The 69,182-nt window shown below is 49.5% G+C and overlaps 6 protein-coding genes across 11 annotated transcripts; 3 read left to right on the top strand and 3 right to left on the bottom strand.

The window, feature by feature from the left end:
• Positions 1 to 7,662: 7,662 nt before the first annotated feature.
• On the top strand, positions 7,663 to 11,870 carry LOC103627873 (glycosyltransferase family protein 2). Its single transcript, XM_008648182.2, has 3 exons — positions 7,663 to 7,929; positions 8,713 to 10,504; positions 10,610 to 11,870. Exons 2-3 carry the CDS (start codon positions 8,725 to 8,727, stop codon positions 11,626 to 11,628), a joined length of 2,799 nt encoding a protein of 932 aa, XP_008646404.1. The 5' UTR covers positions 7,663 to 7,929; positions 8,713 to 8,724; the 3' UTR covers positions 11,629 to 11,870.
• A 2,326-nt stretch (positions 11,871 to 14,196) lies between these two features.
• Positions 14,197 to 21,297, bottom strand: LOC107228387 (GATA transcription factor 8). Of its 4 annotated transcripts, none has more exons than XM_020537560.3 (3): positions 19,362 to 21,297; positions 16,543 to 16,867; positions 14,197 to 15,881 (listed from the first exon to the last, which is right to left on the bottom strand). In XM_020537560.3, exons 2-3 carry the CDS (start codon positions 16,858 to 16,860, stop codon positions 14,931 to 14,933), a joined length of 1,269 nt encoding a protein of 422 aa, XP_020393149.1. In that variant the 5' UTR covers positions 16,861 to 16,867; positions 19,362 to 21,297; the 3' UTR covers positions 14,197 to 14,930. The 4 variants fall into 4 exon arrangements, with proteins under 4 accessions (XP_020393149.1, XP_020393148.1, XP_020393150.1 ...); XM_020537559.3 differs by having other exon boundaries at positions 14,223 to 15,881; positions 16,543 to 16,864; positions 17,076 to 20,306; XM_020537561.2 differs by lacking the exon at positions 19,362 to 21,297 and adding an exon at positions 17,076 to 18,959 and having other exon boundaries at positions 14,223 to 15,881.
• A 9,616-nt stretch (positions 21,298 to 30,913) lies between these two features.
• LOC100502250 (uncharacterized) lies at positions 30,914 to 38,609 on the top strand. Of its 2 annotated transcripts, NM_001363238.1 has the most exons (17): positions 31,058 to 31,537; positions 31,629 to 31,838; positions 31,933 to 32,099; positions 32,199 to 32,376; positions 32,459 to 32,511; positions 32,797 to 32,940; positions 33,087 to 33,191; positions 33,610 to 33,735; positions 33,830 to 34,027; positions 34,338 to 34,444; positions 34,646 to 34,808; positions 35,475 to 35,540; positions 35,691 to 35,784; positions 35,924 to 36,036; positions 36,221 to 36,291; positions 37,438 to 37,642; positions 37,753 to 38,609. In NM_001363238.1, exons 1-17 carry the CDS (start codon positions 31,141 to 31,143, stop codon positions 38,236 to 38,238), a joined length of 2,883 nt encoding a protein of 960 aa, NP_001350167.1. In that variant the 5' UTR covers positions 31,058 to 31,140; the 3' UTR covers positions 38,239 to 38,609. The 2 variants fall into 2 exon arrangements, with proteins under 2 accessions (XP_008644226.1, NP_001350167.1); XM_008646004.4 differs by lacking the exon at positions 35,475 to 35,540 and having other exon boundaries at positions 30,914 to 31,537.
• Positions 38,610 to 38,947: 338 nt separating this feature from the next.
• On the top strand, positions 38,948 to 40,766 carry LOC100277099 (uncharacterized). Its single transcript, NM_001150760.1, is given in 4 exon segments — positions 38,948 to 39,168; positions 39,888 to 39,999; positions 40,086 to 40,136; positions 40,313 to 40,766. Coding segments are annotated over 4 exon segments (369 nt in total). The 5' UTR covers positions 38,948 to 39,028; the 3' UTR covers positions 40,379 to 40,766.
• A 205-nt stretch (positions 40,767 to 40,971) lies between these two features.
• Positions 40,972 to 44,227, bottom strand: LOC100284272 (uncharacterized). Of its 2 annotated transcripts, none has more exons than NR_182047.1 (6): positions 43,857 to 44,227; positions 43,584 to 43,763; positions 42,267 to 42,348; positions 42,081 to 42,188; positions 41,749 to 42,006; positions 40,972 to 41,516 (listed from the first exon to the last, which is right to left on the bottom strand). NR_182047.1 is itself a non-coding variant. In NM_001157167.2 (6 exons), exons 1-6 carry the CDS (start codon positions 44,118 to 44,120, stop codon positions 41,320 to 41,322), a joined length of 990 nt encoding a protein of 329 aa, NP_001150639.1. In that variant the 5' UTR covers positions 44,121 to 44,227; the 3' UTR covers positions 40,972 to 41,319. The 2 variants fall into 2 exon arrangements, 1 of the variants encoding a protein (NP_001150639.1); NM_001157167.2 differs by having other exon boundaries at positions 41,749 to 41,907.
• A 1,963-nt stretch (positions 44,228 to 46,190) lies between these two features.
• LOC100280395 (uncharacterized) lies at positions 46,191 to 47,518 on the bottom strand. The gene has a single exon (NM_001153318.1). The coding sequence runs from the start codon at positions 46,996 to 46,998 to the stop codon at positions 46,366 to 46,368; it is 633 nt and encodes a 210-aa protein (NP_001146790.1). The 5' UTR covers positions 46,999 to 47,518; the 3' UTR covers positions 46,191 to 46,365.
• Between the last annotated feature and the right edge of the window lie 21,664 nt (positions 47,519 to 69,182).

Genomic DNA, 69,182 nt, shown 5'->3' with positions numbered 1-69,182 from the left:
AGCGTCGAGGCGTCAGACCCCTAGCTCGATGGTGATCCGCAACCCGTTGACCAGAGCCTCGTACTCAGCCACATTGTTGGACGCCGGGAAATGGAGGCGTAGCACGTAGCGTAGGTGCTTCTCGAGGGGCGAGATGAAGAGTAGGCCTGCGCCGGCTCCTGTCTTCATCAGCGACCCGTCGAAGAACATGGTCCAGAGCTCTGGTTGGATCGGAGCTGTTGGTAGCTGGGTGTCGACCCATTCAGCCACGAAGTCCGCCAAGACCTGGGACTTGATGGCCTTCTGAGGGGCGAACGAGATTGCTTCGCCCATGATTTCCACCGCCCACTTTGCGATTCTACCCGAGGCCTCTCGGCACTGGATGATCTCCCCTAGGGGGAAGGATGACACCACAGTTACCGGATGAGACTCGAAGTAGTGTCGCAACTTCCGCCGTGTCAGGATCACCGCGTACAGCAGCTTCTGAACTTGTGGGTAGCGGATCTTGGTTTCGGACAGTACCTCGCTGATGAAGTAGACTGGCCTCTGAACGGGCAATGCATGTCCCTCTTCTTGCCTCTCAACCACAATCGCGGCGCTAACCACCTGAGTGGTTGCGGCGACGTAGATCAAGAGGGCTTCTCCGGCAGCCGGGGGCACCAAGATAGGCACATTCGTGAGAAGCGCCTTCAGGTTCCCGAGGGCTTCCTCGGCCTCGGGGGTCCAAGTGAAACACTCGGCCTTCCTTAGGAGGCGGTACAGAGGCAGACCCCTTTCGCCGAGGCGTGAGATGAAGCGGCTCAGAGCCACAAGACATCCCATGACCCTCTGCACGCCTTTCAAGTTCTTGATGGGCCCCATGCTGACGATGGCTGCGATCTTCTCCGGGTTGGCTTCGATGCCCCGCTCGGAGACGATGAACCCTAAGAGCATGCCTCGGGGTACCCCGAAGACACACTTTTCGGGATTGAGCTTCACGCCTTTCGCCTTGAGACATCGGAATGTCACTTCAAGGTCGGAAAGGAGGTCGGAGGCTTTCCTCGTCTTGACTACGATGTCATCGACGTAGGCCTCGACCGTCCGGCCAATGTGTTCGCCGAACACATGGTTCATGCACCGCTGGTACGTCGCGCCCGCATTCCTCAAGCCGAACGGCATGGTGACGTAGCAGTACATGCCGAAGGGTGTGATGAAAGAAGTCGCGAGCTGGTCGGACTCTTTCATCCTGATTTGGTGATACCCTGAGTAGGCATCGAGGAAAGACAGGGTTTCGCACCCAGCAGTGGAATCCACAATTTGATCGATGCGAGGCAGAGGGTAGGGAACCTTCGGACATGCTTTGTTTAGACCAGTGTAGTCTACACACATCCGCCATTTCCCTCCTTTCTTTCTCACAAGCACAGGGTTGGTAAGCCATTCGGGATGGGATACCTCTTTGATGAACCCTGCCTCCATTAGCTTGTGGATCTCCTCGCCTATGACTCTGCGCTTTTCTTCGTCGAATCGGCACAGAGGCTGCTTGACGGGTCGGGCTCCAGCTCGAATGTCCAGCGAGTGCTCGACGACATCCCTCGGTATGCCGGGCATGTCCGAGGGACTCCACGCGAAGACGTCGGCGTTCGCGCGGAGAAAGTCGACGAGCACTGCTTCCTATTTGGGATCGAGCTCGGAGCCGATCCGGACTTGCTTGGAGGTGTCGCTGCTGGGTCGAGGGGGACGGACTTAACCGTCTCCGCTGGCTCGAAGTTGCCGGCATGACGCTTCACGTCTGGTACCTCCTTGGAGAGGCTCTCCAGGTCGGCGATGAGGGCCTCGGACTCGGCGAGGGCCTCGGCGTACTCCACGCACTCGACGTCGCATTCGAACGCGTGTCGGTACGTGGGGCCGACAGTGATGACCCCGTTGGGGCTCGGCATCTTGAGCTTGAGGTAGGTGTAGTTGGGGACGGCCATGAACTTCGCGTAGCATGGCCTTCCCAGTACTGCGTGGTAGGTTCCTCGGAACCCGACCACCTCGAACGTCAGGGTCTCCCTTCAGAAGTTGAAGGGTGTTCCGAAGCAGATGGGAAGGTCGAGTTGTCCGAGGGGCTGAACGCGCTTCCCGGGAATGATCCCATGGAAAGGCGCAGCGCCTGCCCGGACCGAGGACAGATCGACACGCAGGAGCCCGAGGGTCTCGGCGTAGATGATGTTGAGGCTACTGCCTCCATCCATGAGAACCTTGGTGAGCCTGACGTCGCCGACGACGAGGTCGACGACGAGCGGGTATTTCCCCGGGCTCGGCACGTGGTCGGGGTGGTCGGCTCGGTCGAAGGTGATGGGCTCGTCGGACCAGTCTAGGTAGACTGGCGCCGCCACCTTCACCGAACAGACCTCTCGACGCTCCTGCTTGCGGTGCCGAGCCGAGGCGTTCGCCGCTTGCCCACCGTAGATCATGAAGCAGTCGCGGACCTCGGGGAACTCTCCTGCCTGTTGATCTTCCTTCTTGTCGCTGTCGTGGGCCCTGCCACCCTCCGCGGGTGGCCCGGCCCTGTGGAAGTGGCGCCGAAGCATGACGCACTCCTCAAGGGTGTGCTTGACGGGCCCCTGGTGATAGGGGCACGGCTCCATGAGCATCTTGTCGAAGAGGTTGGCACCTCCGGGGGGTTTCCGAGGGTTCTTGTACTCGGCGGCGGCGACAAGGTCCGCGTCGGCGACGTCGCGTTTCGCTTGTGACTTCTTCTTGCCCTTCCTCTTGGCGCCGCGCTGAGTCGACGCCTCGGGGGCATCTTCCGGTGGGCGGCCCTGGGGCTGCTTGTCCTTCCGGAAGATGGCCTCGACCGCCTCCTGGCCAGAGGCGAACTTGGTGGCGATGTCCATCAGCTCGCTCGCCCTGGTGGGGGTCTTGAGACCCAGCTTGCTCACCAGGTCGCGGCAGGTGGTGCCGGCGAGGAACGCGCCGATGACATCCGAGTCGGTGATGTTGGGCAGCTCGGTGCGCTACTTCGAGAATCGCCGGATGTAGTCCCGGAGAGACTCTCCCGGCTGCTGCCGGCAGCTTTGGAGGTCCCAGGAGTTTCCAGGGCGTACGTACGTGCCCTGGAAATTGCCGGCGAAGGCCTGGACCAGGTCGTCCCAGTTGGATATCTGCCTCGGAGGCAGGTGCTCCAACCAGGCGCGAGCGGTGTCGAAGAGGAACAGGGGGAGGTTGCGGATGATGAGGTTGTCATCGTCCGTTCGACCGAGTTAGCAGGCCAGCCGGTAGTCCGCGAGCCACAGCTCTGGTCTCGTCTCCCCCGAGTACTTTGTGATAGTAGCCGGGGGTCGGAACCGGGTCAGGAACGGCGCCCGTCGTATGGCCCGGCTGAAGGCCTGCGGATCGGGCGGTTCGGGCGAGGGACTTCGATCCTCCCCACTGTCGTAGCGTCCTCCCCGCCTGGGGTGGTAGCCTCGGCGCACCCTCTCGTCGAGGTGGGCCCGACGATCGCGGTGATGGTGCTCGTTGCCGAGGCGACCCGGGGCCGCAGGCGCTGTGTTGCGCGTGCGCCCGGTGTGGACCGAGGCTTCCCGCACAAATCGAGAAGTCGTGGCACGATGTTCCGAGGGGTCCCTGCCTTCGGGAGGCGGAGCTCTCGGTCCGTCGGACCGCGGCGCCTTCCAGGAGATTCTTGAGCTCTCCCTGGATTCGCCGCCCCTCGGTGGTTGATGGCTCTGGCATCGCACGAAGAAGCATTGCTGCTGCAGCTAGGTTCTGGCCGACCCCACTGGATGTGGGTGGCGGCCTGACCCTAACATCATCGGCGATGCGGTGCTGGAAGCCCTGGGGTAGATGACGTATTTCTCCGGCCGGAGGCTGGCCTGCCCATTCCTGCCCGATGTCCCGGCGGATCGGCTCAAGTGCTCCTGCCCCCTCGTCGAACCTGGCCTGCACCCCGTGGATTTGCTCGAGCTGTGGGTCGTGACCCTCCGCTGGAACGGGGACCATAGCTAGCTCCCGTGGGATGTCGACGCGAGGCACCGGCCTAGGGAGATCACCGTCCTCCGGCATGCCGAGATGGTTGCCTTCGGAGGGACCCCCTAGATCGACGTGGAAACATTCGCGGCTTGGGCCACAGTCCTCGTCGCCGAGGCTGCGGCTACCGTCGGAACAGTCGGAAAGGCAGTAGTCGCATGTGGTCATAAAGTCCCGCATGGCACTGGGGTTGCCAAGTCCAGAGAAATCCGAGCAGAAGTCGGGCGCGTCGTCTTCCTCGGACCCAGAGGGCCCGTAGGTCGAGACGTCCGTCAGCCGGTCCTAGGGTGACCGCACATGATACCCCAGAGGATTTGGACTCGCCTCTACGAGAGGATCCGCCAAAGCGAGGTCGCTTGGCGGTTCGAGGCTGAATCTGAAAGGCGTGAGATGGGAATCAGTCGGTACCTCTTGGTCGACGGGCGGTGATGAAGTAACGTCGGGGACTGACCGCACCGTCGCCTCAGGTACGAGGGTGACGTCCAGCAAGCCTTTCGTGAGCGCGCTGGCCTCGTCCGTTTGCTCGGAATCGGCGTGTTGCGGGGAGACGGCGCTCGTCTTCGTCTCAAACGCGAGGTCGATGCCCGACGCGCCCCCCGTTGGGGCGCCGGCGCCGTCGACTCGCTCGACAGCCGACGAGGGGCTGCCTCCTGCTTGGCCTTGGTTGCCCCGCCTCCTCCTCCGTCGGCGGGGGAGAGGACGGGGTGAGCTCGAACGTTGTTCTTCCACCACGCGGGGAAGACGTCGTCGACTCCGCCGCCGGCGGGCGGGCTGTCAGCCGCCATTGTCGCTGTCACACGGCGGTGGAAGGAGCATCATGTCGTAGCTGCCGTCGAGGGACACGAACTCAAGACTCCCGAAACGGAGCACCGTCCCGGGTTGGAGAGGTTGCCGGAGACTGCCCATCTGGAGCTTGACGGGATGCTGTTCGTCAACACGCAGCAGGCCCCTACCTGGCGTGCCAACTGTTGGCGTTTCGAGACCGGGGGGTCCCTGGGCCAACGAGTGAAATGTCGCTGCGTGCCCCAGCCCAGATGGGTCGGCGCGAGGCCGAGCGCGAAGGGGGGAGAAAGGTGGCCGGAGACGGGCGTGAGAGAGGTGGAAATCCCGCGGCCTTCGTGTTCGTCTCGCGCCCAGGTCGGGTGCGCTTGCAGTAGGGGATTACAAGCGTCCGCGCGGCCAACCCCCTGTAAGAGGGCCCTGGTCCTTCCTTTTATAGGCGTAAGGAGAGGATCCAGGTGTACAATAGGGGGTGTAGCAGAGTGCTACGTGTCTAGCGGAGGAGAGCTAGCGCCCTAAGTACACGCCATCGTGGCGGCCGGAGAGGTCTTGGCACCCGATTCGTGTGGTGTCGTGGCCGTCGGAGGAGCGCTGGAGCCTGGCGGAAGGACAGCTGTCGGGGCTGTCGAGTCCTTGCTGACGTCCTCTTGCTTCCGTAAGGGGGCTGAGAGCCATTGTCGTCAGGGAGCGTGCGGGGCGCCATCATTGCCTATCTGGCGGAGCGAGCCAGATGGGACGCCGGTCTTGTTTCCCGTAGCCTGAGTCAGCTTGGGGTAGGGTAATGATGGCGCCTCCCGTCGAGGTGGCTGGTCCGCGCCCTAGGTTGGGCGATGTGGAGGCTCCTCCGAGGTCGAGGTCGAGTCTGTCTTCCGTGGCCGAGGTCGAGTCCGAGCCCCTGGGTCGGGCGAGGCGGAGACCGTCGGCTGAGGCCAGGGCTGAGTCCGAGCCCTGGGGTCGGGCGAAGCGGAGTTCGTCGTCTTCCGGGGCTTAGCCCGAGCCCGAGCCCTGGGTCGGGCGGAGCGGAGTTCGCCGTCTTCCGGGGCTTAGCTCGAGTCCGAGCCCTAGGTCGGGCGGAGCGGAGTTCGCCGTCTTCCGGGGCTTAGCCCAAGTCCGAGCCCTGGGTCGGGCGAAGCGGAGTTCGCCGTCTTCTGGGGCTTAGCCCGAGTTCGAGCCCTGGGTCGGGCGGAGCGGAGCTTCCTATGGTGCTTGAGGTCGGGCCTGACTGCCTGTCAGCATCACTCTGTCGAGCAGCGCAGCAGTCGGAGCGGCGCAGGCGGCGCTGTCTTTCTGTCAGGCCGGTCAGTGGAGCGGCGAAGTGACGGCGGTCACTTCGGCTCTGTCGACTGAAGGGCGCGCGTCAGGATAAAGGTGTCAGGCCACCTTTGCATTAAATGCTCCTGCGATTTGGTCGGTCGGTGCGGCGATTTGGTCAGGGTTGCTTCTTGGCGAAGACAGGGCCTCGGACGAGCCGGAAATATGTTCGTCGCTGGAGGGGGGCCTCGAGCGAGACGGAGATCCTCCGGGGTCGGCTGCCCTTGTCCGAGGCTAGGCTCGGGCGTGGCGCGATCGAGTCCCTCGAATGGACCGATCCCTGACTTAATCGCACCCATCAGACCTTTGCAGCTTTATGCTGATGGGGGTTACCAGCTGAGAATTAGGAGACTTGAGGGTACCCCTAATTATGGTCCCCGACAATACCCGAACCCCTTAACCCACAGACACCGGTAAAGCCGCGAGGGTCGGCTTTGATACCACTTGTAACACCATGTCCAATCTCTGGACCGGCGATACTTACTCCTAGCAACTCTTTAGGATCATATATCGTCCCCGCATACCAACACGGGTCTTTTGTGTGCACTTTGTCCTCACTCATGCGCACCCGAGAAAACTTTTTGGTCGGTCACCCATCCCAAATTGCTCCAAGTCAAGCACACTTAATTTGGAGGTTATTTTGAGATAGACTTACAAAAAAAGAAGATACATCTTATTAGTATGGATACACTATTAAGCCTTGAGGCAGAACATCACCATCACAGCGGCCAGGATATCACATGCTATGGTCACGCTGTTAGCCAAGCACGCTCATTTTAGTTCTTGTGCGCATGGACACCGGGAGAGAGCAGACATTTGAAACGAGTGTCGTTCGTCCAAGGGTTCATTTGCTTGGGTGAAGATCACCAATCATGTTTTTGGGAGTATTTACAAGCACCACAACTTCTTACTTTGTCAGCTTCTTCTCGTTAAATTGGAGGTGATCGGCACGACAACTTATCTGCACTGCGCCAAGCGGAAACGACAAATGAAGACACCATTTTGAATGCATTCGGCTCTATCCTTGGTTGCTCGCTGTCCAATAAATTTGTACATCAAATTCATGTTTGTTAGTGTTATCTACGTACTCATCACACTTAGATCTCATATATCCATCCACATGCCTAATATCACGTATATTTTGATTTTCTTGATGTCGATTAAATTACTACTGAAATTGCTTAAATATAATTGCTTTTGTTTTCACCGTGAGATAGAAGATAGTAGGGCTCTCGTGCATATATGGTCGGTCGTCGCCTAAGCAAGGTTAAACTGAATCACATGCTATGGCCGGTACGTAGCTAGCTAGTAGCCAACGACGACGGACCGGCCCGAACCCGAATAGAAAAGCACATCGCACGATGCGCCAGATGTATCGATCGCGATTGAGGTCCACGTACGCAAGGACTATTCATCGGTTCCGTTGGTGCAGCGCATGCGCATGCACGCAACCGTACGGTACCCTCGCGCTTTGCTCCGTCTCTAAGCTTCAGCCATGATGCATGCTTGAGGTGAGGTCGATCGACGACTCCAATGGCACGATGCTGCTAGTGCTCGTCGCCTTCTCGTTATAAATAAATGGCAAGCCTCCTGCTGTGCCTCACTGCGACCTGGGGTCCCTAGCCAGTAGCCAGCAGGCAGGCTCGTTTGTTCCTATCCTTCCTCTACTGCGTGCCTCTGAATTGGAACCCCTCTCCTTGCTGCAAAACGTTCTGTGTCGCCGGCTCGCCGCCGCCACCACCACCGCGCATTCGCTTTCATCTGCTAGCTCCTTGCGTGTAGCAGAGTACCCCCGGCTCTTTCTGAAAACAAGCACCGAAGGAACCACTACAACGTCTTTCTTGCTGGCTTTATTTCGTCTCTACAAAGGTAATAGCTTACTATTTCACTTTGGATCTTCTGTAGGAGTAGTAATACATGTTTTGGGGAGAGTGTTTACCTTGAACAAAACCATGCATGCACTCATGTTCACGTTGCTTGTTCTTGGCTGCTGGCTTTGCTGAATCCCTACTGCATGCATCACATGCCACAAGTCGTATAGCTTGCTTTTGTTCTTGGCTGTTGGCTTTCCTGAATCCCTACTGCATCACTTGGACACTCCCTCACTCAGGCCCCGTTTGACACGGCTAAAAAGAACTTTGGCTGGTGCTTCTCTTCGAAAACAGCTTCTCTATAAAAGCCAGCATTTTTAACAAATTATTTAGCAAAATGACTCCTCTTAACGTGAGAGATGAAGAGTGAGAGGAGCTGCTAGGAATCAATTTTTTTGGCTTGAGCTCCTCTCTGTAAAAATGACTCTAACTTATCGGTGCTCTTTATTGAGGCTCTTTTTTTAGACCGTTTGGCTGAGCTCCAAGAGCCCGGGAGCCTCTTTAGGGCTTGTTCGGTTCTACCCCAATCCATATGGATTGAGGGGGATTGAGGGGGTTTCAATCCCTAGTAAGTCAAAATTTCCTCCAATCCGTATCAATCCCCTCCAATCCATATGAATTGAAAATAACCGAACAAGCCCTTATGATTCCTCCCAAATATGCCCTCACTCGCTATTTGAGCAATCCCTTACCATTCATTCATAGCCTGCATCACATCACTTGGACACGTACGTACACATCCTCTGAAGCTCTCTAGTATTATTTTTCTTTCAAAAACCAGGGCGTTCCCGCCATGGGCGTCACCCGCGCGCATATCGTCAGGGGTGACTCCCTGGAGGGCATGCTTGGCGAGTACGGCGGCGGCAAGGGCGGTGGTGGCAAGCCCGCGCGCGGAGGCGGCACGGTCAGGAACACGTCCCGCCTCGTGGCGGCGCTGACGTGCCTCCAGTTCGCCTTCGCCATCTACGCCACCTTCCTCCTCTACTACATGAGCCCCGCCGTGGACCTCCGCGTGAACGTGAAGCCAGACCTGGCCTGGGCCACCCGCATCGCGCAGCACTGGAAGCAGCTCATCGCCGCGCAGCCCGGCGCCGGCGCGCTGTCCCCCGAGGAGGCGTGCGAGCACGAGAGCATCGACTTCGAGCAGAAGAAGTCCACGGACGAGGTCATGATCCGCCTCAAGCGCGAGCTCTACGACGACGTGCTCGCGTTCCAGCGCCGGAGCCTCGGCGCCGAGACGCTGCCTGAGCTGCTCCGGATGCGGTCCCGCTGGGCCGCGCCGGGGTCGGGACCCAACGCCGACGCCGACGCCAACGTGCCGCGCGTCACCGTCATCCTCAACCATTTCAAGCGCCGCACGCTGTGCGCGCAGCTGGACCAGCTGCGGCGGCAGACGCTGCCGTTCCACCGCGCCTGGGTGCTCTCCTTCGGCAGCCCCAACGAGGCGTCGCTCCGCCGCATCGTCGAGAGCTACAACGACTCGCGCGTCAGCTTCGTCGCCTCCGGCTACGACTTCAAGTACTACGGCCGCTTCCAGATGGCGCTGCAGTCCGAGTCCGACTTCGTCTACGTCCTGGACGACGACATGATCCCGGGCGCGCGGATGCTGGAGATCCTCTGCCACGTCGCCGGCACCGACAAGTACGGCAGCGCCGTGCTGGGGAGCATCGGTCGGATCCTGCCCTTCCGGCAGAAGGACTTCACCTTCCCGAGCTACCGCAAGTTCCGGTCCAAGGAGGCCGGGCTGTACCTGCCGGACCCGGCCTACAACATCACCGTCGACCGCATCGTGCAGGTGGACTTCCTGTCCAGCTCCTGGTTCCTGCCCGCCGACCTCGTCAAGACGCTCTTCATCGAGACGCCCTTCACCTTCATGACCGGCGAGGACCTCCACCTGAGCTACCAGCTGCAGAAGTACATGGGCGCGGGGTCCTTCGTGCTCCCCGTCGACCCCAACGACAAGGAGACGTGGGGAGACAGCGAGCACCGCCTCGCCTACGTCTCCGAGACCACCGTCATCTTTAAGGACATCGTGCAGGTGCGGGACGAGCAGTGGTGGCGCGCGCTCACCTCTGGCTACGTCACGCAGTGGGCGGCCATGCACCCGCAGAAGGTGGACGCGCTCTTCTACGCGCACTCCCTCGGCGAGGTCAGGGCGCTGGCGCCGCTGCTGGAGCGGTTCCGCACCACGCCCGGACGCAAGGCGTATCTCGTCGTGTCCGGCGGCGGCCACTGCCCCTGCGAGGAGGCCGCCACCGTTCTCAAGTGGCCCAAGGTGGTGTGCAGGGACCGGCGGTTCAAGATCTTCGACCTAGGGATCGGCGCGCTGTCCGGTCCGTCGCGCTCCGAGGTGCCCGTGCTCCAGGCCGTCTACGCCAGCATGCGGGGCATCGTCCAGATGCACAACCCCAGCGTGGTCGTCGCCCTCGCCGACATCGACGACAAGGTCAAAGAGGCGCTCCGCATGGCCGCCGCTGCTGCCACCGTCAACCGCACCGCGCTCGTCCTCGTCCCCAGGAGCTCTGTCTCCAAGGTGCTCTGGATGGCCACCCTCAAGCCCGCCTCACTGCCAAGTAAGCACGTACCTGCATCTCTGCATCGTTTGCACGCCGCCACGCCATGGCCATGAATGCATCGCAACAGAGCTAACTTCGCTCGATCTGATCTGCTAACTGCAGACTGGAACCGGATGCGGATCTCGGTGAACATCATCACGCAGAACCGCGCCAAGTCGCTGCTGCGTCTGCTGACGTCGCTGCGGAGCGCCTACTACCTGGGCGACGAGGTGCCCATCAGCTTCAACATGGACAGCCGCGTGGACGCGGCAACGCTCAAGGTGGTAAACTCCTTCGACTGGCCGCACGGGCCCAAGACGCTCCGGCGGCGGATCATCCAGGGCGGGCTCATCCGGGCGGTGAGCGAGAGCTGGTACCCGTCTTCCGACGACGACTACGGCCTCCTGCTCGAGGACGACATCGAGGTGTCCCCCTACTACTACCTGTGGATCAAGTACGCGCTGCTAGCCTACCGCTACGACCCCGGCGTGTCGCTGCCGGAGCTCTCGTCCATCTCGCTGTACACGCCGCGGCTGGTGGAGGTGGTGAAGGAGCGGCCCAAGTGGAACGCCACCGAGTTCTTCAAGAAGGTGCACCCCAACACCCCCTACCTGCACCAGCTCCCCTGCAGCTGGGGCGCCGTCTTCTTCCCCAAGCACTGGCGCGAGTTCTACGCCTACATGGCGGCGCGCTTCACGGAGGACGCCAAGCAGAACCCCGTGCAGATCCCGCGGTCGCGCACCAACGGCTGGCAGGCGTCGTGGAAGAAGTTCCTCATCGACATGATGTACCTGCGCGGGTACGTCAGCCTCTACCCGAACTTTCCCAACCAGACGAGCTTCTCGACCAACCACATGGAGCCCGGCGCGCACATCAGCGCCAAGGGCAACGTGCTCAAGCACGACAAGACGGACTTCGAGGTGCCGCTCGTCGCCGACGACTTCTCCGTGCTGCTGCCCGCGGGCAAGATGCCGCCGGCGTCCAAGCTGCCCGTCGTCAATCTCTTCAACCAGGCCGTGTCCCTCAAGGGGCTCAAGGCCGCTGGAGCCAAGCTCGGCCAGGACGTCTTCGAATGCACCGCCAAGGAGCTCGTCGCCGTCGACCGCATCACCGGCTTGCCCACAAACTGCACCGCCTTCTGACCTACGGATGTATCTAGCGTGATTTTTGTAATTCCCATTTAATTTGTACTACCTACACTAGCACTGTCTGAAACTCATCAAACGGAGGCCAAGAATCATTTTTGCGCCTCTGTCTGGTTAATTAATTAGATGATGATGATCCGTGAGGGAAGAGGATGCCAAAACTCGCTTCTCTGTCCTTACTGTCGATCAACTGAAATTGGAGAATAAATTCATGAATGAAGAATGCGCAACCTACCAAACTCCCGTTATGTCGTAGACTCGTAGGAGGTCAGGCCATGAACTCCAGCAATCAAGAGGCCATGAACTCTCCAGCAATCGGCCCTTTAGGACAGGTTTGGTGATCAGGCATCACGAGCAGATCTATGTGACAGAAATCGTTTTGCTATTCAAAATTAAATAACAAGGGGATTTCTCTTCATAGATCCTCCCGTGATCTCTGATCACTAAATCAGCTCTTAATGTTTCAATGCTTCAAAAGCTTGGTCTTCACTAATTCACTCGACAAGTTGTTTTATTTTAAATGATTCACTTGTTAACCCGCTCCTCGCGGCTTCTTTCACTTTTCTCTTCGCCTTCGCCTTTTGTGCAGACGTCAATACCCTATCATGCCCCACTAGTCGGGGCACTTCCTCCTCAGTGTCTCCAGAACTATATTCACAAAGACTCCCAATCGAGTTATCTTATTTGCATTCCTATCTATCAGAACCATATTTTGCTGACCACTTGGGTCTTGGGCTCATGGCGAACAACTTGTCATCAGGGGATGGGGCTTGAATGGATGCCCCACTTTATACTCGAATCTCACCATAGTTATCTCCATGACCATTGTCCGCTCTAACGCAATCTTTCTTCTTTGTAGTATGCATTAGACTTGGTTACCTCTCGGTTATAGGTGTCCCAATGATCTTTAAGTTGCTTGGCGGTCCGATAACAGCGAGGGTCGAAGGTGGAGTTGTATGTTGCCACTATTTAGACCCAAAAACTTGTTCCGATCTTATTGTTGCCGGAGATGGGATCATTAGAATGCATAATCCAATCATTAACCTACAATAAATAGTGTGTGGAGGATTAAGGGCTTGTTTGTTTTCCTAGTGCTAAAGTTTAGCACGAACTTTAGCACTTGCGGTCCACGAGGAGCACACAACCAATGGCGGGGAAGAGAGAAAGTGGTATTCAATGGAAAATGGGGTTGAGGACCACTTTTAACACAATTTAGCACTTTTGGTGGAACTTTAGCACAACACTTCAGCGATCATGTTTGTTTTTTAGTAGCTAAACTTTAGTAAAAAGTGCAGTGCTAAAGTTTACCAAGGGGAAACAAACTGGTCTTAAAGCTAAAACATCGGAGCGATGATGCAGTGGAGAAAACTCATCAAACTGAGGGCTATGGGACCCATCAGATTGCAAGAGACCCATGAAGATGTTCAAATCTAGGACCAACCCGATATTATGTGAAGAGAGGGGAATTTGGAAGAGAGAAATGAGATAAAATGGTGTGTGAAATGAGCTCTATTTAGGTAGGGTATTTATAGATGGATTATGGATGAAATTCGTGGTTTTTTGGTGATTTTATCGTTTTTTGGACCACAAATAGTTAAAAACAACTAACACATGTGACGCTTACGTGGACCAATCAGATGCTGCCAATTCGCTCTCACATCACCCCCTCGCCCCGTGCCCACTTCAATGCATCGTCTCGATACCGCTCGCCTCTTGCCCTTCTACCGCTCCAACCCGCTCTCCAATGCGCTAGAGCGAGGCGGTAGGCCAGCTCTCGTTGGATGCCTACGGCTGGAAACAAGCCAAGTCGAACTCGGCTTGACTCGGTATGGCTCGCTAGGTGACGGAGCTCGAAAAACGGTGAGGCTCGCAAGTCGAGATGCTCTGAGCTTTAGCCGACTCGCGAGATTCGAGTTTTTTTCTAGACCTATGGAGGACAGTGGGGCTGCCCCCCCCCCCCCCTTCCTCCTAGGTTTATCTATTGAATTGCAGATCCAATTTATGTTGCTTCTAACTAGTTGGCTTTCAATTGTAGGAGCACCCCAAAAGTCTTCAGGTCAGTTGGATACTGAAAGAATTTCTAAACCACAACCAAGTGAATTGAAAACGATAGAACCTCAGATTTGATGTCACGACTTTTGTATATGTACTCCCTCCGCCCTAAATTAATTAGTGTAATGTGATTTCTAAACTTCTTACTGAAATGTAATGCAATCAATGTAATGAATATGTCTAGATTTAGCAAAGTTTGTTAAAAACAAAGCCAATTTTGAGGGGGGAAACTCTTTAAGGGCTAATTTGGGAACCACATTTTTCCAATGGATTTTTATTTTTTTCAAGGGAAATTAGTTTATTTTTTTCTTAAAAATAGAAATTCAATGGGAAAATGGAGTTTCCAAACTAGCCCTAATAAGATATAATTCATGAGTACAAGCGTCATTTGAGTGTTGCGTTAATTCTTTGTTAGAATGCCCTGTATTGCAGGAACAGAGGGAGTAGATGGAGGCAAGACCAAGAGCAACTCTTACATAACTAATTATTGGCTAAAAGGTAGCACTATCAATATAGAAGAAACCAGACAACACTTATCAATCCCTAAGCATAGATGAACTGCAAAAAGAATTTTCAGAGTTCAGTATACCAAGTTCCAAATACAAACTATGATGGATGATGGCTGTCCCCCTATTAAGTTTGAAAATCCTCATGAATAATGATAGCAACTACCTGACCTGACCTGACAGAACCTCTCTTCTAATTAGCAAACCAACAAATTGCCCTTTCACCTGCTTCAAGCACTCTCCTTGTTTTTTTTCTAAGTGACTGACTGACTAGCTGCAAAGTTTCCTCTCTAAATCTGTCTCCCTCTGCTGCTGGTTTAGCTCTCCTTCTCACCTACCTAGCTTGCAAGCAACTGCAATTGCAATGCAGCAACCACTCTGACTCATCTATTTCTTCTCTCTTTTTCACTCTCTATACAAACAAAAAACATCCAGGGGGAACCAATTAACCAATAGACAAAAGGATCAAAGGTAAAATAACACTAGCCCCCGATGAGGAAAAAAAAGACCTAATGAACTAACAACGTCGGGACGCCCGGCGATGGATTGGGATTGGATGGATGCTGACACAAACCAATGCATGTGATGATGGGCGGGAGACGATCCATGGCGGTGACCGGTGAAGCGGTGATGATGACCATGATGGGCGACGACGACTGATGAAGCAACCATGCATGCATACATATATAGCTATATGGGGGACGAGACCGACCGACAGTCCGGCGACGCCATGCCGGGACGTCAATCCCGGCGGCGGATGAAATGGAGAAGGTCGCACGACGGGTCGCCGCTCCGGACAGCCTTCTGGCGCATCTCCACCACCCTCTTGTGCGAGTTGGAGTGGATGGACGGCACGAAGGTGGGGCTCGCCGCGGGGCGGTACTCCGGGAACAGACGACCGGACTTGTAGCGCACGCCGCAGGCGTTGCAGAGCGTCTTGGGCCCCAGCGGCCCCGCGCGCCACTGCGGCGTCTTCTCGATCTGGCAATGTGTGCACCTCCTGACGGCGCCGCCCTGCGGCTCCGTTTGCTCGCCGCCTTCCTCGTAGTCGGCGTCGCCATCGTTGTCGTCAGAAGAGGCAGCTGGCGCGGGGACCACAGGCTTCTTGGCCTTCTTCTTCTTCTTCATGGGCGGCGCCGGGTGCGGGCTGGACTCGGCGATGCTCTCGGGGTCCGAGTGGGCCGACCCGGAGGAGTACATGGGCGTCGGCACGAGGATGGTGGGCGTCTCCGCCCCGGCGCGCGCGGCGGCTCCGGTGAACGCGGACGAACGGGAGCGCTTGCTCCGTGCGCGCGCCGGTATGACGAGCGCCGGCGGCGGCGCCGGGCGCGGCGACACTGGCGCCGACCAAACATGCCCTCCGCCACTCCCACTCCCACTCCCGGAGAAGGACTCCGAGGAGGACGACGCCGAGGAGGAGGACGAGGACGCGGAGCCGGTGGCGCTGGCGCTGCCGCTGCCACCGCTGCCGTGCTCCAGCACCGAGATGGGGCTGGAGCTGCGGAACAGCAGCGCGTCCTCCATTTTGTCCTGCGGCAGCAGCGCGCCGGCCGCCAGCGCGGAGCTCTTCATGATGGGCGCCGCGCCGCCCGCCGTCGCGCCAGGGAACACCGGCTCGTGCGGGATGGAGGCGTCGTCGAAGAGCCCCGACAGCCACTCCAGCTGCGCCATGTCCATGTCAATGTCGTCGCACTGCAACCAAATGGGATCAGAATCATTAGTTGCCACGTCAGAACAGAAGAATCATGCGACGCGCCGTTGCCCAGCACCGACACCGACGCCGACGCCGACACCGACACTGCCAGCTTTGCTGCTGCAGCTGCTACTATCTGTCATGTTACTGCTCACATTTGCTGCTGCAGCAAGCAGTAACAAATCAGATTATCACTGCAGCAAACAAAACAATCATGAACGAACGAACGGGCCGGGCCCCACGTGTAATTTAGGTTGCGTAGAGTAGAGGGAACAGTTAGTTGCTGGGCTGGCGAGCTACCAAGAAAAGCGACGGGCCCTCCGACCGACGTAACACGGGTCCGGGCGACCGACGTAACACCGGGCGGTGGTAACTCCGATCACGAATCTCACCGGCCACCGCCCATCGGGCCGACCGACACCGCCCACTCCTCCTTACCCCAACCACCCAGGTCGTGGCCGATGAGACCGACCCGCGTGGCGTGTCCCCTGACGCCCGGGGCTATTTTGAACTCCGTTCCGTTCCGTTCTACGATGAATCGCACGGACAGTGCGAATAGAGTGGAGCGGAGATTTAGAAGAAAAAAATAAAAATAAAAGAAGACGCGTTCCATCACTACCGACAAGCAGGACATGGAGGGGGCGGGGGTCTCAGACTCACCGAGCCGATGTGTGCGCCGACGACGTCCTTGGTGTCGAACACATCGTTCCCCGCGGCGGCGAAGAAGGCGCTAGCGGAAGCGTCGTGCTGCGCGGGGGCAGCAGGCGGGGCGAGCGCATTGCCGGCGCGGCCGACGTCGATGATGCGCGCCGACAGCGGGCTCCCGGGCGCCGGCGCGTCCAGGAGGAGCACGGCGGCGGCGGAGTCCTCGTTGGGGAAGTCGAGGAGGTCGTCGATGTGGTCGAAGAGGTCGCCGCACGTCGCCTCCAGCAGGCTCTGCTCCCTCATCATGTCCTCCACGAATCCGCCGCCTGCCATCTGCCTGCTTCGATCGAACAAACAATACAATTCGGTCAGTCGCCTCCTGGCTGCGCCGGCTGGATATGTATCTGTATAATTTAAATAGTAAAAATTGAAGGGGGAACCCCCGACGCGGAATAAGATATTAATGCGGGAAACGCAAATCAGGCTGGATACGCATGCATTAATCACGCAAATGGAATGAAATGAAGGCAACGTCGATTATTTTGCACCTGCTATTCACTTATTCCAAAGATACGACGCCTGCATATGGACGCCGATTATTTTTGGCAGAGGTAGACGTTGCCCACCCAAATCCTCCTTCACTTTCAAAACATGAACAAAAAAATAGACGGGCGGCCTGCTAATCTACGACTCCTGCCAACTTTGTTTATATAGCAGTGCTCAAAATGTGATCTTTGATGAGCTGGGGGGCTGTAAACGAACAAATAGAAGAGGAGCGGGACAGGAGGGTCGGAGGGGGAGATTTTATATATCCCCCAATTTCAACTGAATTCAAGTGACGGCAGCGCGGGCTCCATGTGTACTCGGATGCGGTGCATGATGATGCGCGCCGGGCGCGGGGCCCACCCACCATGTGAGCAGCGCATGTGACGCGTCCATTTTTTTTCCACACTATTTCTTTATTCCGAAGCAAGCATATGCGACCAGATGGAAGCACAGTACATGCACGATACGGTAAAAATTTGAATAATATATATAGACTACTGTACTGCAGTAGTAGTAGTAGTAAAATAATACGAACAAACGACGGTGGAAAAATCGGAGCGTTTGATTGATTCACCACCAAGGACGTGCTGTGGTGCTTGTGCACCGGCGTAAAAGTCAAAGCGACCAGCACAAGGAATTTGTCAAAAAAGAGGGTGCGCTGACGCGGCGTGCTGCCATTGGTCGCGACGCGTCACTCGGGGCTGCCAGCTCAGCCGGCGGCTTCGAGCCGAAGCGGCTTCCACCCTCGGTAAAGTGGCTAATTATTGCCCAGGTCCTCCGGTGAGAACCCCGAGGAATTCTCGTCTGCCATTTTTCTTTAGGGCATGTACAGTGGAGAGACACCAAAACGGTTCTCCAAGCACAGGATACAACTAAGAGACTATATTGTACAATGGAGTGTCTATAAACGTAGTCTATTAATAAATACAGAATTAAATGTATTTGTATAGCATCAGATCGATAGAATAGACGACAAATTCGTACAGTGGGAAGTGAGGCGTCTGTTGTTACTTGGTTTACGAGCCAGAGGCGTCTCTTCACGGAGAGACGGCTCTAAGATTATTTTGCAAATAACCCACTAAAACACCTTAAGAGCCCCCACATTAAACACCACTGTACATGCCCTTACTAGTACTGCTATACTTGTACTACTCACTTCGTCTCAAAATAAATCACTTTTTATTTTTATCCAATCTCTATGCACATTTATATTGACGTAGTGATATAGAGAATTAAATGTATTTTTGGTCTTTAAATCAGATATAGTTATGTATTATATATTGGGACGAATTGAGTATATTTTATAACTAACTATTTTGCGTTGTTATCCGTGTCTTTTACTATACACATTTTTATCTTTTCACCCCTTCCAATCCAGCCAGGAACGAGCAACCATGGATTTGGACTTTTTCTTCTTCTTTTTTGCACTGTCTCCCTGTCCCCTCTGCTTCTAGAGAAGGATCCATCCAGACTGGAAGGAAGGAAAGGATGGAAGCGTATATCCGTAAAAGCATGGGGGGGATGCATGCAAAAGGTACAGACAAGGACGCTGTGGAAAACCAAGGCAAGGCTGCTGGGTCTGGAACGGAATGCCGTGTGACCCAGCATCCTCCGTTCCTCTTCCTCCCCTTCACCCAGTCAATTCCGATCCCACCAATTCACGCAGACGCGTCTGTCCATTTACCAGGACAACAAAGGCCCAGCCAAGGCCAGCAGCAGCAGCAGCAGCGCATCCGAAGATGTCCTTGTAAACTGCGAAGCTTCTGCAGCCTCCCTCCCTAGTCCCTTCAATTCCCTCTTAGCAAAGCAATTCTTCTGTGCAGTCTTGTAATTCGATTCAGAAACAACAGTCCAAATTGAAGCCCCTCTTTTTTGTGCAGTCTTTTTTTTCATTTTCTATCCCAGGAATGGAGTTTGAACTTTGAAGACGCCTGATTGAGCTGTGCAACTACAGGCATGTGCATGGGAATGGGATGATGAACCAACCGGGTACGGCAATGAAGAAGAAGCCGGCCGGCGACAATTCGCCGCCAGCCGAGCCAGGCCGGCCGGCCGGCCGGCTACTATCAGAAAATGGGACGACTCGAGGAAGCAAAAGGCAAAACAGAGAAGAGAGGCCAAAAACAAGCACACATGATGCGATTCTTGCTCCTGCCAGCGATCAGTCAGATTTTTTTTCTAGTTCATCGTATTCACGCATTTACCAATACCCATCCATGTGGCTTGCAGGCGAAAATGGCTAGTTTTTGCACATGATAAGCACCGCCGGCGATCGACTGATGACTCACCTGTGAGTTCGCCGGAAACGGTCGACTGACGGCTCACTCCTCCCTTCCTCCCTGGCCTGGGTTGCTCGGTGCACCTTTTTTTTTTCTCTCTAGCTCCCAGCTACCTCTTCTGCCCGGCCGGCCCGTTGCACTCTTTCTGACGAGAAGCTGTTGGCGATCACGAACGCCTGTAAATAAGCTAGCTAGGGACAGTGGTGGGTGGAATCGGGGTGGTGTTAGCTCTCTCTCTCTCTCTCTCTCTCTCTCTCTCTCCTACGGTTGTACTCTTACTCCTCCTGCATGGCTAGCTTGGTGGCAAGCAAAGCTGCTGTGTCGACGGACAGAGCGAGGGCTGAAGAAGATGATGAAGAAAGTTGCTGGGTGGCTCGTACAGCTCCAATTCTAAGGAGAAGTGTGTACTCCTAACAAGAGAGGGGAGGCCCGGGGAATTATGGGGAGCTATATAGGTGGAGGTAAATGGAGGAAAGGGGTGGGAGCGGGGTGACCTAGAGGTGCGTGGGTCGGTGGAATTGAATTCCTGCCCCTCTCTCTCTGTCTGTGTCTCCTCCTGTCCCTTCTTCCTCCGGACTGGCCTCCTCTTAAGACAGAGAGGATGAGTAGGAGGAGAGAACAAGATTGGGAGAGTGTATTATAGTACTATACACACATGCCAGGCGATAGGGTGAGCTCGATCAGAGTGGAAAACATAATCGAGGGATTATTAATATAGGTTGATAAAATTGATAAACTATGGGTGGCAGAACGTGCGGGAAGGTAACTGATGAGGCCTACAGCTACTGTTTCTGCTTTGTTATCAGGATGAGATAGAGCCATAGAAGGGGGGAAAGCTAGGATGTGCTGGATAGCTCCTGGGTTTTGAACGCTCGTGTTGGTGGCCAGGCAGGCAGGCTGAGACGACGGAAGTGGCGACCCACTCCTCCGCTTTTACACTTGAGACGCGCCCCTCACCCCTCTCGTCGGTCAGGACGACGACGAGGAGGAAGAAGAAGAACACGGGCTAGCTAGCTGCAGCTGGCCCAACGGAAGGAAGGACGCGAGGTTCTCTGCGTGGTGCAACCAGCAGCCCAAGTCGTAGCTGGTATAACTAGTTAGGCCGGAGTACTAGCAGCGACGTATACTCACTGTGTGCGGTGGTTAACGTTAATGGATCCAGCCCTGCCGGATCTTTTACTTGCGCCACGTCGTACACGCGAGCAATCAATTAGTGCCGGTCGTTGTATTAGCTGCACCGCACCACGCCACTTCCACTAGTGTGATTCATTTTTTTATCTTTTTTACAAAAACAAAAGGAATATTCACGTTTATATAACCCTGGACGAGAACTAGTACGTACTCCATCCAAAAAAAGATGATATCTAACACAGTATCATATTAAAAAAATATTAAATTTACCAAATCTATATAAAATTAATAATTACCATACTATATATTCTCTCCGTCCCTAAAAATATTTCTGTAATTAATTTATTTTAATTAAAAATTTCTTACATCTGTTTAAAACACTAGCTGCATTCGTATCTCCAAATAAGTTTGTTGTAGATAAATAAAATCTATCATGAAACATGTTTCATACAATATTTAATTAATAGTAGACATATTAATACTTAAAATCATATATTTGGTAAAATTTTAGGTTCTTTAGCCAAAAATATATCTAAATAGATTTACCATAATAATGGTGTCTGTATACATAATTTAATTATACTTTTTTGTATATTTTTTGGTAAATTAAAATGGCTTGACTTCTAGAAATAAGAATCGCAACTTTTTTGTATATAGGAGTAGTACGTACTATACATATAAACATCATATCTTTTAATGAATGCTTATGATTTAAACAAATATACTATATATGATTTATTATAGATCTAATGAATGATACGTGTTTAGTATGGTAAATTTGTATTATCATAAATAACCAATAAACAATGGTGATATTCAATATAAATGTATTCATTGGGAGTAAGTTTTTTTAGATTAAGTTGTTAGGCTATTTTTGTATAGAATATTAAATATGTATTTCAATTTTTAGGACCATGTATAAAAGAGAGCACCTTAGCTCCACCATGTAGCAAGGTTAAAGCACTCCTAAAACATAACCATATGTACCAAAATTGCAAAAAAAATGAAAGAAATTTGGCGAACCTAAAAAACTGGGAACGAGAAAACCACAAAAAAAAACGCAAATTTCCTCCGAGATTATTAACCCGAACGAGGAGTGAGGGAGGACACACGGTAGGTAAGGCAGCTTCCCTCGCTGCTAGCTGTCATCCCCCCGCCTTTCCTGTCGTGACGTTGAAGTTTCCTCGCCCCTCGTACCATCTCTCTGTAGTATCTCCTCTCCTTTTTTTTTTCCTTCCACACACACAACTGGAGAGAAAAAAAAAAAGACGGGAACTCAGATCGGTTCCGCTGTGCACATGGCACGTGAGGGAGGCGCGAGGCCGACGACTGGGCCTACTGCTCCACCACCACCACCACCACCTTCCTTTTCCCTCCCCACGCCGTGAACTAACCGACAGCCACCGCTAGGCCTGGGATCCTCTGCGGGCGCCGCGTGAGCGTGAGGGAGAGGAACCATCCGCGGCGCCCATCACGCTACCGTCCGCGGCCGTCGTGGTTACCGCCTCCCCTTGTCCAGTTGCACGGAATAACCATCCCATCCCGCCAGGGTGTTTGGTTGCCCCTGCTAAAGCCTAGTTTGGATACTCTAGTAATAAGTGGGATTGGAGTGGATTAAGATGTATTGAGAGAGTATTTGATCTATTAGGGATTTGTACCCTCTCCAATCCCTTCAAAACACTTCAATCTCAAAGTATCCAAACTAGGCCTAAAGTTTAGCCCGGGTCACATCAAGCGTTTGACTTTTAAATAGGAGTATGAAATATAGACCCAACCAACTGGACTAGATTCGTCTCGTCTTTTAATCTTCGGCTGACAAATTAGTTTTATAATCCGACTACATTTAATACCCGGAACGGAGGTTCAAACATTCGATGGGACAGGGGCTAAATTTTAGTTTGGGGTAACCAAACACCCCCTAAAAATCGCGGGCCGGCCGCGTGCGGCTCATTGACCGCCGCGGCTGGGTCCGCCTCCGCCTCGTGGCCGCGGTCCGCTGACCCGTATCCTGTACACACGCGCGCGGCACGCACCCCGGCAAACGAAGTCGCGGTCGCGGGCGGGCGTTTCGGCGGCAGCCTGCCGGCTGGGTCGCCGCCGTCGCAGCCGCGCGCGCTGCCGGGCGGGATTGGCTTGGTGACTGATTGAGTCGAAAGGGACGCGTAGCGTAGCGGCCTTGCGTAGATCGCGTGCACCAGTCGACGGGCCGGGGGTGGACGCCTGCCTAACCGGTCCGCAGCACACCTGACACCTCACCTCCGTTCATTTCGTTCTGGCCCGTGACCCGACCCATGTCGTGCCGTACGAGGACAAGCATGTAATCGTGCTAATGTACTGCGTTTACAGTTGAACTGAACCGGACACGTTGCTCTGCTACTACATACCCTGTCTGTCCCTGGATTGTACGTCATACGATGGCAGGCAGTGCCACCGACGGCTGCGGGTGGCGGATCGCATCGGCACCGAACGAGCGATCCGGGCGAAATTAATAGAAGCGAGCGCGGAGGAGTTAAAAAGTGACCGCGCACCTGATGGTGGTTCCACCGGAGCTCCGCATCCGCTCCTCCCTGCGAAACAAGCGCAAATCATCATAATAATAATAATGGGAAGGGAGTCGGACCGGAGGAATCGGAGCTTTTGCAGCGTTAACTAGACGAAAACTTGGGTTGCACTCCTTGCTTGCCGCCGCAACCATGCCTTGAGCTTTACTGCTCCCCCCCCCCCCCCCTTTTCACTCACTTCCTCTCGCTGGACATGGCCACACACACTCTGGTCAGTGATGACACCCGTAGCTAGCCCAGCCAGCTGGGCAGGCAGGCAGGCAGGCAGGGCGCGGCCATCGCATCCATTCCAATTCCATCCACCTTGCAACACCTGAACCCGAACCCAGCCGTCGTCTTCTGCTCCCTTGGTAGCTGCGGTTGCCGCTGCCGTTTTTTTGCGTGGCCAGGCAAAAGGCAACAAGGGCTCGATCGGGGCTGCCTGACGACGAGCTAGGCCAAACATCTCGGCGTTCCTTGTTTCGTGAACGTGATATGTTGGCCACCGACGGAGCAGCGACAGAGGCATCAATCAGCCGGGCGCCACCAAACCCGCGCTGGCGTGTGTAGCGTTCGTTCGTGCCAAAATGGTAGCTAGTACTAGCTGCTGAGACTGTGTCTGTCAGAGCGAGGAGGTCCGGCTGACCGGCCGGGCTTGCCGATGGATGACTGTGTCTGTCTCGGTTTGTTGGTGTCGGATCACTGGTACGTACGCAGCGCAGGCATCCAATCCAATCCAATCCAAAATGCCGCTGCCATCTAGATGGACACGACAGACAGACAGATCGTCGCTTGCATTGCACTCCCAGCAAGCAAGCAAAGCAGCACGACCGCAACCACCCAACCGGAGCAGAGACCTGAGAACGAAAGCCGCCGCTGGTACCCTGGAACAGTGTCCGGTCCGCATTGCTGGCGGCAGAGCTCCATCGGCCGCGCGCGGCGCTTTATGACCGGCGCCGAGATGGATGGATGCACCAGCCAGCCCAGCCCACAGGCCCCCCCTGTCACGGGTGAACGGGTCCAGTCCGTCCGAGGTAGATTAGGCTAGCCGCGAGATGCTTGCTGCTGGTGCTGCTTTACAGTATATAATCCGCTGGCAGTGAAAAGCATGAAGCGGACGATCCATCTCTGACAACGCTGCCATATAGTAGAATAGAACTCGCCGCGCCGATCCCGAGGCCGTGCCGACTATATATGATTGCTCAACATGCGGCCTGCCTGCCTGCCTGCGCGACATTACTATTCAATTGCAGGCCGGAGATTCTCCCCTCTAATTATTAAGTGAACGGAGGAGTGAAAAAAAAAGCAAAAACTTACTAGCATATATGTCTATGGTGGACAGCGCCATGTGTGTGCCGTACATATAATACGGTGGCGGTGTGTGGTGAACCGGCGGTGGGCGATCACCACCACCCCATGACCGTGATCCGCCCAACCACCGCTCGCAACACGGCAGCTAGCGCCCCCCCCCCCCCCCCTATCCTCGCTGGACGGAGTACTGTGGGGTGGTTGCTGAACGTGCCCCGGTAACATGCACGCGTTGCTATTGCTACTGTGGTGGTGAGTGGATCAACCCCCATATCTAGCGTCCTCCGGGGTCCGGGCACGAGCAGTCAGTAAACACCGGCCGGGTCATCAGCTCGACGCCTACGATGGGGCGCTGCGTGTAATTAATTGTGAACAACCACCAACCATGAGCTAGAACTGCTGGGGTGAACTTGCAATTGTTAAGCTACTTCTGTAACATAGTAGTGGTAGTGATGCATGGGTCAGCAGCAGTGGTGACTGGTGAGGCTAGTCATGTGCAGTCATATGATCCCCCACGCCGGATCGGACGACGACGCAGCTATAGCCCATGCATGTGGCTGCAAGCTCAGTCTCACCTGGATTTCGAGTCCACTAGATGCAGCAGCAGCTAGCGCACAACGCCGCCACGATGCAAGCCGCATCAGCAGCAGCAGCTCAAAACGGTTGCTAGCTTGTATCTACGTGTTGCTGCTGTACACACATGCACAACGACGACGCATCAGAACCCCTGACTTCACGACACGATCGACGCAACGGATGAGTGACGCGACAGGTGTCAGGTGATCGATTCGCATCGGGAGGCGATCGTAGTGGCATGCAGTCTATCTCCAATTCTCCACGCACGCACAGCTACTACCTGCCTTTTCGCCAAATAGTCCCGCGCGCGATCTCATGCATGCACATTTTAGGGCTCGTTTAACCAGGCTTCTGGACGTAGTGGCTCTAGTTCCGCGTCTTCCCATTTGTGGAATGATCATGAACGTTGACATCTAGAGACATCGATAAGCGCGGGGCTAGTATAGGTAGGAGTAGACCGTGTTGACCAATTTAAGATGGTGGATGACACTAGAGAACATGGTGGTCGAGGGGTCCAGGACAAGTGGCGACATGCATCGAGACCATGAAGGGAAGGGAGCTTGTCGCATACGCTACTAGAGATGGCAATGGGTCTCGATTCCCAATTCTCCACGGAGTATTCCTCCGTTAGGGAATATATGGAAGTTTATTCCCTCACGGATATGTAAACAATATATATATATAAATGAAAATTCACGTTCGAAATGGGATTGATGTGGGTTTTTACCGCACAGTGCAAAAATTCCGTTTGTGCCAACGCAGCACGTACCTCGGCGCCATAGCCTATGACGCCGAGCTGTGTTACCTCGGCGCCATAGGCTACGGCGCCGACTAAAGGGTCCAAAAATGACATTAAAATTTTCTAGGGTCCAAACGTGAATTTTTTTCGAATGAAGGACCAAAATGCAAAAAATTCGGCCTCGGCGAAGGGGCAATCCTTACAAAGGTGAGCCGCTGTCTCCGGAGACACATTACAAAGCGGACAATTTTGGTTGCAAGGCCAACCCCGTTTTTGCAGATTGTCTGAAGTTAATATTTTGTTATGCAACAATGTCCAAGCAAAGAAACGACATTTTGGTTCAGTTTTGGCTTTCGAAATGGGATTGATGTGGGTTTTACGGAAGTTCGTTGTGAACTGAATTTTGTAGGCGCTACTTGAACTGTATTCACGATTTTAGACACATTTTGGCCAGGTTCTAAGATTGTGTCTCAAAACTGTTCGTGCTTGAAACTTCTACGATCGGTGATTTATCATATTCGTACGTCATGAGATTTTTAGCGCTTTGTGATCGCTCGAGGATCGAATCGAACCTGGATCTTGCTCCGAGGCCGCTGGAAGAGGCCATACATGGATGCCGTCGAATGGGTGGATCCGGTTCATAGCTAGGGGTGCCACGAATGCATTCACCAAGTCAAGTCATATAGAATGCTCGTTCTCGATCGCCTTGTTGCACACACTGCCAGGTGCTCAGCTGAGGGCAGAAAAAGCAACGGCTGAACCGAAACCATGGAAAGAATTCGGACTCGGGGGTGCTGGTGCAGGGGACTTGATTTGATTTGGCGAGGTCGTCAGCCATTGTTCCGTCGTCGCTGTCACGTAGCGCGGATCACTCCCTCGACGTGGACTTGTGCCCAGGTTTTGTGCAGTGGCAGCCCCGACGGAACGGACGTGACGTGATTACCTTCCGTTCGGGTGCCGCCAGCTGTACGCGCGCAGACGTCCCCTGTAACACTGACCTGGCATCGCCCCCTGAATCCGACGTGCCACTAGCACAAGCTGACAAGGCGTCAGCCGTTGCGGTTTCGTAGTCAGGACTCAGGAATACGTACGTACGTGTGCGCGTGTACTGGATCGGTGGAACAGACAAGATGCAGGACTCTCTCTCTCTACTAGAGTCGTCTCGTCTGTACACTGTAACAGTGCTCTGCAGCTAACCAAAATAAAGCAGTTGGTGTTAGCTGCAGCTAACCAAAATACACGGCTAGCTAGCTAGCTAGCTCATCATCATTCATTGCCAAATACCACTAGCGACTGTTTCCATCAGTTAGTTAGGGCCATTAGGTATTTGGAACAAGGGAGAGGAGAAACAAAATGAGAATACAAAACATGGGATCACGTTGCCTGCATGTGCGGCAAAGACTTCGACTCCTCCGCCCGGTCCTACCAAGACCAACTGCTAAGATTAATTAAAGAAATCAATCAGATCGAGTGGGAACCCTGGCCTTTACATAACGTAATATACATGGTTCTTTTAATTAGTAGCTTTGTTGGATACAGAAAAAGAAACAGAAAAAAAAACAGAGTTCAGTAATGAACTGCAAGGCTGACCGCTCCGATCCTTGGCAACATTCCAAGCACTACTGATGCTACACAAAAAATACAACTGTTATTCACCAAATAAATCCTTACAATAAGTCTCTCTCTCTCTCTCTAGCTTAGTTCTCTACAATACCTTAGAAGCATACTTGCTTGTGATGTCTCTGTTCCAACAAACGCGACCGTCTCTGAATATGTGAGCACTTGCATATGAAACTGTTCCCAGGTTCTTTTCAGGCTGGCTACATCAGAGATCCTCTTTATCGAACACTATATATATATATACCTTTTTTTAATGGGCATCGACTAGGAGATGTGAATGAATGAAAGTATGTATAAAGAGAGAAAAAAGAGAGACAGAGAGAAAAAAAAGACAAGATGGTTTGGGACAGGAGAACAGAGAAGGGAGAGAGCGTCGGTCATGTCCCATGTGGAGTAGTATATTCTAATGCGAACAGTGCAAAGCTGTAAACTGTGGGAGAGTACCTAATGCACTGTGAGTGACCGAGCCTGCAGCTAGCCAAGCCAGCGTCGGCCACCGACACGGTGACTCCCCCACCAGCTGGCGGCTAGCTGCAAGTCTTCATGCCATGTTCACTCCTCCTAAAAAACTAGTAAAATAATTTTAAGTCTGTCTTTAAATTTAAACAATTTTAACGTCGCCATTAGAAAACTGTGTAGATAATATACATGCCCTTTATGGAACAGATCGATACGTTTTGAAATTATATTCCATCGTACTAAGTCTGACGATATGTATTTGATTTATTATGTTCGTTTATATTGAACGCGACTCTTTTTTTTATAAAAAATTGTGTTTTTTCATGCACGTACGGGCGGAGCTCGTATTTGGCGCGTTTGCCTCGCTCGGAATTTCCACCATGCATGGCTGCAGAGATGTCTCGAGTGTTTGGTTTGAGTAATCATACCATTCAAATTAAGGTGGTGCATCGTGGGTTCATCTCTCAGATTTGGTGGGATGACTTCATTCCTTATATTAGTACTAACTAACTAACTATGATGAATGAGATGGTGATGGATCAACTCATTCTATTTCACAAACCAAACAAAAATAATGAGGAGTGAGAAGACGATGGACTATTTCATTCCTCAAACCAAACACCTCAGTCATGGTCCCGGTCAAACCACCCCGCCCAACCACATTAGCAGCGGATTTGTATATTTAGTTTTGTATGCTTTGCTGCTGCCGGATCTTCAAACAGAAGTTGAGTAAAAACGAATAGATAGAGAGGACCACGACGTGGTTCCTAATACGTACGCGAGCGAGTGCCTGACAAATATGAGCATATATACCAGCTAGCTGCTAAATACATATACATGCATACATAACAAGTCAAGGATCGATCGAGCTACTGACAAGACGCGACGACTTGATCCGAGTCCGAGCTATCAATCTTCTGAAACGAAATGACGTTCAAATCAGAAACTCAACACTTGCTGCGCGTGCATGCGCGGCCGACCGAAGATCGATCTCTCACCTGCTAATAATAATGCTCCATTTAGCGCTAGTGGTATATGCGTGCATGTGGACTGGAGAACTATTCTATTCCCTCGTTCGTTAAAAAAACAAAAAAAAAACAGCTCCGTGCTGCCGATCTGAATCTCAAAGCCAATGTAGTATGCATGTGGCTAGTCACTAGTAGTACTGAGAGCTAGTAGCATGATGCCGGGCGGGCGCAACTCAAAAAAGGAGACAAAAAATGATGCGGAGAATTCGTCGGGTCATCGAGCACACGTCGTCTATCTACCATAAATCCATAATATGTTGGTTGCTGGTGGATATGATGGGAGAGAGAGAGGTGGGCTGGCTTCCAGGACGACAGTGCATCCCATGTGAGATGTTCTTCTTCCTCAGAATCAGATCAGGCCCATCATGCGCCTGCTGCCCCCCTCCTAGTCTTCCCCACCCCACCCGTCCACGGTCCACTCACCAGACACAAGCAACGCCTCCTTCATTTCCTAAGCTAGATCAAGCCAGCGCGAAACGTTACCAGCAATGCAAATGTTCCAACGACCATAGTACGGTTACCATACAAGTTCATGAAATGGCCGGTCAGGCACATGGATCAGTGTGCGTCCGCCGCATTTGCTAACTGTGTGACTACTCTATATATGAGCAGCCAGGTAAGCGTCTGATCAGGAAACTGCACCAGAGAATGGCCAGTGAAATCAGTTCAAATTCTATATAGTAAACACACGCTTTTACTTCCAATTCTAGAGAAGAGAAATTCAAATTCAGGTCGGCATTTCCTTGAGAGAATCAGTTCACCATTCTCAAGAACCTGTTGAGATAACTTTGAAATGAACTATATATGCTAACTGCCCTGAATTTGTTGTGTACTGTATTTTCTTTTGGAAGCTGTAGATAGGTCAAGGTTTCCTCACACTTTGTGTAGTTATTAAGAAATGGCCCACTTGTTCAAAATTGCAGTATAAATCATTTCATTGGTTTCTAACAAAAAAAAGGTATCTGTATCTACAAAATTATATATTCCCTGATAATCAGGCACTATATACTACATAGAAATTTTACCTAGTTATTACCGGACCAATACTGACCCTCTTTATATATACTGACCCTCTTTACAAAATTATTCCCTGTTCGGCAGTCTGTGAAGCTAGCAGTAGCAGCTGTTTTTCTATGGTAGTTTTGTGAGAGGTATCCCACCATAGCTGCAGCAACAGCGTTCAAAACCTAAACCCAATTGGGCCTAGAAGAATAGTGTATAATCATCTCAATAACATTCGAATAGTTGTGTTCCCTCCGAGAGCCTCCAAGGCTCAAATAATGCTAGGACAGCATCTCATCCGTTCGTCGCCGTAGAGTTAACACGCTTAACAATGCGTGCAGTCAAACAGTAGAAGGCCCTTTTCAATTTGGCGACTGAAAAAAAAGTCTGTATGGTTGGTTGATCTGAAGTTTTGAACAATGTTCAGATGGCTCATGCTGTTTATTCAACCGCCGTCCGAGGACTGTTCGCTCCCGTAGTCGATGCTGTTGTCTAATTGTCTTATTGCGTTACAAAGATTTAATCATACGGTATTGATTCTGAATAGTTTGTTTGACTTTTTGTGCACTCAAGTGTTGATTTTGGTATTATTTTTTAATACTATTAGCCTTAAATAATGGTATTTTGCCACAACTGAATTGTGTAGAAAGACACTTATATCAATTATTGTATATTGTAATATCGAGATGCTATAGACTTTTATATCGAGTTGTATGGATCTGATGCTTCTAGAGCAGGAACTGATGTGTAGCATCTTGGCCTAATTCTTTTCTACCCTTGAAAGCATGTCCTGCTACGCAAGAGAGACAGAGAGTTGATGCGTGTAAAGAGAAAGTCCTAACTCAAAAAAAAAACGCTATTGGCAAGACTGTCAGCATGTTGATTCGTATGTCTTCTTTACGATGCTACGATACATACGGACGTACCTTTTGCTGACTGTAATCTTCCCTGCAACGGAGCTGTTTCGCGTTCTGTCAGAGTCAGACAGACGCGTCGATCTGATTTTCTGCTCGGTCCGTTTTCGTATCCCATCACTGACGGCAAGGAGCAGGCCCATTCGATATCTCCTTGCTGATGGGCTCCACAAGGCAGCGGAGAGGCCGTATCGGCCCAATCAATCCACTGGGCCTTTCAGGGCGAAGCGGTTATCCCCAAGCGATTCGCGAATTGTCGGCCTGCCGTTGGTGGACTGCTGGACGCGGACGCGACGGCGAGGTGACCCGATGACGTGCGCAGCGTAGCAGCAGCCAACAGTGGACTCCCCGACGCCCTGCCCGGCTGTCCCGTCTCGACCACCAGCACCAGTTCAGCCCATCCACCGCCACCACCTCAGACGCTCCTAGTCACCACTCGCTGTCCTCGGCTTCTCCTAAAAGCTCGACGCGATGGCGACGCTGGTGCGGCCGCCCGCGCTGCACGTCCGCGCCGTGAGCGGCGGCGGGAACAAGGACAGGGTGGCGCCGCAGCGGCCTTGGTGGGGCGGGAACAAGCCCATCTCACCGCGCCAGTCGGGCGGGAGCGGGGCGCGAGGAGGCGCGGGCGGCGGCGGCGTCGCGCTGGACCAGGTGCTAGGTGTGCTCCGCCGCGACGGCGAATTCGTCCAGGCCGCCGTCGGCGCCCCGCTCCGCGACGTCTTCTGGCTCCGCTTCCTTGAGAAGAAGCAGCGGAAGCAGCAGCAGCCGAGACCTAAGCACAAGCCTTTCCGGCAGCAGCAGGAAGAGGAGGAGGTGGTAGTGGTGGACGAGTCGCCCCCGGCCTTCCCGCCCCCCTCGTACCCGTCAGGTTCCTCACCTGCTACGACAGCGCATCTCAATTCGACCCCATTGCGCGCGCATCCTCTTGCTGATGGCCACATTTATCCGGGTTTTGGTAGGGTTGTCGTGCGTGGAGCTAATGGCGGCCGACTTCCAGGCCCTCAAGGTGTACGCCGGTAGCGCGCGGCACTCTCTCGCGCGCCGATTCCTCGGTAGCAATAGCAAGGGAAAGTCTGAACAGCAACCTAAACCCAAACCCCAGGAGCAGCAGAAAGAGCAGCAACATATACTTCAGGCCCCAGCCTTCCCTCCGCCCTCCTACCCACCAGGTTTGTAGCTAGCACGATGCAGCACGAGCTCTAGATTTGGAATAAATTAATCTACGTCAGTCACATTATTGGTAATGTTATCTTGTTATGGTAGGATTATCCTGTATGGAGTTGATGATGGCTGACCTTGAAGCCCTGAAACTGTACATCAACTACTATTCGGCCATCCTGACTACGCCGCTCCCCCAGCATTATGATCCTGACCTCCTTGCCCAGTACTTCGCCTCACGTCCGCATATCCTTGCCTCTCGCGTCATTCAGGTTAACTATGAGCTCTTCCTTTGCTTTTAGTACTAACCTACACTCTCTTCCAGCTATTCTATCTAATTGGTCCATTTGCTGTCAACCTTTGCTCTGCAGATACTCTTCACATTTCTCTCAGCTGTGGTGAAGATGCGGATTTCAAAAAGAGCTCAGTTAACCACAGATGCTACCTATAGTAGTGGTAACAGCGGCAACGGGTTTGATGATACTCAATATATGGTCGGCCAACTTCTCAAGGAGACATTTCTTAACCTTGGGCCTACTTTTATTAAAGGTTGGGTAGTCATGCTTGGCAAGACAGCATCAAGGCAAGGTGGCGGATTGCCTCATGACATCTGTGTTTTCTATGTATGCAGTTGGACAATCACTTTCTACAAGACCTGATATCATAGGTTCAGAGATTTGTGAGGTTAGGTAAATTTCTCCATGTTCTGCATCTCCGTTGCCTAGGGGTGGTAATGGATCGCGATCCAAATGTTTTTTCATAATTTGTTTGAGCCCTTCAATAATTTTAGCCCAAAAGTGAATAAAAATAGAGCATGATCCTAATCCAATCCGATCCTTAAATTTTATAATGTAAAATTTAGAGCTCATTACCACCCTTACCGTTGTCTCATTAGCATTTGCTTTATAGTTAAGTGGTATTTACATTCTTTTAGTAGAAATTTATTAGTTCAATGCTACTCAATTTTAGGCCCTTGCTGAGTTGCATGAAAGGGTTCCTACTTTCCCAAGAGAGGATGCAATGAAGATCATTGAGGGAGAATTTGGGTGCCCTGTGTCGCATATGTTCAGTTATGTTTCAGATGAGCCTGTAGCATCTGCTTCCTTTGGACAGGTAATATCCTCATGTGCCTCTTTCCTGCCTGTGCTATGCTAGGACAAGTTATTTGGAATTTCTGATGTAGTCTTATTCAATTTTCTGTATCATTATTCTCAGTATGTACTATTGTGCTCAAGGAAGTCTTGTCTTTTTTACTTCAGGTCTACCAGGGGCGCACAGTTGATGGTTCTCTTGTTGCAATAAAGGTTCAGCGGCCAGACCTTCTACCTTCTGTACTGAGAGACATCTATATTCTACGCCTTGGGGTATGCATATTTTCATCTAACATATAAACTGTTTCTCTTCACTCATCCAGTCATTTTTGTTGTGCTTATGACAATCTTTGCATACTTTCTCATCATCTGCCCATGATCATTTTCCTGGGTTTTGGTGCTTTTATTTACTGTCCCTTAATGTGCTACCTGTGATTTTATTGTTTGCATGGTACTGTTCATGGGGTTTGTTTGTAACAGCAAAATGCATGGTCCTATTTCCAATATGGATAGCCTTTTTCTCACCTTAACAAATGATACACTTAGCTTCCTTGTTCATGAACTTGCTTTAGCTGTAACTTAGTATAATTGTGACTGTAGCATCAGTGCATCACAGCATTTTTTTATCACTTTAGTCTCATTCTTGTGATGCATTTTTATTCAGTTGTTTACCTCATACAATTTATTTCAGCTTGCTTTCATACGGAAGATAGCCAAGCGAAGAAGTAACATTTCTCTTTATGGTGATGAGTTGGGTAGAGGTTTCGTCGGCGAGTTGGACTACAATATTGAAGCTGCTAATGCTACCAAATTTATGGTGATTTTTTTTCTTGTCTCTTAATCTGTGCTTTTGGTAACTTATACGTTCCTGTTAGGTTTGGTATTTTAGCTAATAATTTCCATTCTTGCAGGAGGTTCATTCCAGATATCCTTTCATGCTAGTTCCTAAGGTTCTTAAACAACTTACTCGAAAGAGGGTTTTAACAATGGAGTGGGTGGCTGGTGAGAACCCCAAGGATTTGCTTTCTTTGTCTAAAGGAGTTTCTGAAAAATTTACTCAAGCTTCAGATAATCAGAAGTTGGAAGCAAAATCTCGCCTTCTTGACCTGGTATTTACTAATGATTTGAATAAATTGTTATCAGCCGGCCAGTATTTTCCTCTTGGAAAATTTTGGATTTGAAGTTGTTTTATAGGAAAGAGCTTATCTATCAATTTCACATCATAACTTATTTAGTTGTGTATCATTTAACATTTATTTCAGAATCACAGCACTTTAAAACATCTATCTATTGAATCTTGAGGGGTATTTTTTCCTGTTATGATGATGTAGCATAAACTCACAATGACTAGTACATTTCCCAAGCTCAATTTAAACTTGCTATCCAATATGTTTTAACATTTTCTTAATTACTCATAAGGTCAATAAAGGTGTAGAGGCATCGCTAGTGCAGCTTCTTGAGACAGGCTTGTTGCATGCTGATCCTCATCCTGGTAACTTGCGTTATACTCCTGAAGGCCGTGTTGGGTAAGCTCTACTCCAAATAAATTCTAAACATGATTTTACATGCTCTATAGTCTATACTTCCATAGTTGCCTTTTGTGTTTCCCTAATTCAGATTTCATGTGATATGAGATACCCCTTTTGTGGATTTATATTTTATAATTATGAAGCTTTTGTAATAAAATACTTCTGAAACTATTGACAACATATTCCTAAATACATCAGGTTTCTAGATTTTGGTTTGCTGTGCATGATGGAGAGGAAACATCAGCGTGCTATGCTTGCAAGCATAGTGCACATAGTAAATGGTGATTGGGCTTCCGTCGTTTATGATTTGACTGAAATGGATGTAGTTCCACCAAAAACCAATCTACGTCGTGTGACAATGGTAATTCAGCAAACTGCAGCTGTGTCGCGTATGTTTTATGTTTTCAGTTCAGTTCCTCGGAATTGCCACTTATATAGTCCGTTGTTGATGTCTGGCTGAAATGAAATGATTGAACATCAGACAGTCACTAAATGAAATGAGCAGCAGAAGAAAAACTAGTCAATTAGAGACAACTCCATTTGTTTTATTGCAATTCATGTAGAAACTATGTCTAAGTGACTTGTGGGCCAGGGACCCTCATACCTCACAACCAGTGGCATGTGCTATATTTGTTGAACATGGGCAATGGAAGATAGGATTTATACTAAAATATTTTCGCGTTGTTTGATATTGAATTATTGATGTCTATCTCGCATTTTGTGGTCTGGTCATTGTTCAGTAGATTATATATAATATGATGACCTGATATTCCATATTAATGTGATCTGGTCATTGTTCAGTAGATTATTTGTATACAGTATACAAATATTATATTAATGCATTCGTGGGTTGAAGGCTTGAAGCAGCCTCTCCGCATTTGCGAGGGGAAGGCTTGCCTCGGTTTATCCCTTCCCTAGACCCCATTTACGTGGGAGCCTCCATTACTGGGTCTGCCCTTATGCAAATATTAATGCATATGCTAGTCATTTTCTCAATGAGTGTATTTTTGTGTCTTCCATGTATTAGGATTTAGAGGATGCATTAGGCGAGGTAACCTTTGAAGATGGCATTCCAGAAATCAAGTTTAGTAAGGCGGGTACTTCACTCTATTATAGGTTCAATTCAGTGCAGTGGTGGCTTGATATCTTCGTACCTATATTTTATTTCAAAAGAAGCACCGTACCTAATGCAGTTCTTTTCACATTGCTTTTGCCCTTGTTTATTGCTGCATATACCTTTTAGGTGCTTGGAAAAATTTGGTCTGTGGCATTTAAATATCACTTCCGTATGCCACCTTACTACACACTTGTTCTCCGGTCACTTGCCTCTTTGGAAGGTTAGCTTGTTCAGTTGAAGTTGAGATACCAAACTAATTCAATACATATGCATAGAGGCTTATTTCTTTTCAAAGATGCATATCTTGATGCCAACTATTTTTGAGGGATATATTATTTTGTTTCCTTTCTTACTGATAGGACTAGCCGTGGCAGCAGATGGGACTTTCAAAACATTTCAAGCAGCATACCCATATGTTGTTCGGAAGCTTCTGTCCGAAAATTCACTTGAAACAAGAAGACTCTTGAATCAGGTAACATTCATTTATCTCATTTAGTATGTCTGCAGAACTATTGGTGTAGTACTAGGGCCAGTATCGGGGCCTTGTTGGCTTCAACATCAAAGGTTGGGCCATATAACCATGTTATGCTGTATTGCTGTTCTCCTTGCAAAATGCATTTATGTGATAACTAACACCAATCAGTTTTCTTACACAGGCAATTTTTAACAAAAGGAAAGAGTTCCAATGGCAGAAGATTGACGCGTTTCTAAAATTGGCTTCAGCAAGGTTTGTGTCATGGCTCTTATCTTTATTTTATAAATTGGTTTGGTTTGTTAAAAATATGTTGGTTCTTTCAATTGCCTCTTAAATTATTAGTTAGTGATAGTGATATCTTCTGGTTAGTAAAGTATTTCCTCGGTCAAAAATACTTACCACATTTGGCTTTGCACTGCCTTTGATGTATATTTTTTACCACCAATTTCTTCTAGAATATATTCTTAATAGTCTACCCATTTTCAAACTAAATAGTTTAAAAGGTAGGGGAGCATAAACTCTTGTTTTTTTTAGGTAAGGAAAATAGGTAGAACAAAATGCTTGGAAGATGTTATATGCTTAGTTTTGTTGAATTGAAGGATGATATGCATGTGCCAACTGCTAACCGTACTTGGCAAGCAAACAGACAGTTCTTTGTAATACTTACATGCCCACTCATGGGAGGAGGACCCAGTATGGCGATGTATGGCGCTTGCCATACCTTGATTCTTCCATGAGCAATCCTAGAAAATCGCTGACCGGCTGCTCTCCTCCGATGTCCGCCATAGCATGCGGAATGAAGCAAGTATCTGGAGCTGGGCCAGCATGGGCTTCTATACGCTAAGTACTTAATGGGCTTCCAAAGGCTGAATCATGTAAGCTAGATGAGGAGTCGAGCCGAACTATGCTGCGCGCGGAGATTTGCCGACGTGCAGCCAGGGGCCAGAGCCCAAGGGGCAAGGGCAAGCACGAGCAGAAGTCATCCATCATGCTAGCAGAGCTGCAGCTGTTAGCACCAGCACCTAAATGCTCTAGGATAGCAAGTAACACATGCAATTGACTCGAGTAGCAAATAGCCACATGGTGTGAAGTTCCAGTTCATTTTTGTAGTTGCTACTTATATTTCACTAGTTGGTAAATTCAGGAGGCTCGGTGATTTAGTGAAAGTTATTGAGTAATGATGGATCCAAACGGAAAGAGCAATGTCAATACACAAATGAGAGACATGTATTGCAATTTGCAATGCTCTATCCACTATTTTACTTCATTGCCGCATTTGATTCTACCTGTCTCGATTCTTACTTTGTCATACACAGTTTCAACTTCGCCATACGTTAATTTGGTTCTGTCCTCCGCCACTGTGCCCACTGCCCACTTATGTTATTTTCATGTTTGAAGGACCAACTTCAAGTATAACAGTGAAGTTTTGCCAGAGCCTGACATGAAGTCCATGAATGTGGCTAGCCTTGTGGAGATCAGTGATGCATATTCACTTGACCGTGCTATAGCTACACCAGAGAGAGCATTGCATACTGCAAACCTGTGTGTGAGGCTTTTATTATCTAAGGAGAGCATTGTGATTAGGAGACTTATTATGACAGCGGTATGTATCACATCTTATCTGCACACTTCTTTACTTGTGTTGTAGCAACGGCCCACCTGACCGACATTTGAGATTGACGTAGTTAGCTCACTCCGAATCCTATTGTGCAGAATGCAAAATCTCTTGCCCGTGATCTGATCTCCAGAGATGCTTTGATGTTCCGGGTGCTCCTTAGTAAGGTTATTGCGGATGTTGTCTACCAATGGATGTTGAGTGCCACAGGCTTGAAACGAGTTATGGAGACCAAGATCCAGACGCCCATGACCACAGGAAAGAACGAGGGACATCTGGTGCTGGCTGAAGAACCATCGACCCTGATGGTACTCCAGGCGGCAGTAAAAGACCGAAGGATTCAGCTCATGTTCACCAAGTTTGTGAGGGAGTTGAGAGAGGAGCCCGTCTTGATGATTAGGGTGAGCTGGAACGTGTTCCTCATCTCGGTCTCATCTGCCGCTGTAGGCCTGCACCGTTTCTTGGTGTTCTTCTTGAAGGAGGATGGTGCCAGGTTCTTGGATGACAAGGTCAAGAAAATGAAGATTTGGCTGATGGAGTTCTCGAAGCGGACGGCTAATCTGGAGATTCAAGGAATTCTGTGAATGTTGGTGGCTTTTGGTTGAAGGATTTAATAGCTGCTTCGCACTCTGGTTTTTGGAGTTACTTTCTGCATCGAGTGAATCCAGTTCCTGTTTACGCTGGCTGTCTGAGCTTGCTTGGCTGCTGGTGTTCCCAGAGATTTATAAAAACAGGGTTTTCCTCCGTCATTCCGCCGCAGCTAGTATATAATAGATGGTTCTTGGTTGTTCATGTACTGTGTAGCTGTATATAATAGAAACATTGCAGGATCAGTGAGTAATTCTGTGGCCGAGTAAAGTGCAGTGGTGGAAGGCATGTGTTACCTACTGGATATAAATATGATGATGTGAATGTTCAGTTGAAAAACTTGGGTGACATGAACTGATGAACTATAGCTGATGCCTCCACTTTAGAAATTTAGCTGTTTTAGTTTGTCTAAAATCAAACCTTTCTTTGACAAGTAACTTGCATAAACTCGGGCGAAATCGTTTGGGTAGATCATAGATGTTTGTAAATTTGTCCGATTATTAACATGAACAGTGGTAGCCGGTGTAATCATTTCCCACCACAAAAGGTCAGTGCGAAATGGGCTGTAAGGCTGGATCCGACGACACATTGGACCCTTTATGTCAAGTCATGGGCCCGTCGTACTGGGAACCCACGGCCCACGATGGGGCAATTGCTTCGTGTCCATTGCGTCTCTCTTCTCGACGGAGCTCGAGTCGGGTCTGAGAGGTGGACGGAGTTTCGGATTCGGAGGTGATCTGACCTGTGAGGGGCTGAGGAGGAGGAGGAGGAGGAGGAGGAGGAGGGATGGGGCGGCGGCAGAAGCGGCAGGCTTTGATGGCGGCATTCGCGTTGGCGCTGCTCATGGGCACCGCCGTCTACTTCCGCATCTGGGCCCGCCAGTCCAGCGACCCCTACTTCACCGCTGACGACCGCGAGGAGCTCCGGTTCGCACCCCAATTCCTCTCCGCCTTCGTTCTTTTGCACCCGCCTACGATTTATAATCTCCTGTATCTTATTGAGTTATCAACAGATTTTTTTTTTTTTGGGAAGGAACCAAACCATGCTTGCTCTTACTTCTGATCGCACTATGAATGGATTTAAGTGTTTGTTCTAATGTCTGAATCAGGTTAATCATTTGTCTGAATTATTCACCATGTTAGAATTAGAACCGGTCCAAAGGGATTAACGAATGTAATCTATAGCACTTCATACCAAGTCATACATACTACCTGTTTGTTAACATAGAAAAAAAAAACTCGACCAGCCCGAGACCCCGAGTACGACCTCCCCAGGGCATTGCGATTGAGGTACGAGACCTCAAGCAGGCCCGTTTAAATTCGCTTTTATGGAGAGTCAAACTAGTACCGAGGTGTTAAAGCTCTTGTAACCACTAGGCTACAGCCCCTTTCCCTTTGTTAACAAAAAAAAAAGAAATTGGACAGGCATAGATTAGTTATTCGTCCCTGTAACCAGGCTGATCTCGTTTCTTTGACATATGGCAACCTCTTTATTATATGGACATTTTCATGGCCGTCATTCACGTCTTGTGCTGTGGAAGAGTCAGAGCAACTACGAGAGATTATCCTTTGCTGATTCATTATGTTACCTTAAGCCTTACCTTTGCTTCTCTTATTATATGTTTTTTTGCCACATCAACCATCAGGAGGCAATTTGAACAAGCAAACCTAGAAGCCATGGATGAATCTGCCGAATGGAGGATGCAATATGACAAAGAAGTAGAGAAAAACAGGCAGTTGCATGATGAGCTTTCAAAGGTATTTCTCACTTACCAGATACTTGTACATGGCTATGCCCCTCAGACACTCCATCCACGGCGCTCATTTGAGAATTCTCTTCACAGGTTAAGGCCTCATTAGCTGGCACAGCCCGGCGTCTTGAGTTGTTGCAGAAGGTATTTTTTTTTCTGGGCGATCAAATTTAATACATACCCTCTACTATATCATGCACTTTCTACCCTGGGCCACCTTTAATTTTTTGCCAGCCCTTCCTCTTCGCTCCTTTTCATTTTTTAATTCCCTCTAGTCCTCTACATGTGTATACCCCGCTTAATCATTCTCATTGCTGCAGGATAACGAGTTGCAGAAGAGGCAGACTGAATCGCTGAGGCAGCAATGCAATTGCACTCTCCATTGAAAGTTATGCAAGATTAAGGACATGGAAGGAGTTTTTCAGCTTCTTTGGCGGATTAGCTATTTTTTTCCAACACCAAGGGAGGAAAACCAGATTGAGTTCTAGGAATGAGAACTGGCATATGAAAATGATTGAGAACATATATAGTGTATAGACCATAGTGTTCGTCCTTTATACCAATGGTGAGCTGCACAGTTCATCCAAAGTGATCGGTGGGAACTTCATTGGTGACAATGCAAAGCGCAGAAGTCAAAACGTAAAAGATGGCGCCATATGGTTATAAGCTCCTAATTTCTGAGTGATTTTGCAGTGGCAGTTTGCATGAGTACCTGACTATCTGTAGATATACATTGTACCCGGGGTGCAAAAAGATGGTGACAAGTTTGAAATCTGGGACCGTGCCAATACTTATTGGCAGGAAACTTAATAATCCATATTGTATTATCGATACTTGCAATTCCTTCCATTGGTAGCATGGGCACTTCCTATTGTGTACAAATATTTCATTTACCAGCATATTAACTTATTAAGAAGGTAAGAAAACTTAATAATTCCTGTGCTAACTCATGTTCAGCAATCAGCAACTCGATCGTTATCCGCACGCCATCGATCACAGGGTCATCAGGCTACAATACACGGCATATCCTCCCCGAGTATCTGTAGACTGCATCAGTACACTGGCATCAGGTACTGACGTGCTGTAGTGGCTCTATCTGCCAGATTTATTATATCATAGCTCACAGAAAAATGTCATCAGCACTTTAAGGATCCAATTGACAAGATAATTTCTCGGGGTAAAAGATCCAATCTAGTACTACAAGATATATATAAAAAAGACATGCGACACCAGTACAACATCCGTGCAGGTTGTCACAGTCTCAGGAATTGCATATGTTTTTGAACTGACTCCTCCGAGAGCAAGAGCGCAAACGCCACAGGTGCAGTCATGGGAGCAGCAGTATCTTGCCGATGTGGGTGCTAGCTTCCATCAACCTATGAGCCTCAGCAGCTTCACATAACGGAAACGTCTTGTAAATCACCGGCTTCACTTTGCCAGCAGCGACAGCAGGCCACACGTTCTTTTCCACCTCACTAACAATCTCTGCCTTATTAGCAAGGCTTCTGTTGCGCAGTCCAGCAGCTGCACACAATCATGGAAAAAAATAAATAAATAAATAAATAAATAAATACCATGTGAAAATTTTAATCAAGTGCAAAAATAGGAGTGGCGTTTAGGAACGTAGAGGTTGGTTGCTATTGCCTATACGCTGACAAAACATAGTGACCAGCAAACTGGCATAAAAATCCCTACTGAGCATCACTGAAATGTAACAGATGATGCCATTGCCTACAGGCTTGTGCAACTAAAATACCTTGTATGGTCAAACGGCGTGCAAGCACAGCTTGCAGGTTCACTTCAGCTGCTATGCCCCCTTGGAAGCCAATGATGAAAAGTCTACCATCAACACCTAAGCTATTCAGGTTGCGCTGGAGATATGATCCTCCAATGTTATCCAGAATCACATCAACACCTGGTAGTGAGTTTCAGATTACAGTCAGGGATGTTGCGCTATTTGATGATAATGCTCGATACATACTAGCTGCCAAAAAAGAGAGCATCGAAGTAGTTCCTACAAAACGAACTATCAGCATCCATATACCAGTCAGTGTAAAAGAACAAAAATAATCAGGTGGGATGTTATACCCTTTCCGTTGGTTTCCTGTTTGATACGTTCAACGAAGTCTTCAGTTCTGTAGTTAATGCATACATCGGCACCCAAAGCTTTGCAGGCTGCTAGTTTTTCTTCACTTCCTACAATAGTACAGAAAATTACTCGGGGCATTACCAGGAACATTTGATTTTATATTATATCCATAACCCCGAACAAACCTGCAGTGACAAAAACCTTAATTCCGAGGTGCTTAGCAATCTGTATAGCGAATGTACCAATTCCACTGGATCCTCCATGGATCTGCAAATTTGAGATACACAATCATCAGGAACTAACGCCGGCAGAGAACACATATTGTGTGCACCTTTTCCTTGTAGTTAAGTAATTGCGAAGAGACTCTGCACTCACAGCCCATTAGATGGCAGGGAAATTTTGGTTCATTTATTTTAGTTAACCCAGTATATACTTTTCCTACTTTCCAGTGTTATTAAAATTACGTTTAAACGTCAAAACTATAATTAGAGGTTGAAACCGCGTTTTGGCGTTCTAAACTATAAAACACAATGTTTCATGCGCTTTAGACCATTAGCTACTCTGGGGCTCAATCTGTTAATTACTTTTGGGTCCAATCCGGCCCAGTCTCCACATGTATACCCTACTCTCCTGCCCTGAAGCTCAATTGCTAGTAGCACACCACTCTACTCTCTATCGTCGCCGCCGCTTGAAGGTGTTGTTGCAAGTCGTCTGGTACACCTTGTGTGCCCTCTCCCTCTGCGACGAGTGTGTCCTCCTTCCATGGCGTGTGTAGCCGATTCTTCACGCCGTGAGCCATCCATGCCGCTCCTCTCCCTTCGCGCTGCCCTCTCTCCACGCCTATGTTTGCTACTCCATCCGTTCACAAATGTTTGTCGCTATGGTATTCATGTCGGTCAAACTTTCTTAAGTTTGACTAGATTTATAGAATATATTATCAACATTTGTATCTTCAAATAATTTTACTACAAAAATATATTCAAAGATCTATCTAATGATACTAATTATGTACCATACATATTAATATTCTGTTATATAAATGTGGTCAAAGTTAAAAAATATTTGACTCCTCGAAAAGTGAGAACAACTAACATTTATGGACGGGAGTAGTAGCTAGTGGCCATCACCCAGCAATCGACTCCTCTCATCCTCTCTGCCTCTATTTTGGTAAGCTACTAACCTTTTTTGTATTTAACTTCATGTTATTGTCTGAAATTATGGTATATTGGTATTTTTCCTATGTTGTTTAAAACTATGTTTAAACGAGTTTAAATGTTTACAAGTCAAAACTTCACCCATGAGCGTTTCAACGTTTTATCGTTTTAATAACTTGCTACTTTCAGTCCGCACTAACAAATACTTATCAGTTATAGAAATTGAATGCATGTTGATTTATGTGTACAAGATTATGGTCAGGAAATGAGAAATCGTAGTGCCACCAATTCCCAAGAGAGGTACTACTAAGAGAGCTGAGAAATACTACTCAAAAGAGCTGTTCTTACAAGGAATGATTCACCGGGGGAGAGGTGACTGGTCATGAATACGGTTGACCAGACGGTGCAGGCCACCTCGGGCAAGCCGGCTGCGTGCGTCAGCGACACCCCCTCGGGTATCGGCAGCAGCTGCCCCGCCGGCGCCACCACCTTATCCGCGTACCCGCCGCCGCTGAGGAGCGCGCAAACCTGTGAAGCAAAAGCACGGAACCAACAACCGGAACATCAGCAGCAAACCCCAATCAATCCACCGTAGGTGGCAGGTGGTGGACTCAGTTTCACCTTATCGCCCACGGCCCAGCGGGAGGGGACGTTGGGGCCGAGCGCGAGGATGGTGCCGGAGCACTCGAGCCCCGGGTAAGGGGACGCGCCGGCAGGCGGCGGGTACCGGCCCATCCGCTGCACGGTGTCCGCGCGATTGACGCCCGCGGCGGCGACCTCGAGGAGCACCTCTCCTTCGCCTAGCGCGGGATGGTCCTCCACCTCCCGCGCCTCCAGCACCTCCGGCCCGCCGGCGCACGTGATCACCACGGCCCTCATTCTCATCCCTCGCTTGCCCTTGCCCGCTCCGCCTGCCTTGCTTGCCCCACCCTATATTTGCTCTCAATCCTAGTGGATTGAATGAGATTTAATAGATTAAGAACTCTAGTACTACTTGTAAGAACTCCGTCAGAACTCTGGTATTAGTTGATGGTGGGTATATTTGTTATAATTTATTAGGCTATTTTTAATGGTGGTTTCATGCATATTTAATAGTGCGCTACATCAAATTTTTTATGACATGGCATGGCATTTAAAATGATTAAGTTTCATATGATGAAATTAGTTTTATGAGATAAAACCATGTCAACTCATTTTAGGGCTTGTTCGGTTAGCTCTTAATACATGTGGATTGAGTATGATTGGATGGGTTTAAAACTCAAGTAAGTCAAAGTTCTTCTAAATTTTTTTCAATCTCATCCAATCCATATATAATGGGAATAACCGAACAAGGCCTTGAAGGTCTTATAAAACCATGTGAAAACTTAATTGAGAGCGATTTATTTCATATTCACATAATATACTAATTTCTATTAGTCATTAAGTTGTGATATTTAATTAGTATGTTAGCTTATAAAATAATGGCGTGAAATATTTTATTGAGAGACATTGTTTCATTTATAGTTTTATAATACTTATGACGATGTGACAGCGTTAGAAAGAGTGCTATGAAACTTATATTATGAATAGTCTTATAATTTGTGGTAGAGGGGTTCGGGCGACCCCGCCAATACAAACATTTTAATTTTTTTGACCGACCTGACCAATTAACAAAAAAAACCATGGTATGACTTATTATTTTTTTGTTGCCAAAACTTGAAACCTCTCATAAAATCAGAAAATTTAGATCGTGGGTTGTTGAAGGCAATACTTTATTGATGTTTGGTTAATATATTTTTCAAGGTAAATGGATACGTTTTTGTTAGATACAGTAGCTCCTAACAGGCAGTAAGCATTGAGGGAAAAAATAGTTAATTTCTCCCTCAATCTAGAGGGCGTAAACACAGTAGTTCGTTGCGGTGCTGTGTGACTGAGGGGTAATCTAACAGTAACAGTGCAGCATACAGGGTGCTAATAGCTTGTCTGCTCATGTAATCAAGAATGTCGTCTCTTGAGATTGACAAATTGCTGGCTTTTGTTCAGCGACGCCATATGTAATTTTTGCATTGGTGTCCGACTGTCTGTTGATGAAAAGCACGTGCGCATGCTTTTGTTTTTACTAATTGACCTGTTTCTTTTCAACTTATGGCGGTCAATCGTCAGGTGTACTGGTTAAGACAGTGCAGCACCATTTGGTGGCAATCATAATGTTAGAACCTTAGACTGATTCATCAAATGAGTTATTTGTCTGCCAGTTTTCAGTCATCTACTCCCACCATTTCAAATTAGAAGAAGCTAGACATAGTGTATATTTAAGTGTACAGTAAAAGCTGTGTATATTTAGGGCCCCTTTGGCAGGGCTCTGGCTTCTCCAAAAACGGCTTTGGCTCTAGCTCACGAGGTGAAACCACTTCTTTAGATGAGCCAAAGCCATTCTGAAAAATCATTTGGCAAAACGGCTTATAGGTTGTTTTTCAGAAAGACCCTTGTATAGTTTATCTCTCCTGTACGTGGCTAGGGATTGAGGGCAGGACCAAAAAATAATAGTTTGGACTGGTGGGAGGTCTATTGTGCAAAAATGACGTGAGCTGAAGCCGGGTGAGCCACTTTTTTTGGCTCATGCCCTCTAGTTCATTTTGGAAAAACACTTCACTGGTGAAGCCATTTGAAAAAAAGGTGTTTGGCACAACTTTTACATGAGCCAGAGCCGGAGCTGAAAAATAAGCCCTACCAAAGGGACCCTTAGAAAACCCGGAATGTTAGATGGTGGGAGAGTTTTTTCTTTAGGGCTAGTTTGACAAGCCTATTATTTTTCAAGGGATTTCTATTTTTATCAAGGAAAATCAGTTCATGTTTTTTTTTGAAAATAGAAATCCGGGTTGCCAAACTAGCGTTTATTATTATAAATGGCTTCCTACATATGAATTACCAGTCCATTTCAGATCAGAAAGAAGTAAAGAAGACAGGGCACATCTTCTCATGCAGATTGTGTTGTATGGATCAAACAGATTCACCGCAGGAGCACAAGTACGAGATTGATAGCAAGTCTGTAGACGAGACGCAATGCATGATGCTCTGATCAGAAAAGTTCAGGACCATGATGCATATGCTGTGATTGGATTGGATTGGAGGACTGAGACTGTAAATGTGATCAGCTGGAGAGCTGCACCGAGCAGCACTGGCTGAAGAGCTCCTTGCCGCCGACCTCGGCGTCCTCCTGACTCATCTCGGGCCGGAAGCTCCTCCACGCCGGCACCAGCCCCGGTGCAGCGCCGGTGTCGAAGCTGTGCACCAGCGAGACTGTTCTGAAGCTGTCATCGGCCGACGGCACCTGGTACCCGGCGAGGAAGTAGAGCTGCGTGCCGACGGCGGCCATGGTGAGGTAGAGCCGCTGGGCTGAAGATGGGAGGCTGGCGAGCAGCGACAGGTCGGGCAGGGCGGAGTGGTCCATGATGCTCCAGATGTTGAGCTCGCCGTCGTAGACCTCGACGTGTCCCTTCCAGCAGTTGAGGCAGTCGCCGGAGCTGAACAGCCTGTCGGCCACCGCCACGATCTGGTTCGGGGGCACGTCGAGCTGCCACATCCCCGGGAGGATCTCCCACGTGCCCCTGGCGCAGTGGAACACCTCGGCCGAGCTCCGCTCCAGCGCCGACGACTGCAGCACGGTGGTGGCGACGCTGGCGTCGCTGCTGGCGGCCGTCAGCGTGGTCTCCGCGAAGCCCCCCACGACGTGGAAGCTGCCCTGCCACGTGACGCCGACGCACCTGTAGCGCAGCGTGCTCATGTCGGGGAGCGCCGACCACTGCCCCTTCTCCGCGTCGTACACCTCGGCCGCCGCCGTGCCCCGGGCGCCGGACAGCGAGCACTGCCCGCCGGCCACGCAGATCCGGCCCCGGCACGGCGCGCACGCGAAGTCGAACCGCGGGACCAGGAGCGGCGCGCAGTGGTGCCACTCGCCCCGGCGCGCGTCGTACCGCAGCACGTCCGCCCGCACGGCGACGTCGGTGTCCTGGCACTCGCCGGCCGCGGCGCCACGCTCCCTCCGGCAGAGCCGGCCGCCGATGACGTACACGGACTCGCCCAGCGCCGCCACGGCGAACCCCTTCAGTATGTGGCCGTCGGGGACGCCCGGGAGCGCGCCCACGCGGCGCCACGTGTTGGCGCCAGGCTCGTAGCACTCCAGGCTGTTGGAGCTGCCGAGGGCGAAGCACGCGTATATACTGACGCCGCCGGCGATGGCATTGCCGTTGCTGCTTCCGGTGCTGGAGAAGGACGGCGACGGCGAGGGGGCGACGTCGCAGTACAGGGAGCCCATGGCTCTCTAAACTAACCAGGCACGAGCTGCTTGCTGCTTATGAATTCGACACCGTATCTTATGAGCAAGGAGTCCTGCTGCTCCCATTAGCAAAATCAATCCAGATCACACCCTCCACATCCAACGGTGCTGTGTTAGGGGGGTTTTTGTAAAATGTACAGAGTTGCAAAGAACATTTTATAAAACCCCCTGACGCAGCACCGTTGGATGTGGAAGGTGTGGTCTGGATTGATTTTGCTCATGGGAGCACCAGCGCTCCTTGCGCACAAGATACGGTCTCTATGAATTCTCTTGTAAGTTACACTCGTCGAGTGGTTACCATTGTGAAAGTGTAGCTGGGCCTGGGCTACCCGGGGGAGTTTGCAACGGAGGAGGCAGGTGCCTATTTATACAGGCAGGCTTTGGTTGCGTCCATTGCCACGTGGCGTTCTGGTCGACGGAGCGATCGATGCCAATAGCTTATTGGAAACTCCGGCCGTTCAGTGGAATTTGTCCAGCATCTAGATAGAGCTTGCCTTCTTGCTTGCATGAACAGCGTTGCTGTAGGCATGTCTATTTATAACCAATGCCAATGCGACACGTTAAGGGCCTATTTTGGTAACTCCACAGTTTATAATACCACGGTTTATTGTATGTCATCACACAATTAAGGTATATTTTACATTAGTCTAATTCAACACCGGTTTGCAAACATAGTATTTTCAGTTGTAGTGTAGAAGAAGAGAAGAACGAAGTTGTATATAAACAAAAAACTTTGATTCAAAACAAAGTTTGTTTGACCCAAAAATACTGTGGTATTGGTAAAGCTATGGTTTAAAATACAAAGTTTTTAGATGTGATTATAAACGTCTTTTGATCTATAATACTATGGTATACTCAAATACTATAGTATTGTTTTGGGACTAAGAAAATATTATGTTCCTGAACAGGCCGTCGATGTTTCATATCCTTGCAACGCGGCAAACCAAATATAGTGGTTATTTTTATAAAAAAATACTAGTAACAAAGACACATGCAATTTAGTAAGAGAACTATGAGCCACCAAGGTGATTATAGTAGGTCTTGTGAGTGAAACAACGGGCGCCGCAATAGGCAAGCAGCCACGCGGCGATGGAGCGTGGAGGATGACGATGTAGCCGTTCAGCTGGCATTTACGAGCTTGTTTGGGAGTAAGATTAATAAAGAAGATTGAGAGAGCTATAATGACTCGCTATTCAATTTTAAATAGTGAATGATTATAATCCTCTCAATCTCCTTTGTTCATTGCTTCCAAAATAAGGTCTACGGTTATATAGCTTCGCTGGAGGCTGAGACAAGTGGACGGAGCTGCACCAGTAAACTATTCGCGTGCGACGTGCACGTATTTCAGTATGCACGCGTGAGAAACAGTACTTATCATGTTATATGCAGACGTGCAGTCATACAATACACCGAGACATACGATTCTGTCGATCTCGTTCAAGCCACACTGTTTTAACTTTAAATATATTTATAAATAATAATATCATCATCATTTGCGACTTTAAGAAACATATCCAAAAATATACTTTATAATAAATTTAATAATAACAGATCTAATGTCAAGTATCACTCCTTCGATTCCCGCCTAATTAAATCAACCCTCCAGAGTTGTGTTGAATCCAACTTTATTAACTTTGATCAATTTATTTAAAAAATACAGCGTTTATAATATCAGATCGGTATCATTTAGACAAATCCAATCTAGAAATTATAAGCTACTTTCTATATTTATTAAAAATCATATATTACATGTAGAAACATATCTGTCTATTCATACTGGATCAAGATGAGACCCATATGGCTGCCATAGCCATGAGTTCGTCGGAAAGCTAGCCCGGCTCTAGGTTGACGCCCGCCATAAGAAGTCGCGGTCCAGCTAGACTGGTCTCTGGACTCGACCGCCATCACGACCGTAAGAGTGGTTCCCAAACGTGGAACCCGGACCTCTACAAGTGGCCCATCGGATCCCTGAAAAAAGGGGTCCAAGGGAACCCCACGACCCTGGAGAAAAGGCACTCTGCGGATGTGAGATCGGTTCCGGACCTTGCGTGTGCCATCCAGATCTCGAGCCAGGAGAGGTCTGCCACTGCCACATGACCGAACCAATGCGATTAGGATCCATATCTCCACAAGGCATAATCTGGGCCCTTAGACGCGGAGGGCTCGAGGGTACCGCGTCGCCACACAACATCAAGCTTGCTTCCCGCTGGGGCAGGGGCCCGGTACCACCATGTGGCCTATGGCCAGGCATGTCTGGCGTAAGCTACCGGGCGGAGCCTGCCGTAAGCCCTGGCGTGGAGCCCGACGTTATTAGGTGCGGGTGGGGATGCACACTTGCCCACAGCAGTGGCGGTGGCTTATCCCCGCATTAAATGCACACGGAGCGCCCAGTCTGCAACATATGGGGCGCACTGTTGCACACACGTTACCGAGGCAAGAGCATTGACCTAATGTGTCGTTTGGGCACCCTTCAGTATGACTTTCACTGTTCCTTGTTTTTCCGAGGTATGAAGAGATGAGTGGAGGAGACGATACAACACCACCCACACATACGCACAACAGTGTATAAGTGAAAGTCGCCTAGAGGGGGTGGATAGGCGGAATCTGAAATTTACAAACTTAAGCACACACTACAAGTCGGGGTTAGCGTTAGAATTAAATACGAGTCCGAAAGAGAGGGAAAACAAATCAACCAAGAAGTAAAGCGGATGAACACGATGATTTGTTTTACGGAGGTTCGGTTCCAAAGAACCTAGTCCCCGTTGAGGTGGTCGCAAAGACCGGATCTCTTTCAACACTTTCCCTCTCTCAAACGGTCACTTAGACCGAGTGAGCTTTCTCCTTAATCAAACGGGTCACTTAGACCCCGCAAGGACCACCACGCACTTGATGTCTCTTGCTTTGATTACAAGTCACTTGAGAATAAGAATGGGAGAAGAAGAAAGCACAATTGCAAACACCAAGCAACAAGAGCGAAAATAACACACGAATCACTCACTCTCTCTCAAGTCACTAATCACTAATGATCATGTAACATCCCAAAATCCCAACCCAGGTTTGAAACCCTAACCCCCCCTAATCCCCCCTCCTTCATTTTATTCTTCTCCCTTAACCCTACCCCTAAGTCACCCCATCATTTGCATGCACTTAAAATGATTTGAAGCACCTCACATAGACCATATTCACTACAAGAGAAAAGCGTATCAACGACCAAAAAATGACGACCACCTGTAATATGTGGTTGTTATGAGTCTCGACAGCATAGTGCAAGCTCTGTCCAACCCAGCCGACGACCAAAAAAATTGTCGTCGTTAAGCGAGCTGACATCTACGGTCGTTAAACATTGAATCTAGCTTTCCCAGCGCACAAAACTGATTTTGGCACGAATACGTGCCTCTCCCCGCGCCCAAACAAGATTGTGGCCCAACCACCGGAGGCCCAACCAGCTCCCTCTGAAACGAAACACACGCACGAGGCCGCACGTTCCTCTGCTCTCCCCGCGGGCGACGGCGCGACCTTCAACACGCGACCGCACGACCCTCAGCACACCACGCGACGGCGCGACGCTCCCCTCACCACGCGACGGCGACGACCCTCACCATGCGACGGCAACGACGACGCGACCCTCACCACGGACCATCTTCTCTCCGGTAAGGATAATCACCTTCTCAGCGGATTGGCAATTTTTCTTTACCCCATCCCCGTCGGCGCTGGCTGGCATGTGAAATTGCAGAGAACTAGGGCACGACATCCCGCGCGCCCGGCCGAAACGATCTCGTGCGCGTGCCTGATCTCGTCCCTGGCGGGTCTGATTTAATCCCTGGCGGGTCCGATCTCGTGCGCGTGAGAGAGAAATTTTGATGTCTGCGCTTGCAGTTATGCTCTGTTCGTGCGTATGCAGTTAGAGAGCAAATTCAAGATCGTGCGCGTGTAGCAGTAGCTATCCTCTGCAATTTCCATGCGTGCAGTAGTTAGAGAACAACCTCCTACTTCTTAATTAGTTTGGTGCTACTGCTACATTATGCGTGCAATAGATTAGTTCATTTCGAAGTTCATGTATGTGCTGTGTCTGGCCATCTAAAAAAACATCGTTTTCTTGTCCCTTTCATTTAATTTGCTCTCAGCCAACTCTATTGAATTAGGCCACTGCATGCCTGTGGCCTGTGTGGTGTGTGAGATATTGCTGTTAAAGATATCTCATCTGTTATGTTCAGTCAATTGTTGTTAGGCATTTACTCGGTCAAAGAAAAAAGAATTGTTAGGCATTTCAATGTTTTTCCCAGCATGCATGGACAAAGGCTGTTCGTATCACAAGCAAAATGTTTAAGCCATTTTTCAATGCAAAATGATAGCAGCCGATAATTATTTGCTTTAGAAACTGTCAATTTTCTTATGTCCCATCAGTTTGTGCCTTTTATTTTGCTTTAGAAACTAGCTACACTCTTGAATTGTTGGAACTAACATATCATTGCTCTGCATTTAAACGATCATCTAGCAGATTTAAACTGTATTTCACAAGTTTCAGGTTCTAGTATACGATCATATAGCAGATTTAAACGATGGTATTCATCATAAATCTTCAGATGGTTTAGTAGATGTAAATTAGAGTAAACATTTAAGAGTGAATGATATATGAATCTGTTTTGACAACAAATATATTGCCACAAGTTTTATAATTAATATTTACCATATTTATGGCACCGAGTAAGGCATGGATGAATCTAGTTGATGAGCGTCTTAGTACTGAATGTTTGGATGGCCTGACTTCAAAAAAATCTTTATTTAGATGGAGTCGCCAAGTTCTTGGATTATGCATTCAGTAGGTCAGGTGATGGAGGTATATAAAACTTTGGATGGTTTAATAGCCCTCATCAGACATACAGATCACACCCCCTTGGATAAGTTATTGCAGCCACTTGAATAACGAAGAATTCTTTGAGTAGCTACAACCTTATTATGTGAACAATAAGTTCCGGACTAATTCCTGTGGGAGGCCTTTTGTCTAATAGGCAGTCAAGGGCAGATGGGCTTTGTAGCCAATATTGTGATTAGATCAACAATTATGATTTAATGACATCCATGGCCAGTAGAGGATACTCTAGGATAGGTTGAGTTATTCACTATCTCGCCAGGTTGGTTGTGTGCAGTGCACTTGACATGTGAATGAAAGCTGATTCAGTTGTCAATTATGATCTAGAATGTGAAATGGGGGCCATCAAATGAATTGCAGTTGCAGTATGTTGGCCAGTCATTTTTATTTTGAATAGAAAATGAACTGTATTTTATTTAAGATTGATGGGGCCACCATTGACACCAGCTGAGCATGTGCCAATCTTAAAGAGGAACAACCTACTTTGCATCTTAGATGTTTCATTCAGATAACTGATATAAAGTTTTCCTTATTATAAATTCATGTATGTAGAAACCCAGTCTCAAGCTTTTCTAATTACCAACAGAAAAAATGTTGATGATTATTTTTCACTGATAGATATCTGGCTCATTGCATCTTGTTAAATATCGTATTCTGGTTCCATCAAATTGATGAGATGTCTTGCTTTCAACATCTTCATACATTTTAAAACAGAAATGCTAAAACATAATAACATTCAAAGAGTTCACTGATGATGGAATTATTGTAATTTAGTGCTAACACAAATTACCATCTTCACATTCAAATGGAGTTCTATCCTGTTGCTTCTACACCTGCATTACTATGTAGAGTAAAACTTTATCATGTTAGGTATATTCACATGGTTTTGATCTCAAGGTTTACAAGGAATTTGCATTTTGTTGTCAGTATTGCTCCAGTTTATATTGGTTTCACATGGTATGTGCTGTTTCTAGTTCTGCGTCTTAAGGACAGCTGTCGGTTGTTGGGCCTTGATAATTTGCTCTTTTTTACTCCCAGTTCCTTATTTGATGTCCTAGACTTGGTGTCAAACTTTATAAAATTTGACCATTGATAGGTGATAGGTCTGAAAATATCAATATGCGTAATATGAGAATGATATGGCTTATGGTTAGGTTTGTCTTCAATAATACTTTCAAAAGTTTAGATTTATTTGCGTATATAATAATATAGTGATCAAAAGTAAGTAGTCAAAGTGATGTCTCAAAAAACAATAAAAACAACAAGATGGTGATAAAGGTCAAATAAGAAACCAGAAAGTATTTTGTGAACTTGAATTCTCCCTCTAGTGAAAATGCATTTTATGAGTAAAAGGTTGGTCTAGTGTTGAAATCTTCATTTTGGCCTAGGCTCCCCTGTCTTTCCTATTTTTTGCTACCAAACTTTGATACATCAACCTCAACTCATCGTTTGTATGCTGTTATGGTTCCAGAAGGTTCAGACTGCTTTGGTGTCACATTTTTTTTAATCTTTAGAGGAACGGAAACCATCCATATTGGGTCATCCTGTTTCGTCACTTTCTGACTCTCCAGCCTTTTTCATTTTGCTCCTCTGTTGCCTCAATTTTTTTTATATTTTATACTCCAGTCATTGCAACTAGTTATACTTGAATTTGTTTCACAATAATACCATATTACATTTACATGTACTTGATTACTTTTGAGCAAAGCATTCATTGGATCCTCCTTTTTGTGCAGGCTGGGGAATTGCATTCGTCTCTCAGGACTCGTGTTTGCAGTTTTGATATATTTAACATGCTTCCCTCAAAAATTGTAGCAACTTCGATAGAATTGAGTCCCTTATGCTGCAGCTGTTGAGCATATCTTATTTTGGTAAAGTTAAACGAGTTTGTTTGCAACATGCTTTGATCTTTAAAGTCTAGAATTTATCCGGAACAAACTTATAAATCCTCCATGTGCCCAGTTCTTCAGTTGACATGCTAGATTTCTGAATGCAATTGCTATCTTCTGGTCCCATAAATAATAGTACTCACATCACATATGCTGGAACCCAGAAGCATCACATATGCCCCAACCACCCAAGAGTACTACAGTGCTGGGTGCTCCTCAACTAATTGCGGTGGTACTTCTTCTGTTTCTCATGTGCGCCTAGGACCATGCATGGACAGCCTTCAGAGCAACTGGCGGTGACCACAAGAGGTAATCTTGTATAGTCCATCTCTGCAGAAATGGTTAGTTCATAACATTCTAGGCAAGGAGCAAGAGAAATTCAAAAAATAGATCTAACTTATTGACAATCCTCCATCACAGTGGCAGCAAACCATTTAGAAAAGTAATTTATGACAATGTAAGTATTTGACATTTTATCTAAACATGTTGATTATTAGTTTTCTTGTATTACTTATTAGTTTTGATTACATATATTCCATGCATATATTAGGGCGGAAAGGATAACAACCCTCCAAGTTTGGATGCCTTATTTTTCATGACTCACACAAAGGGTGGTAGTTTTCTAGATTTTGAATCCTCCAGCAAGCATGTGAGCTTATGAAGTCATATATATTTCTGTTTATTGGTGATATATCATAATACAAATATCTGAAATTAAGGTATCTTTGAATGCAGGCACAACTTGAGGAACAAATATCATTAGATCCTTCTCTTTCTAATGCAGAACTTATGGATAAGTGCTTCCCTTCAAAGAGACAGGATCACATTGTTGGATATGGTGGTGGCGTGAAAGCAAGACACCTTAGAAGTCCATGCATTAGTAAGGTTGAATTGATAGAAAAGTTGAAACAGTCCGAGGATGAGAAAAGAGCGATGCAAGAAGAAAATAGAGAGCTACGAGAAGAAAATAAATCTACAAACAGTCGTATGAGTCGTATGGAACAGGAGTGGGAAGAACTAAAGAACAGATTAAGTAGTAGTTAGACAAAAAAGTCCTAGTGTGATCATTGCTGTAAAGATTTTTCAGATTTTATACTATATGGAAATACATCTCATATGTAATAATCAGATTTGTTTTGGTTAATACAATTTATACTTGTTTCAAATGAGGTTCATATATGAGCTGTGAAGTGTTTGTTGGTGCATGCTGAAATGAAATTTAGTTTCCTGTCTTTGATATACTATTAATGTAATATGATTACAGATGCAGTTTTCAATACTATTGTAAGTGGACGTTAATGTTGACATGTGGTTGTTAATAGTCATGTCTGTTATAGCTAAAACCAAGGTTGTTGATGCCTCATATGTGGTCGCTAAAAGCTGCAAATTTGGTTGTTGATGCTTTTTATGCGGTCGTTAATACCCCACAACTAACGACCATTATATATCCGGTCGTTAATCGAATAACGACCGGAATCTACATGTGGTCGTTACTACAATTAACGACGGAACATTTAACGACCATCGACGACCACATTTTTGTGGTAGTTGTTTACATTTGACGACCACATTTTGGCTATTAACGACCACATATCCTATCGTTAATACTCATTTCTCTTGTAGTGATTTATCACCAAGTTCATTTAGAGAAATTTTGATAAGAGAAAAAGAAACAAAATGTCACAAAAGTAGAAAAGAAAAAGAAAAAGGAATAGAATAAGAAAAGGAAAAAGGAAAAACCCTCTCCCCTCCCTCGGCTGGGCCGAATTCCAGCCCAACTCCCGTGCGCCCGCTCCCCCTCCCTCTCTTCCGGCCCAGGCGGCCCAACCCGCGTGCCCGCTCCCCCTCCCTCTCTTCCGGCCCAGGCGGCCCAACCCGCGCGCCGCTCCCGCCCCCTGACCACTGAGCCCCGCCTGTCAGCACCTCACCGCTCTCTCCCTCGCGCGAACCTCTCTCACTGGCAGCCCGACCCCACCCGTCAGCTCCTTCTCCCTCGCCCATCCCTCACCGGCGCGATCGCCGCCGAGCGCCCCTCGCCTCGTCGCCTCGCCATTAATGCCCGCCAGCCCCCGCGACAACCCCGCCACTGTGCTTGAGCCGACCACTCACCCCCTCAGCCTGTCCGAGCCGTCCCAATCGGCGTTAGCGCCATTCCCGTACCCATGGCGAGCTCGCCGGTGCTCGCCGTCTCCCCCATCCCCCTCCATCCCCCGAGCGCCTATAAAAGGGCCCGCTCGAGCACCGTTTTCGCCACACAACATCAGCCATCCTCACTGCTCTCCTCCCTGAGCCGTTCAAGCGAGCGCCACCGTGCCCCCTGCCTTGCTCCGGTGAGCTCCCTTCCCCCTCTCTAGCGTCTCTCTGTTCAATTAAGCTATGGCCAAAGCTCCGCCACACACTCGCGATCACTCGACACCACTTTGCCCCCCTGTCGTGGTCGGAAACCTCACCGGCGGCTTCGCCGCCGCGGGCACCCGCCACTGCGCCGTGGACCGGCCGCCATAGGCCCCCGCAGGCCAAATTCGCCCCACCATCGTGACCCACTCCAACCGCCCGTGCTTTGCCACCCCTTCCCCGCCAGAGGACCGGACTGACGGCGGAGAACCGCCATGGAGCTCGCCGCCGACCGGCCCGGTCGAGCCCCCCTTCCCCTCCGTTACCAGTAGCGCCGTCAGCCCCCCCCTCTCTCCCTGGCTGGTGGGCCCGCGCTACGGCGCCATCCCCGCCGCCGTCCCCTCGCTGCTGGGTCGTTTGGGCCGCAAAGCGCGCCCGCGCCCTCGCCCGCACGCCTTGTGGGCCAAAATCCCCCCGGCCCGGTTGAATGGAGAATCCCTTTTCTTTTTCTTTTTCCTATTTTCCTTTCCCATTTTCACATATATACTAGGTGAGTGCCCGTGCGTTGCAACGGAAACATATTCCGCGTGATTGGTTTGTGGGCTAGAGGGCGCCCGGCTCGCCTCGGCCTGGTCCGGTAGAGAAGGCTGCACGCTCGCGTCTCCGTCCATGCAGGCTTACGAGTGGTTTCCTGCCTAGGTTGCGTCCGCGTGTGCAGGCTACGCCGATGACGTACAGGTAACCAATCACGGTTTCAAGCGTGGTCAACGCACGCGCCGCCGGGTCTGGCCGTGCCCATTCGGGCAACCAATCACACAAATAATATCATGATAACTTATGTACAAATGTATGTTATATTATGGATGCCTACTTTGCTCTCTTATAGAGTAGTAAAGACTTCACCTTTGGATCATTTACCTCACTCTCTATAACTACAAGTCTACAAGGTAATGCTCATGTAAAAAATTCTCTTGGCTCGACGGCCAGATCTGGGGCTTGGAGGGCGGAGGTGCTCCTTTCCTTCTTGGCCGACGGCAGCATGGACTGGGCAGCAGCTTCCGAGTCTCCGTCGTGGGGCACGGCGGCGACAGACCCTGCCCCGACCATGCTGTCCTTCGCAGGCCCGTCCTCCTTCGCCACCGACGATGAGGTGTGGCTCTAGGATTTCACCGTGGGTCGCGTGGAAGCGGAGGCGACGGCCGCGAGCATCACGCACGGATGGGGGCAGGCGATAGCATGGGATGCAGACGCCCACGTCCAGCGATGCTGGGGCATCACGAGCGGGCGGGGGCACCGCGGCGTGCGTCACGGGGACGGGGCGGGCGCTCGGGCGGGGGCACCGCGGCGTGCGTCACAGGGACGGGGCGAGCGCTCGGGCGGGCATCGCGATGACGGGTGCTGGGGCAGGCGGGGGCACACAAATCACGGGAGCGGAGCCAAAGCTGGTGGTGGACGCCCTTTCCATCTAGAGGAGTTGTTTTAGGAGTGGTGTATTTGGTGGTGTAATTGGTGGTGTGTGTCTGTAAGTCTGTTATTCGTGTTTTGGGGTTTCACCCCTTTTCTTCTTAATACAAAAATACGCAGATCTTCTGCGTATTCAAGAAAAAAGTAATGCCTCAGCTATACAACACATTACATATCTTATCTTTCCAAATGATACAAGTCATATGTATTAGAATTTTTTTCACAATAAATGTTAGACTATTAAGAATTGGGAGATCAGGGTGCAACACTTTTTAGGGTCAAGAATTAAATACAAACATAGATTGTTCCAAAAGAAAAGGGGGGAAATAAAATGTGTTGCATTGTGGACTAAACTAACTTATGCCATGGCATACCTGAGCACCACTAAATATTGCGACCTTCATCTCTGGATAGTTGGCAAAGCGCTCAGTCATTACATCATAATGTTGCTTAGCAAGTATTATTGTTGGAGCAAGAACCATAGCTTGAAATCCTGCAGACACAACAATGAATATAGCACGCATTGGACTCCACGCATTGTGACTTCTGTTTTGCCAAAGCCCACATCTCCACAAATTAATCTATCCATTGGTGTTTCCCTTTCTGTCAGATCTTTCTCAACATCTATAAAGGCCTGTCATCAGAATGACCACCATTTCAGCCAGAATTCAAGTTTATTTAGAATGTCTTATACTGTGGACCATAAAAAGTTTTGGTCTGTGATTACATGCAATAGAATTCTGAATTTCTGATCTTCCGGACAGTTTTTCAAGTTAATAGGACTGGGATAGAAGAATCCTGGGCAGATGTACAGCAAATCAGATGAGTTGATTCTATATCTTTTAGATCCCACACAGATCCACATCTAAAGAGCTCTACACATTAGAATTCTACTATTCTATGATATAACAAATGAGACCCTCAACTCTGACAACAAGAACTAACAGAGCAGTAGTGCATGCCACAGATTACGCCATACTAAGTGGGTCATCTATAAGCTAGCCACAAAAATGAGCCTTTCACAGGTATGAAAAGCAACTATAAAGGGAACTGAAAGACTTCCAAACCCAGCTCATATAATGCCAGTAGATGTGTGTCATATGTAAGGAAACAATCGAACTGCATATTCATGGGGCATGACCGCATGAAGAGACTTCATGTACAATTGCCATACATTTCGCCCTGGTCTATGCATCCAGCAGGCAGGAGATGGTTTTTGCTCAGAAAATATTATATGATGTTGAACAGGATCTAAGGTAGTGTGTGAACACATCGCAGCAGTTATCATGGTGTAAATCTGTCTATCATCCATGTCAGTAAAAGGGTAACTGCAATATTTCTATTTTATACATCTTCAAAAACACGAGGAATGTGAGTAGCATTTTTTAGAAGAAAGGGCAATGGTAGTTGATTCAAGTTGACCTGGCATTGGTCCGGAGTAGGCTCATAAGGAAATTCAGCAGCAAAGTCATCCATGGATGCAGGCTTTGGGTACGGAGATCTTCCCAGAGCTGGGCTTCTTACTCGAGGCCTCAGACGATGAGCTGGGGTTGCCGTCGACGGGCGCCGCCTCCTCTTCGGAGGAGGAGGCTGGGCGCGTGGGGGCACCGGAGCCCGCGCTCGACGGCCAGATCTGGGGCTTGGAGGGCGGAGGTGCTCCTTTCCTTCTTGGCCGGCGGCAGCATGGACTGGGCAGCGGCTTCCGGGTCTCCGTCGTGGGGCATGGCGACGACGGACCCTGCTGTCGGTGTTTTGGGTCCGACCGCACACCCGGGGTTGCCCCTCATGGTGCTTTTAGGAGTAGGACGGTGTCGACGACTGTAGCAAAATGGTTCGTGCCGATCGCACGAGGGACAATGAACAAGGTTTGCAGGTTCGGGCCGCTTGGAAGTGCGTAACACCCTACGTCCTGGTGAGTATATGAGCGTGGTTACAAGAGGATTCTCTGGATAGAGGGCGCAGAGAGTTTTTGTGGGTAGCTCAGTAGAACAGGGTCGATCGATCTGAAGGGGTGCCCCCTAGGCCTTATATACTCGGCCGTGGAGCAGTACATGTGATACGATGACAACAAGTAGCTAAAAGATAGTGAACCTCTTGAGTTTATCCCTACGTAACCTTCGCCGACTTATCCTCGCATGGCTCCGTTGCATGAGGGCTTCAGCGCGGGAAAGTCGGGTCTCTGTTGTGATCCATTCGTTCGACGTTGTGGGCCGCCTGTGTTTGCACTAATCAGTCTCGCGTCTCCTTTGTTGGCTGTCTCTCCCTAGGCCCACGAAAGAATGACCTTACGAATTATTGGGCCCTTGGGCCGTTCGTGAGGCTTTTTACTTCTTTAGTGGACCCAGGGGATATCTATCCCCCACAAGCCCCCGATCTTTGGGTTGATTTAGAGGTAATCAACTCAAAGATCCAAGGTCCAAAAAATGATTCCTTGCTGTCTTCTCTGGTTTTGATCACTCGTCCGACCAAAGTTCGGCTTTGTGCTTGTGCCTTAGAGGTCGGCATTTTGGATTGTAAGACCCTGGATTTTATTGGGTGCACCGGAGGTGCACCCAATGGGTGTAGCCCCCGACCTTTGAGTAGATTTTAGAAGATAACCTACTCAAAGGTCTTCTTCCAAAGGTTATCTCCATTCGCACTCCTGCATCTCGGTTGAGGATTAATCTTTTCAATCTTGCTCTACGCCTTGGAGGTCGGCGCTATGTTGGTTTAGAACAATATTCCATGGGGTGCACCGGAGGTGCACCCAATGGGTGTAGCCCCCGACCTTCAAATGGATTTTTTAAGGATAATCCGTTCGAAGGTCTTCCTTTCACTTGCGAAAACTGGCATGAGGCTATTTTGCATTATGCTTTGGAGGTCAGCATTATGTCATCAATATTTTGCTGCTCAGGTCAGCGTATATTTTTGTCTTTAGCAGCCGAGTTTGCAATCCATCCATATCTTGCTAGGTAGTGCAATTTATTTGCTTCTGCGATTGATTGGACGTTTGACGGACGTTCTCTGTCTAGTCTTCACGTCGCTTCTGTCGGCCATATCTTGTACTTTGCTGGTTATATTTGGCTTTCCTCTGATCCTTACTGATATCTCATTTTTGTCTTGAGGTATTCACTGCATGCTCTGCACAGATGTGACCGTTTGAAAAATATACCGATAATTCCTGGGCGTCCCCCCCCCCAATGGGTGTGGGCAAGGGACGGCTTGGTACGCTGAGTGTTTTAGCCGGTTGCCTCTGAGTAGTAATGCGATGGGACGGCTAGTGTAATCATATCCTTCGCGCTGTTGACTGGAGTCCCAATGGGTGTAGTGTTGCATGAAACGGCGTCCGCCGTCTGACGTGTCTTCGGGTGGGTGGAAGTGCTTATTGAATGCCTTGCGACTGTTCAGTGACCGCGGTTAGAAGTGAGCGGTTGCCTTTCCCTTCTATAAATAACCCCTTTGCTTCTCTGGTTTCTTCACATCTCTTCGCTGCTCCTTACTGCCTCTTCCCTTTCTTCTCTCCCAAAGCTTTAACCATGGGCAAGAACAACAAGCGCAAGCGTGAGCCGACTCCTCCATCGGAGGAGTTTGGTGATTCAGAGTACTCGGAGGAGGAGTTCTCCTCCGAGCCCGAGGGGTCTCCGGCTCCCGTCTCTCCCCCGGCGTCGTCCGATGACTCGGACGACTCCCAGGGGATAGCCGCGGAGGTCTGGACATACATCCGGGCCGTCGAGCGCGCCGGGCTCGAAGGCTCGGATGAGTCGGAGTACTCCTCGGATGAGGAGGACTCGGACGGCGGCGACGAGGGTGAAGACGACGACGACGACGACGACGATGATGACGACGACGGCGACGGCAGCGGCAGAGGCGGCGGCGACGGCAGGGACAGCACCAAGGGCAGCAGCAGGGGCAGCACCAAGGGCAGCAGCGGCGGCAGCGGGGACGGCACCAGGGGCAGCAGCAGGGGCAGCACCAAGGGCGGCGGCGGCGGCAGGGGCAGGGCCAGTGGCTAGGTGCCACTGGTCTTCTTAGATATTAGTATAGTTTATTATAGCTAGAATAATGTAGTAGTAATTAGTATAATTTAGTAGTAGTAGTAGTAGTGTAGAGTAGTATAATGTAGTTTAGTGGTAGTAGTAATGTAGAGTAGAATTAGGGAAGTACCAACTCATAAAGAGTTGGTTTGTAAGCTCGTCAACTTCCCTTTAATGAAGATTGCCGTTTATCCCTTCTTTTTGATGACTCGTCACAGCTTTCGCTGAACGTTGAAACGATTCTTTTGATACAGTAGAAACAGCGCCGAGCGATAGTGAAGATTGACATCAGCGTTTTAGAAGTAACACTGAGCAATCGAACACAAGACCAACGTTTCAGAGGCAATGTCGAATGATAGAAGGTCGGCATCGGCATTTTAGAAGTAATGCCAAGTGACAAAATACAGAGCTGGTATTTTAGAAATAACGCCGAGTGATTGAAGGTCGGCGTCGGCATTTTAGAAGTAATGCCGAGCGATTGAACACGTGGTCGGCGTTTTAGAGGCAGCGCCGAGTGATTGAAGGTCGGCGTCGGCATTTTAGAAGTAATGCCGAGCGATTGAACACGTGGCCGGCGCTTTAGAGGCAGCGCCGAGTGATTAAAGGTCGGCGTCGGCATTTTAGAAGTAATGCCGAGCGATTGAACACGTGGTCGGCGCTTTAGAGGCAGCGCCGAGTGATTGAAGGTCGGCGTCGGCATTTTAGAAGTAATGCCGAGCGATTGAACACGTGGTCGGCGCTTTAGAGGCAGCGCCGAGTGATTGAAGGTCGGCGTCGGCATTTTAGAAGTAATGCCGAGCGATTGAACTCGTGATCGGCATTTTAGAGGCAGCGCCGAGTGATAGCCAGCTTCTCGAGTTAATTTGAGGAAAACGGCCGAGTGATGAGGTGGCACATCGGCTTTCTTGGAAATAACTGTTAGATATCCACGTGGCATGCTGGGATTTCGGAGATGACCGCCGGGTGATGACTGGGCACTTTTGAAAAGGTATCTGGCTCAAGAATATCCCTTAAGAGTCGCGCTTTTAGCCGTCTTTGCTTTCCGTGCCCTAGTTCTTGCATTTGCGCATCTGAGTTTTCTCTGCTACTCTCCTCCTGCTCTGTTTCGCCAGCGAGAAACAAGATGGCGCCCAAGAGGAAGACCGCAAACTCGTCTGCCGCAGTGATCCCCGCCATCGACCCCAACAGTCAGTTACCCTTCGCAGGTAACCATATGTCTGTGATTTCTGAAGTTGAGCTTCTCCGCCTTGTTTCCATCGGGGTTCTCCCTCCGCGGGAACTCTGTTCTTGGCGTTCTTGCCACGGGACCACTGTCCCAACCGAAGATACCCATGAGTCAGTGGTTTACACTCCTTTTCTTCTTCGCGGCCTCGGCCTTCCCATATCTCCTTTTTTCCGTGGTATCCTTGATTTTTACCGCATCAACCTGACTCACTTGAACCCTAACTCCATTCTCCAAATCTCTATTTTCGTTCACCTTTGCGAAGCTTACCTTGGCGTGCTGCCGCATTTTGGCTTGTGGAAGTATCTGTATCACTGCCGTCCTGGGATGGCCGGGGGGCAGCATCAATTGGTCGGAGGTGCCAGTTTAGAGATGCGCCGGGGGCGGAAGACCGAGTATCTCGAGATACCCCTCAAGGACAGCATTAAAGGTTGGCGTCTGGAGTGGTTTATAATGGACAATTATGGAAATTCTCTCCCTCCTCGCTCAGGGAGACAGGCAGACGTTCGTACTCCGAGTTGGACTGAATCTCCTACGGACCAAGAAGTAGCCGAGGCGGGCGTGTTGCTTACTGAGGTTGGATTACTAAAAGAGAGAGGTCTGACTGCCGAAGCCGTGGTCACAGATTTTGTTTTCAAAAACATTCAGCCGCTGAAGGACAGGGCCTATCCGGCATATCTTTACCGAGGGCTGGCCGACTCGACTCGAGTTACTAATAAGAGAATTTCTTCTGTTGATTTGGTGAGCCGACTCGAGATGATCCTCAGGGGTAAGGTTTCAAACGTTGGAGCTCCAGTGGCATACTCGGCTTGGAACCTGCCTTCTCCCAAAGATTTCACTCTTTTTGTGTCCAATCCGCCCGTGACAGATAGCAATTTGGGTCTTAGAGTTCGACCTTCTGCTGAAGAGGTCCGTTCCTTAGTTGCTTCGCTCGGGGAGATACCTGATGATGAACGGCAGATTTATTTTGAAGTGCCCCTGAACCCTAGTGACGCAGACATAAATGACATGCTCGATCTGCTAGCTGAGGATTCATCTGATACTGCTCCTGATGGTACATTGGCAGTGGTGCCGCTTCCAGAAGTTGATGCGACCTTGGATGTCTCGAAACCTGCCAATACTCGCCCGAGGCGTCCCAGCCGAACCAGTCAGCCCGAGCCTTCTGCTGATGAGCAGAAAAGGAAAAGAAGACGCCTCCGGCGAGTGTCTAGCTTTGATGAGGATGCCAGCACCTTAGCTCCTACTGCCGAAGAAATGACTGCAACTGGTCTTGCTGACATTGATCCCAATGGGTGCGCTCCGCCTGCTGCTGACCCCAATGAGGATGCTGTTTGTGCTGTTGCTGTGGAAGATGAGGAGGAAGAGAATGAAACTCCATTAACTCGGAAGAACAGTCGGCAGTTCGTCGCTAGCGGTGGTAGTAGTGGGGTTCCTTCTCCTGCCTTGTCTGCTCTTATTGGTCTGCAAGAACTGTCCATGACCAATTTTGATCAAGCTCTAGAGGATATGGTCCCTGAGAACTTGCTGTTGGAACCTGCAGACGTTGATGCAACAGAAACTTGTGCAGCCGTGCCAGATGCTGGGTTGAGGTCGTCCCGTGCCTCGTCGACCTTAGAGCGCGATCTCGAGGGCCGGGATAATGACTTGGACCGTCCTGATCCTGTGGAAACAGCTGAAGGCCCGTCGACCTTAGAGGTGGTCACGGCAGAGAGCTTGGATCCTTTGAATAGTGCTGACATGTGCCCAGCCCCCGAGGGTGTCGCCGGGGAGGACTCAACTCAGGCGAGGAGTGTAGGCCACTACCCAGCCCCCGAGGGTGTTGCCGGGGGTGACCCGGCTCAAGTGGGCAGTGCCAACCTTGACCCAGCCCCCGAGGGTGTCCGAGCGGGGTCTCCCTCCTGCACTTCCATGGATGTTCATGTGGGTTCACCTCCACACTCTGGCGGCATGATGGTGGCTCGGACTCCGGATCAGGGGGTCGCTTTGGAGGGCAGCATCCCCACTGGTCTGGAGTTAAACTCTGCTGAATGTACTGAACTTGTTCCTGCTGGTCTGCTGCAAACTGCTTCGAGTGGTGGTCTGGCACCTGGTCATCAGCCGATTTTGAATGACTTGGGGATCCCTTCGCTTTTCTCCAACCTCCAGGTGTTGTGATGTGCTTTAGTTGGGTCTTTATGTTGCGTGAATTGTTGCCATTATGATCATCCGCTCTTCTTATCAGGCTTTGGTGGATGGAATGGTCGGCCAGCTGAAATCGCAGGGTGCTTCCATCCCGGAGGTGGCTTCATCTCTTGAGCATTGGAATCCGGTGTTGCTTCGGAGTCGTGTATCTGAGTTGGAGGCCGCCAATGCTGGTTAGTGTCTTTTCTTCTTCTTCTTTGTTTTGCCTGTGGATTGTTTTACCTTCTGACCTCATTTTGTTTGAATACTTCTTGATAGGGATGACTCGGCAGATCACAGTTCTTGAAGAAAAACACTCTCAAGATCAAGCCGAAATGGCTCGACGATGCGCTGACTTCGAGGAGAAGTATTCTCAAAGTCAGATCGAGTTGAGTCAGGTCTCTGCGACTTTGGATGATGCCAACGCTCTGAGTTCCTCCCTTCATGTCCAGCTTGACTCTGAGAAGGTATCTTACGAATCTGTGCTTCGCCTTATGATGCTCTTGGATTCTGAATGAGTTGATTTTTGCTTGTAGGAGGAAAAACGCATCCTTGCCGCTTCTCGCGATAACTTGGACAGGTTGTACCGAGATTCCAGCAACTCGCTGACCATCTTGGAGAGGAGCCACCGTTTTACGATGGAGGAGCTTGACAATCAGCGCCGTCAACTGCAAGAATCCTCGGATGAAGTGGCCCGCCTTACACAATTGCTATCGGCAAAGGACGCCACCATCAAGGGACTCCGAGCTTCTAAGAAATCCATTGCTCAGGAGTTAGAAATTGCTCAGCAGGCTGTTAAAGTTGCTGAAGAAGCTGCTGTCACTTTCAAAACTCAGCGCGATAAGGCCCTGGACAAGGCCATTCGAGCAGGACGAATCTTGATGAGAAGACCCGGCGTGGCTGTCCCTGAAGATATAAAAGCCGACGTGAATGCTGCCCCTGATTCCTCGAATCGCCCTTCTTCGTCAGTCGTTCCTGAGAAAGACATTAGAAAATAAAGAAGCAGTTCGCGTGCTCCGAGCGCGCAGTTAGCGTGATCAAGTATCGGCTTATCATTCGAATGACGTGATTACACCCTTATTGTATCAGAATTTATTAGTTTGCAAGTTTGTGGTAACACTGCATGATGATTATGAAGTTTGTTTGTGGGATATGGAGATCATCCCTTGAACTGCATAAGCGTGGGTACGCTATACTGGTTCAAGCCATCAATTACTTTTAGTCAGTAACTTCCGTTAGTAGGGCATAGTGGCCACCCCCCGTAGAGTAAGCGTGAGCATGTTGCACCGCCTCAAGTCGTTGCCGACTTAAGTCGATTGCTTCGTTCGTAGGGCATAGTGGTCACCCCGAGTTAAGTAAGCGTGAGCATGTTGCACCGTCTTAAGTCGTTGCCGACTTAAGCCGATTGCTCCGTTTGTAGGGCATAGTGGTCACCCCGAGTTGAGTGAGCGTGAGCATGTTGCACCGCCTTAAGTCGTTGCCGACTTAAGCCGATTGCTCCGTTTGTAGGGCATAGTGGTCACCCCGAGTTAAGTAAGCGTGAGCATGTTGCACCGCCTTAAATCGTTGCCGACTTAAGCCGATTGCTCCGTTCGTAGGGCATAGTGGTCACCCCGAGTTAAGTAAGCGTGAGCATGTTGCACCGCCTTAAATCGTTGCCGACTTAAGCCGATTGCTCCGTTCGTAGGGCATAGTGGTCACCCCGAGTTGAGTGAGCGTGAGCATGTTGCACCGCCTTAAATCGTTGCCGACTGAAGCCGATTGCTCCGTTTGTAGGGCATAGTGGTCACCCCGAGTTAAGTAAGCGTGAGCATGTTGCACCGCCTTAAATCGTTGCCGACTTAAGCCGATTGCTCCGTTCGTAGGGCATAGTGGTCACCCCGAGTTAAGTAAGCGTGAGCATGTTGCACCGCCTTAAATCGTTGCCGACTTAAGCCGATTGCTCCGTTCGTAGGGCATAGTGGTCACCCCGAGTTGAGTGAGCGTGAGCATGTTGCACCGCCTTAAATCGTTGCCGACTGAAGCCGATTGCTCCGTTTGTAGGGCATAGTGGTCACCCCGAGTTAAGTAAGCGTGAGCATGTTGCACCGCCTTAAGTCGTTGCCGACTTAAGCCGATTGCTCCGTTCGTAGGGCATAGTGGTCACCCCAAGTTAAGTAAGAACGCAAGTCAATCATAAATGAGTCGAGTATCTTTGAAATCTCTCTTTATTGATGACGTATTTCCTTTATACAGAATACATGGTCACCTTGGCTGTTTTGAGATACAGCTATGGGTAAAACTTTCGGAGGTGCTCTATATTCCAGGAGTTCCCGACTTCTGTACCATCCATTTGGGTGAGGCGATATGATCCGGGACGAGTGACTTCTGCTACTATGAAAGGTCCCTCCCATAAGGGTGATAACTTGTGCCGTCCCTCCCCTGTTAGAATTCGGCGGAGGACTAGGTCTCCCATCGAAAAGAAACGTTGCCGCACAGCTTTGTCGTGGTAGCGCCTTAGAGTCTGCTGGTATCGTGCTGATTGAATCACCGCATTCAGTCGCTCTTCCTCGAGTACGTCGATGTCCTCCAGCCTAGTGGCTTCGGCTTCTGCTATGCTTTCGAAGATCAATCTTGGCGCCCCAAACTTGAGATCAGCGGGTAGCACTGCTTCCGACCCATAGACCATAAAGAAAGGAGTGTTTCCATGCAGGGCCCGGCTAGGTTGAGTTCTCAAGCTCCAAACAACATAAGGCAATTCTCTTATCCATTTTCCTGCGAATTTTTCATTTTTATCAAAGACCTTTTTTCTAAGTGCTTCCAATATCATTCCGTTGGCTCGCTCAACCTGCCCGTTGGCTCTCGGATGGGCTACAGATGCATACTTGATCTGAATGCTTTTTTGCTCGCAGAAGTCAAAGAATTCTGAACTGGTGAAGTTGGATCCCAAGTCAGTGATGATACTGTTCGGTATCCCAAATCTGAATATTATGTTTTGTATGAATTCCACGGCTTTAGCAGAGGTTAAGGAGGCAATGGGCTGAAACTCTATCCACTTAGTGAACTTGTCAATTGCCACCAATACATGGGTGTATCCTCCTTGAGCTTTCTTGAAAGGTCCAATCATATCCAATCCCCAGCATGCAAAAGGCCAAGTTACTGGTATGGTTTGTAGCTGCTGTGCTGGCATGTGCTGTTGTTTTGACAGGTATTGGCAAGCTTCGCATCTCTGAACTAGCTCGGCTGCGTCATTCTTTGCCGTCGGCCAATAGAATCCTGACCTGAAAACCTTCCCGACTAATGTTCTGGATGCTGCGTGTACTCCGCACTGCCCTGCATGAACTTCCTCCAGAAGTTGTTTCCCGGTGGATGGGAGAACGCACTTCATGAGGACGCCTGACGCGCCCCTCCGGTATAATACCTCCCCAATGAGTGTATAGTGAGCTGATTGTCTGGCAATGCGCTCTGCCGAGTTCTTGTCATCTGGCTCTTCTTCATTCTTTATATACTTAATAATCGGTTGCCTCCAGTCATCAGAGTCTGACTCGGGTTGGTCTATGATGTTGCACTCTTCTATTTGATCCGTCGAGATGCTCGGCTGATTGATTTCTTGCATGAAGACCCCGGGCGGGACTTGAGTCCGACCGGATCCGAGCTTGGACAGTACATCAACCGCCGTGTTCCGATCTCTTTCTATATGA

Source organism: Zea mays, chromosome 5, assembly GCF_902167145.1.
Source record: "Zea mays cultivar B73 chromosome 5, Zm-B73-REFERENCE-NAM-5.0, whole genome shotgun sequence".
Taxonomy (NCBI): domain Eukaryota; kingdom Viridiplantae; phylum Streptophyta; class Magnoliopsida; order Poales; family Poaceae; genus Zea; species Zea mays.
Note: the sequence above shows the minus strand (reverse complement) of the source record. Positions and strands in the feature narration are given on the sequence as shown.

Bases quoted from the DNA above. Each gene is read 5' to 3' on its own strand.
- LOC103627873 (XM_008648182.2), top strand. From the start codon at position 8,725: ATGGGCGTCACCCGCGCGCATATCGTCAGGGGTGACTCCCTGGAGGGC. The intron at 10,505-10,609 runs GTAAGCACGTAC...TGCTAACTGCAG, and splicing joins CAAGCCCGCCTCACTGCCAA to ACTGGAACCGGATGCGGATC.
- LOC107228387 (XM_020537560.3), bottom strand. From the start codon at position 16,860: ATGGCAGGCGGCGGATTCGTGGAGGACATGATGAGGGAGCAGAGCCTG. The intron at 15,882-16,542 runs GTGAGTCTGAGA...ATTTGGTTGCAG, and splicing joins TCGGCGCACACATCGGCTCG to TGCGACGACATTGACATGGA.
- LOC100502250 (NM_001363238.1), top strand. From the start codon at position 31,141: ATGGCGACGCTGGTGCGGCCGCCCGCGCTGCACGTCCGCGCCGTGAGC. The intron at 32,377-32,458 runs GTTGGGTAGTCA...CTATGTATGCAG, and splicing joins TGGGCCTACTTTTATTAAAG to TTGGACAATCACTTTCTACA. The intron at 36,292-37,437 runs GTTTGTGTCATG...TCATGTTTGAAG, and splicing joins CTAAAATTGGCTTCAGCAAG to GACCAACTTCAAGTATAACA.
- LOC100284272 (NM_001157167.2), bottom strand. From the start codon at position 44,120: ATGAGAATGAGGGCCGTGGTGATCACGTGCGCCGGCGGGCCGGAGGTG. The intron at 43,764-43,856 runs GTGAAACTGAGT...TTTGCTTCACAG, and splicing joins GCTGGGCCGTGGGCGATAAG to GTTTGCGCGCTCCTCAGCGG. The intron at 42,189-42,266 runs GTTTGTTCGGGG...GTACTATTGTAG, and splicing joins TAAGGTTTTTGTCACTGCAG to GAAGTGAAGAAAAACTAGCA.
- LOC100280395 (NM_001153318.1), bottom strand. From the start codon at position 46,998: ATGAGCACGCTGCGCTACAGGTGCGTCGGCGTCACGTGGCAGGGCAGC.